The sequence below is a fragment of the Pistacia vera genome, unplaced genomic scaffold (genome assembly GCF_008641045.1).
Source record: "Pistacia vera cultivar Batoury unplaced genomic scaffold, PisVer_v2 Contig383, whole genome shotgun sequence".
Classification (NCBI taxonomy): Eukaryota; Viridiplantae; Streptophyta; class Magnoliopsida; order Sapindales; family Anacardiaceae; genus Pistacia; species Pistacia vera.
Window position 1 is genome coordinate 131,497 of NW_022196205.1, and position 70,019 is coordinate 201,515.

At 36.1% G+C, this 70,019-nt stretch overlaps 9 protein-coding genes and 1 non-coding gene across 13 annotated transcripts; 7 read left to right on the forward strand and 3 right to left on the reverse strand.

Annotated features, from left to right (window-relative positions):
* Nucleotides 1-12,269: 12,269 nt before the first annotated feature.
* LOC116140881 (pentatricopeptide repeat-containing protein At4g33990) lies at nt 12,270-15,642 on the reverse strand. Its single transcript, XM_031426458.1, has 2 exons — nt 15,558-15,642; nt 12,270-14,955 (listed from the first exon to the last, which is right to left on the reverse strand). Exons 1-2 carry the CDS (start codon nt 15,563-15,565, stop codon nt 12,501-12,503), a joined length of 2,463 nt encoding a protein of 820 aa, XP_031282318.1. The 5' UTR covers nt 15,566-15,642; the 3' UTR covers nt 12,270-12,500.
* A 6,170-nt stretch (nt 15,643-21,812) lies between these two features.
* LOC116140865 (bZIP transcription factor TRAB1-like) lies at nt 21,813-26,530 on the forward strand. Of its 2 annotated transcripts, none has more exons than XM_031426440.1 (5): nt 21,813-21,957; nt 22,745-24,019; nt 25,194-25,265; nt 25,358-25,387; nt 26,047-26,530. In XM_031426440.1, exons 2-5 carry the CDS (start codon nt 22,874-22,876, stop codon nt 26,119-26,121), a joined length of 1,323 nt encoding a protein of 440 aa, XP_031282300.1. In that variant the 5' UTR covers nt 21,813-21,957; nt 22,745-22,873; the 3' UTR covers nt 26,122-26,530. The 2 variants fall into 2 exon arrangements, with proteins under 2 accessions (XP_031282300.1, XP_031282301.1); XM_031426441.1 differs by lacking the exon at nt 21,813-21,957 and adding an exon at nt 22,041-22,502.
* A 619-nt stretch (nt 26,531-27,149) lies between these two features.
* Nucleotides 27,150-31,319, reverse strand: LOC116140861 (protein DJ-1 homolog C). 2 transcript variants are annotated; one of them, XM_031426437.1, is made up of 8 exons: nt 30,997-31,319; nt 30,346-30,546; nt 29,100-29,249; nt 28,832-28,957; nt 28,491-28,568; nt 28,054-28,254; nt 27,783-27,920; nt 27,150-27,700 (listed from the first exon to the last, which is right to left on the reverse strand). In XM_031426437.1, the coding sequence occupies exons 1-8, from the start codon at nt 31,240-31,242 to the stop codon at nt 27,488-27,490; spliced, it is 1,353 nt and encodes a 450-aa protein (XP_031282297.1). In that variant the 5' UTR covers nt 31,243-31,319; the 3' UTR covers nt 27,150-27,487. The 2 variants fall into 2 exon arrangements, with proteins under 2 accessions (XP_031282297.1, XP_031282296.1); XM_031426436.1 differs by having other exon boundaries at nt 28,832-29,011.
* A 3,983-nt stretch (nt 31,320-35,302) lies between these two features.
* Nucleotides 35,303-39,084, forward strand: LOC116140874 (methylcrotonoyl-CoA carboxylase beta chain, mitochondrial). The gene is made up of 10 exons (XM_031426451.1): nt 35,303-35,494; nt 35,569-35,688; nt 36,036-36,470; nt 36,705-36,795; nt 36,919-37,160; nt 37,247-37,411; nt 37,592-37,666; nt 37,791-37,922; nt 38,547-38,603; nt 38,701-39,084. The coding sequence occupies exons 1-10, from the start codon at nt 35,303-35,305 to the stop codon at nt 38,902-38,904; spliced, it is 1,713 nt and encodes a 570-aa protein (XP_031282311.1). The 3' UTR covers nt 38,905-39,084.
* A 1,214-nt stretch (nt 39,085-40,298) lies between these two features.
* TRNAR-UCU lies at nt 40,299-40,371 on the forward strand. Its single transcript has one exon. It is a non-coding gene; the product is annotated as a tRNA-Arg (tRNA).
* A 167-nt stretch (nt 40,372-40,538) lies between these two features.
* On the forward strand, nt 40,539-43,494 carry LOC116140877 (thioredoxin M3, chloroplastic). Its single transcript, XM_031426454.1, has 2 exons — nt 40,539-40,943; nt 42,946-43,494. Exons 1-2 carry the CDS (start codon nt 40,751-40,753, stop codon nt 43,263-43,265), a joined length of 513 nt encoding a protein of 170 aa, XP_031282314.1. The 5' UTR covers nt 40,539-40,750; the 3' UTR covers nt 43,266-43,494.
* A 935-nt stretch (nt 43,495-44,429) lies between these two features.
* Nucleotides 44,430-47,595, forward strand: LOC116140884. The gene is made up of 3 exons (XM_031426460.1): nt 44,430-44,749; nt 44,864-44,930; nt 45,694-47,595. Exon 3 carries the CDS (start codon nt 45,722-45,724, stop codon nt 47,294-47,296), a length of 1,575 nt encoding a protein of 524 aa, XP_031282320.1. The 5' UTR covers nt 44,430-44,749; nt 44,864-44,930; nt 45,694-45,721; the 3' UTR covers nt 47,297-47,595.
* Nucleotides 47,596-49,200: 1,605 nt separating this feature from the next.
* Nucleotides 49,201-50,441, forward strand: LOC116140886 (general transcription and DNA repair factor IIH subunit TFB5). 2 transcript variants are annotated; one of them, XM_031426461.1, is made up of 3 exons: nt 49,201-49,385; nt 49,518-49,580; nt 50,187-50,441. In XM_031426461.1, exons 2-3 carry the CDS (start codon nt 49,546-49,548, stop codon nt 50,362-50,364), a joined length of 213 nt encoding a protein of 70 aa, XP_031282321.1. In that variant the 5' UTR covers nt 49,201-49,385; nt 49,518-49,545; the 3' UTR covers nt 50,365-50,441. The 2 variants fall into 2 exon arrangements, with proteins under 2 accessions (XP_031282321.1, XP_031282322.1); XM_031426462.1 differs by having other exon boundaries at nt 49,523-49,580.
* Nucleotides 50,442-51,834: 1,393 nt separating this feature from the next.
* LOC116140876 (type III polyketide synthase B-like) lies at nt 51,835-53,457 on the forward strand. Its single transcript, XM_031426453.1, has 2 exons — nt 51,835-52,309; nt 52,450-53,457. Exons 1-2 carry the CDS (start codon nt 52,126-52,128, stop codon nt 53,448-53,450), a joined length of 1,185 nt encoding a protein of 394 aa, XP_031282313.1. The 5' UTR covers nt 51,835-52,125; the 3' UTR covers nt 53,451-53,457.
* Nucleotides 53,458-54,012: 555 nt separating this feature from the next.
* On the reverse strand, nt 54,013-57,654 carry LOC116140887 (ER lumen protein-retaining receptor erd-2.2-like). Its single transcript, XM_031426463.1, has 6 exons — nt 57,321-57,654; nt 55,988-56,187; nt 55,512-55,652; nt 55,301-55,381; nt 54,531-54,655; nt 54,013-54,408 (listed from the first exon to the last, which is right to left on the reverse strand). Exons 1-6 carry the CDS (start codon nt 57,541-57,543, stop codon nt 54,360-54,362), a joined length of 819 nt encoding a protein of 272 aa, XP_031282323.1. The 5' UTR covers nt 57,544-57,654; the 3' UTR covers nt 54,013-54,359.
* Nucleotides 57,655-70,019: the final 12,365 nt, after the last annotated feature.

Consider the following 70,019-nt stretch of genomic DNA (forward strand, 5'->3'; position numbering starts at 1 on the left):
ACAGTCACAAATTCTAGACCAGCAAATGCAATTAAAGGTTCAAGATGCATAACATTAAAACTCAATTAGAAAGTTCCATTTAACTTGGTTCACACTAGGTTTCTAGTGATGGGGTTCTTAGGAGTTATGCCCCTTAAAATGTTTCTCTAAAGTAAGGCCCCTTAAATGACATTGAAAAGGAAACCCATATTTTCCGGTTGAAATCACTTCAATGAAGTTGCTAATGTTGCTAGTGAAATTTTCCTTTTCTTAAAATCACGCTTTATTTGTTTTTTTGATGTATAACAGTTTTATCCACTGAAGGCATCGAATTTCAAAAAGCAACACTAAAAAGCTGAAATATTTTAAAATTATGTCATGGGCCTTTCACAATTGACAACATGGTGAGTCAAAGAAGTGGTCGGTGCTGTTCTAAATCAAAACTTGGCGAATACTTAACTTTTGGACTAGATATATCTGTAAAAAATGAATTAAATCACTGGAGGTTCTCATCTTAGTTCAAAATATATGGATCATTGTCAAAATATATGGTCACACAACTTAAAGAATAGGAACACAGTCACAACAACATAAAACTATACATAGATATCAATTCTAGATAAGGAAGAAATCTAACTACAGTTTGCAGCTTCATTGATTTCGTTGCAAATCAATAAATTAAAAAAAAAAAAAAAATTATCATCCTAAGAAACTCATAATCATGCTTGAGTGCTCCCTACATATCAATAGACAGTATTAATGGACAAATGGAAGTCTTCTTACCATTAAGAGGAGAAATTCATAGTTCAGCATATCAAGAGAACGTGCTTTCTACAAGCTTTCAATTATCTGTGGTCTCATTTCAGCCAAATTAGAAATCTCTCTACTGTTTACGAGGAGAAATTCATTGTGAAACACATAAGGATAAGTGTTTTTTACAAGCTTCTATGACTCATGATTTCATTACTCTCATAGTCTTAGTATTTAGGTTGAGCTAATGCACTCAAGTTATAGATCTCCCAATCGCATTTGGCACATGTAAATACAAGATTAGTACAACACCTGGGAAAGTTGGCACCCTTTATTTAGCAATAATCCTAAAAAATACAGCAAATAAATGAACTTCTTCCTTTGGATCTAAAGGAGAGAATAAAAGAACCAACTTAGTAATCATTCACATAATGACCAGTTGAAACAAAAATTGCTTTCTTATTACAATAGCCCGCAAATTGGCACTCTTATTTAGCCAATCATCCTAAAAACACAGACGAATAATTGAATATCTCTCTACTAGACCAAAATGAAGGAGAGAATAGAAGAACCAACTTAGTTATCATTCATAAAATGTCCTGTTGAAACGAAATTGCTTGCTTATTACAACAGCTAGCAAATGGCACTCTTCATTTAGCATCACCAAAAAAAAAAAAAAAAAAAAAAAAAAAAAAAAAAAAAAAAAAAAAAAAAAAAAAAAAAGAAAAACTAATTGGGAAGAATAAGTTGACAACTAGCTACATTCATGTAAACTTCCAGTTGGCACAAAAAATCGCCTTCTCTAACAGCATTGAAGGATATATGAAAAAGATAGTTTGTCCGATAAGAACTTATGAGGGATAAGAGAAATTAAGGATTATTAAGCAATGGATGACGTTGGAGTATACATTCTAAGAGGGAAAACCCTCCACTAGTTCAAAGTTAGTCAAATTACCGTAGTACTGCCAACTGAATTCTGATGGCAAAGTGATAGTCTTGGTGCTGTCCTGAACATCCAGCCGATTCAGCAGAGAAAGTCATATCCTCTCTCAAATAGAATCCCTCATCACAAAGCACACTGTGGTCCTGGGGTCAAAGATGTTGCCGTCTGGAATTTACCTACAGTTTAAAACGACGCATCCCTGGACTTTCAGTGTACCATGAGAATCAGCTGTGCTCTCAAACAAAGATTCTTCCTCTGTAAGCTTATTCTTCTGCCAGCAGCCATCTGTAGAACCATCAACTGAAAAAACAAGAATAATATTTTTTGTGAGCAGAAAAATGAATAAGCTGACACAAAATAAGAAATAAAATGAAGATGTCCAGCAGATTGAAGTCTCAACCTGGTGAGGTGAAAAACGAGTGTGGGTGATAGGTTTGGGATGTATATGGTCCCGCGTTTCTTCTGTGATCGATATCTTGGAACCTGAAGAACAATGCAACTCATGCAATTGCTGAACAAACGATGCTTCTAAATGCCTAAGATAGGCATTGGCTTCTCATTTGTCCACTCTGCAGATTGGCCTGCTATAAAACCACCCAGATGAGAAAATAGAAAGCTTAAAACATAGAAGCAGTGAGCCACTCATTCACAGGAATAGAGATGATAGTGCTACAGTACATAATAAATTTAGATCCAACTGCAACAACTTAAGTAGTTGCACACCGCTGATATGTTATACTCGGTTTTTCCTTTGATCACATTTACTATGATCAATGACAAGATATAAGGTTTCAAGTAGAACTCAGACCCTAGGTTTATGGTACAAGATCAAAAAGGATCACCAAGACATATAGCTGGCAAAACACTAAAACTACATAATGAATCGAATTGTAGAGTTAGCACTATATAAGGAAAATAAATTGATTTTAGATAAAAGTTAAGAAGCCATTTATTGAAGATTTTATAAACAGCCTAAATTCCTAAATAAGAACTGCCTACAATTTAAACCAAATTACCATAGCAAACAAGAAAATTGTACTAGAACTGAGGACCTCAAGTGCTAAAGTGCATGCTGATTCAATTAATGGACTTATTGGTTATAGACGACAAGTGATTCTATGTTCTCAAAACATGACACTGGAAAGACCTCGTCACAATGTCATATCCTTAAAAGGAACGATTAATATCCATTTATCAACCAAATGTCCTTACAATCAACGAGAAAACAAACAAAAATGAGAATGAATATGTATGTGGACAAAACAAAACAACCTCAAAGTTAGTTATTTGTCCATTCTTGTCAACCTTTGCAAGTATTAATTAGAGTCTCCTCTAAGGAAATGCCAAGATATATAGATGTAACGTCAAAACATGCTTTACCTAGAAAAAGGGAAATCATTTCAAAGTGCTACCTCAAGAATCTGTGGCTGCCAATTTTCAACAATCAATTAAACTGACACCGACCAGGTTTATAGTAGGTACATCCAGCCTAAAATAAGTGAAAAACATACAAAACTGAAGATCTAACAGAGTTTCGAAATACAAAATATCAAATTCTTAAACCTAAAACACAATAGGAAAGAACATGCAAAAATTGCAAAGAAAGCCACTTATTGTCCATATTATCGATTTTCCAACACCCACATAGAGGACAAAGGAGTTGCGACACCGATCAATTTTGCTTCATTGAAGCTTCTTTCAAATTGCATTACTCTAAAGGAAAATTTCTTAAAACACACTATACACACACTTAAATGATAAAAGAAGAAAGATCAAACTAGAAAAATCGAGAATAAAGGTGAAACTAAATCTATATTTTTTTACAAAGAAAAAACTATGAGCACCTATCACACATAACATTGGTTCTAAAAATGGTATTCCTAGGATTCTGGTAGCAATATCTGTGATGATTACCACATGGACCATAAAAAAATCTCTAATCATAACCGTGGAAGCATTGGAACTGTTAGTACACCTTCTGTACCTTAGGCTTAGCTATTTCTAAAACAATCTAGATCTCATTAAGTTTACTACCATCTCCTGGATAGTCCTCCAGAACTTTAAGTAATAACTCTCTATCAAAAACTCAACCACAGAATTATAAAATTCAAAATAAGAAAATCTGAACTTACAAAGAAAACCTAAATAACAACGATAACAACAACAATATTCACTCTGACACACACAACAAAAATTTCAACAGGAAAAAAAAAAAAAGAAAAAAAAGTACTTAAATAACAGAAATTACCACTGTTTCATTGGATACTGGTAAGAGCTCTCAACAGTTATGTCAGAGGATTCGGAGTTAGACCGAGTCAACTCACTCCGACAACGTCTTCCATGGCGGCGAGATCCGGCGACAGTTTGTTCACCGTTTCTCCTCCTAGAAATGTTTTAGTTCTGTTCTGATCGGAAAAGAGTAAATAAAAAAACGTGAAAAACGTGATTTTATTAGCGAGAGAGAAGAAAAAAAAAAATTCGATCCGAAAAATGAGCAGAGAATGCGAGAGAGGCAGAGGGACGGTGGGTTGGGGCCTAAAAGCTCCACTTGGCGACACTTTTTACACGTGTCAGTTACATCAGCGGAGTGCCACGTCAGCAAGAAGGGGGCTAATAATATCTTGGGTAATGTGAGCCAGATATTTGGTGTAGATATTATATTCGTTGATTAAATGGATAAATAATATATATTATTAAATTAAATATCTTGTATTCTTTTTGCTGCTAACTATATTAAATATACACGTCAGCACAAAGCGCGCGTAATGGGTTGGGATATCCATGACTGGACACTGCTTTCTCTCACGGCCTGACGGTGAGTGTGGTTTCCCTTTTTGGCCGGCGGTTTTTTTTATTTTTTAATTTTTTTTGAAAAATATCTAATACCCTTATTAATATTTCTTATATTTTTAGCTATTTTACCATATTTAAAAAATTTCCAACATTCAATTAATGTTACACATATTAATATTAATTGAATAAAAATAGACTATAAAATATCCTAATTTATTAAAAACCCTATATTTATATTATACTACTTCCTATAAATCGGGAGAGTAGAGTAGGATCGAGGAAACTCCCCATGTGGGGATTACCGTCCCTGCTGCTTGAATAATTGGGGAACAAACTGGAATAGGATCAATATCCAAATGGGGTAGAGAGGTGGGGATACCTCTGATCCACAAACGTCTCATTTTCATCCCTATATTATTTATTTATTTTGGATATTTACGAAAAATCTTGGTAATGTAAAAAGTATTAATAATTTTCGACAATTGTTAACACTTAAACTAATGTTTGTTAGGCCGATGAAGTTAACTCATCATGAACATATTGTGTATATTATACATGTTCAATGATTCTATCTAAGATATTAGACAAAAAACTTTATTGATAAAGATCTTTAGTAAGGATATTTTTGTCATTTAATTTTTTTTAAATAGATATTCAAACATTTGTTAAAGTTGACATTGAATGTGATGGTTTATTTTTCAACGATAATGTTATATATATTAAAGTTTCAATGTGTCATATCATGTTAATTATAAGATACGTGTAAAGTTATATGTTTTTTTTTTTATAATTAAAATGTTGCTAACAATCAACACTCAATTATTGGGATCTAAATTGAGATTCGTGTATTTACGAGTTGTTTGGTGGATTTATTATTAGTAAAAAAAAAAAAAAACTTATTTAAATTATAAACATTTTTTTAAATTTTATATATTATTTGATTGCATCTCAAAAGTGTTATAAGATTAAAAAAAAAAAAAAAACAGATATTTTACATAAATTTTATCCTTTTTCCATAAGATTTTTTTTAAAACTTATTTTAAGTTTTGAAATTCAAAATATCCTTATTCGTTTTTAAAATTGACTTTATATTTTCTTCTATAGTAAGCCCTTTTTGGTAATTTAACAATTTTTTTCATTAAAAAACTCTACTTTTAGTTTTGTAATCAAAGTGTTCGGGTCAATTGTACATACCTTAACTAATCCCCGAAATCCATTAAATATCCTAGAAACGTAATAAAATTCTATGAGGTCACTTTTCTCTCTGTATTTGTTTTCTTTTATTTAAAGGAATTTTTCTTCGAATCTTTCAAAAAAAAAAAAAAAAAAGACTTTAATAGATTTGCGTTTGTATAATCAATCTTCAAAGTGTATCCCTATATCTAGTGGAATATACTTCTGTAGTACATAATACTTTTTCCGATGGATAGTGATATTCAATGAAAGGAATTCAATTATTTTCTAAAAGAGAAAGTAGAAGAAAAAAAAACCAAAACTTTCGGGATGCTAAATATTATGCTTTCTCAATAAGAGAAAATATATCACTATAATTGGGGTGTTCAAAAGAACGGTTGGAACCAAAATGGCGGGCACCTAGGGTTTGGTTCTAGTTCTACGGAACCGACGTCAAAAGGTAAATCCGGTTCCAAATTTTGAAATCATTACTGTGCGGTTCCGGTTCCGTTCTAGTTCAGTTCATTCCAGTTCCTATAGTTAAGAATCGAAACCGGGAACCAAGATTAATATAAATAAAATTAAAAAGTATGGGGGTAATAAAAACTTTCGTAGAAAAAGTAATGTGAATATATTATATTATATTCATAAGATTTAAAGTAAGTTGGCTTGACTTTTGAGAATCTCTTTACAAAGTAATAGAGTTTGTAATTTGTAATTTTTTTATTAACAAGCGCCAGTTGGGGCGGGGGGTATTTGTAAGTTTTTAAGTGTTTTTCGCCATTTTAAAAACTTTTGGGGGTCATGAATTTTTATGGGTACCCAAATCGGAACCTTCGGGTCCGATTCTGGGTACCTAGGAACCGAAACTGTCCGTTTTGGTTTTGGTTTTGGTTTTGGTTCCGGTTCCAAAATTCAAGAAACCATCGGTTCTGATTCCTTCAAAAAATACAGGGTACCCAGAACCGAACACCCTCTACTATTATTATACTAAAGACGCCTCTAGGTGTCAGTATTGATGTATGTTGGATCCAAACACATGATAGGTGGGTTCTAGAGCTATTATCGCTTTGACTTTGCAGCCTGCACAGTTTTGTCCTAAAAAGACGCCCAGGTGGTGAGGGTGTCATTGTGTTATATAAACGACCAAAACCCTGTCTCCTAACCGATGTAAAACTTTGACACAACAATAGTTAAGATAATATTTTTCATAGCCGATGAAAATGTCACAATAACATAATGTGCATGCCAATACTTTAACCAAAAAAAAAAAGAAAGGTGGTTGCATGTGCTAAAGGCACATTATTCATATGCTAAATTATCGAGTAATGTTATAGTACGAAAGGAGTGCATCAATTCATGCACCGAATGAGTGGCACAATCCTGACCGTTGATAATATTAATTTATATTAATCGACAGTCAGGATGCGCCACATATTCGATGCATGAATTCGGTGCACCCTTCAGTAACTTATTATTTTCCAAATTAATCACATGTTAAAGCGATGGGAAGTCACATTATTCATGTGTTTAATTATTCACATGTTTATTAAGAAAGTATCAAATCAAGTTGTTAAAGGAGAAATTTAGAAGCAAAGTCATGGGGGGAAATTGAAAACATGGCAGCACGTTAGTGTTCTGAGTTTGAAATTGAATTACATGGGGGTGCGTGGGGGTATGCTGCGTGGTTTGGGTGGCTGTTGGTGGGCCAAAATGTTTGATGGCTCAGTCCATGACCCAGCTAAGTCAAATGATTACTCGAAAACTTGATCCAACAATTGAGAGCTCATTTAGGATGAATAATTAGAGGTGAAGATTTGTGGGTCTGTGATTTTAAGGATGAAAAATGCGTGTTTGGATGGAGAGAAAATGAGAGAGAGAAAAAGTTCTTTATAGCTTTTTAGATCTGGAGGGGAAATAGAAAAAATTAGCTACAATTGCTAAATTCAAGTAATTACACACTTTTTCCTTAGGACATCACAGGACACTCTTTTAATTGCCATATCAGCACCCTATTCCTTTTAAATTCATGTTTGACCGGGGTGAAAAGAGCGGAGCTCGAGCCGATGTCTCGGGCTCAATTTAATAGTGAGTAGCTCAAATAACTCGAATACTGATTCGAGCCGAGTTTGATCATAGTACAACTCGACTAAAAAACTTGATTATCCTAGATTCAACTGAAAGCTCGGAAAACTTATTTAACGAGCTCAAATTCAAACCGAATTATTAATTCAAGTGGTGAGTTCGAACTTGATTCCTCAAGCTTGGTCAAGCTCAAATTCGGTACTATACAATCAAGTCAAGTTCGGATAGCTAGAACTGAACTCGACTCTATCATCTTGTTGACCTCTTAAATCTATTTTATAGCGTTTTCTATTTCTAAGTCTACCTAAGTTAGTTGTATTTGAATATGCTATTTACATTTTAAACTACTTATTATTTTGAATTTTAGATACATATACTTTAAAGTCTAACCAATGTATATACAGAAAAACCTCTTATAGTAATACTCTATAAGGAATAATCTCATGTAATCATAAAAAATTATGATCCAACTTGTGTAGTTATAAATAAGAATAAATTTCACATTTAATTATATATCTAAGTCTCGTCCTAAGGAACTGCTTTTCTATAGTAATAATTATATGTATATTACAAAAATATATGTTATATTACATCAAAGGTTTAAAACAAAATAAAATATTTATTAAAGTGTTTGGGACAAGTGATTTAGTTTTAGAGTTGTTACCACATCTTTATCTTGCGGTATGTAATAATCACCAGCATAAACACCTTCTAGTTGAAGCCAAAATTTTTTAGTTTCTAAGCATGTTTAGAGCTTCTTAGCATGAACTTTTGGTATTTCCGTACATCATCTTCAGGATTACCTCCTACTTTTATTGTTTAATTCCAATAATGAATTATTCTTCAGGTAAAGTATACACGATTGCTTATTTGGATGATTGATGAAGACATTAATATCATTTGATTATAGTGAAGTGGTCGAATCTAATCAATCAATTTTGCAATGACTCTTTAATATCCATTTTCGTTACTATCCTAATGCTAAAAAACAATAAATTGAAATCTTAATACTACTAAAATATGAATTATAAATCAAAATCAAAATAATAATTTTGGAATCAAAACAATAATTCTTGTAACTACACTTCTTTAAATATAACCTCCTCATAGTAATAAATTTAGTTGGTCTCAATATATAATTATAGAGAAGTTTTACTGTTCATGTAAAAGATGTTAAGTTGTGCCTAAGAACATGATTTGCTTAACATTAGTTTATTATAATAGGAGAGATGGTAGAAAATTTGAGTGTTCAAATCTCATAACTTCAAGACACGACACGGGCCATATAATTTACATGTTATGGGCTCTTCATAAATAGTCATCCTAGATCTCATCGGCCTATTATATGATTGGAATCAATAAACCCCAACCCGATGAATTTTGAGATGTTGATCATATGCATGATGCATGCACGAACAATCACCCAATAAGGATGATTCACATATAATATACTAATGAGAAATACCATGCCCACAATTAATCTCATAATTTCTCTTATAACTCTAACGTGACAACGAATTGACAACTCTCATGTTAACTCACACCACAGTTAAAAGCATTAAATGACTTTAGCTACATACGAACAATCGTTTCTTAAAAATGAACAATCAATGGCTGAATATATATATATATGCTAATGAGTAATACCATGCCCACAACCTAATCTCACAACTTTCTCTTATAATCCTAACGTGATAACTGAATTGACAACTCTCATGTTAACTCACACCACACTTAAAAAACTAAATGACTTTAACTAAATACGAACGGTCGTTCTTAAGAACGAACAATCAATGTTCCTTATGAAGAAACAATTATTCATTCCTTATGAATAAATCGATGTTTCTTATGAATAAAAACAATCATTCTTATGAATGAACGGTGTTATTCTAAAGAATGATTATCGTCTCTAAAACACGTTCGTTCATGTTTAATCAAACTCGTCAGTTGATATGGTAATATCATATTGGGTTGTAAGAAAATGTTATGAGTTGGTTGTAAAGTAGTATTTTTATATAGTCATTGAGAGGTATACATGATCAAAAGTACGGAAAGTTTCTTCTACCCACGACTAAATATTCGAGGTTGAGAGTTGGGATGGTGGGAAAGAGAACACAGCCATGAAATGATAAGAGTATAGTTTCATTTACATCTATGAAATGCATTTTACAGTAAATCAGTTAAGTTGAATATCAAAATATGAAAATTCAAGAAATATTAAATGAAAAGGAAAGCTTTAGGTAAAGTATTACTGATACCTCAAATTGCGGTTAACTCTCTTCGATCTTCAAACTTGTAGTGTTCTGTTCAACCATTCACTTCTATTTACCAAATTATCATTAAAATAAATAAATAAAAGAATTTGATGTTAGTGCAACGATTAAGGACTGAGAAGAAATTATAATAAAAATTGCAGTAGAAGCTGCCTTGTCAAAATCAATAATACATAACATCACCACAAATAAACAATCCAGAAACTTTGACACTAAGTAAAATGAATCAAGTATTTTACATAAAAAAAGACGCCGTTTCCAATCTCCTGCGGATTGCCTTACCGAGAAGCAAACCACCTGCGCCCACTGCCTCAATCCACCTTCCCCGTTTTTGGATCTTCACCTATAATCACAAAATCAACAACCATTAGATCAAAATAAAACATCATAAATTGAACCTCACCACTTTCAAAAACTATCACAAAACAACCCTATCTTTGATGTTTGTTTGCATACCTGCATCAAAAATGGTACTAGAACTACAGGAATCGCTATCAGAAAAAATGGAGGATGTCGACGAGGACCTCGACAATATTACTATACTGTTTATTCAAGCACAATAAAACCCTAAAGCGGGTAAAGTATCCGATAATTCGGATCAAGTACCGGCGAATCAGGTTCAAATCCGAAACCAACTCGATAGACCCTTTCAACTCGTAAATCGTCGTCTGTAACGCTCTTGCTTCGTTGTCGAAAACAATGCATTTTATAATTCCCTTCCGCCGCTGCCACGCTCGTCTCGCTCCGCATCGGGAGACAACGACCGTGCTTGTACAGCGGCCTCGGCAATGTTGATGGTGGTGGCGGCGGCACGTTGAATTCGACATAGGCCCCGCCGCACGCCCGGTGAGTTTGTAGTGGTGGCTGTCGACGTGAGAGATTTTTCGGGTTTGTAATTTCAAATTTGTGCCTCTCCCATTTATATATATATATATATATATATATATATAGACGAGGTAAAGGTGGGCCAGGGTAGTTGGTGGGTCTACACGTGGGACCCACTAAAATATTAATTACATTTTGCCACGTCATTTCGTTAGGCACACAACCTGGCGTTAAATAAATTTTTAATTCTAATCGCGCAAAACTCAATTAATTATTTTGATAAATTAAGAAAATGTAGCTAATTGATATGATGCCAAAATTGGGGGTGACAATTGATTTTTGCCCTAATTCTTTTTTATTTTATTTATTAACATTAAACATTATTATTTTGGTTATGATATGTAATTATTTCATTTAATTATGATAATAAAAGTAAATTAATTCACCCTTTTTTCACTTTTTGTTTTTCAAAAGAAAAGACTGCAGAGATGGTTCTTGAAGAAAATTCAAATAAAAGTTGAATGAAAACAAGCTGGCAAAATAGGAAGAATGGGGGAGGGGGAGAAGAGAAGAGATGACTTCAAAAGTTTTAACGTGTTTCACAATCTATTCTTTGATGGATGGGTCAAGAGTTGGTGCTTCCTTTTCCAGATAAGCATTTAAATTTCTCACAAGGGGCCCTTGCCACCCTGTGTTTGCTACATTGAAAAAGAAGCATTTAAATTTCTCACAAGGGACCCCTTGGGTACACAATTTTTCTCTACCCTATTCCCTATCCGATCCAAAATACACGTTTATTTCCTTATTATCAAAATATTATTCTATCCATTTTAAACCCTCTAAATTTGTTTGTTTAACCAAACACCTCCGATTTTTATTCTTTTTAAGAAATTGACAAAAACACTTTAGCAACCCACATTTGTCAGATTCTGGCCACCACCGCTGAAAGTTGACCGAAATCTGGTATAATGACGCACTACCGACTGGATTTGGTCGATAGGTGTCGATTTAGCATTTTTTAGCTAGATCCACGGTGGATTTGGCCGAAAAAAGTCAGATCTACGGCCAAATCTTTAGCCATAGACAGTCGTCAATGACGGCCAAGATCTGGTCATCAATGGCCAGATTTAGTCATAGATCTGGCCTTTTCCGGCTAGATCCACTGAAAAGGTCATATCAACGCACTATCGACCAGATCCAACCGATCGTGTGCCGATACGGCGACTCCAGCCACCCTCCGACGGTGGTAGCCGACTATCAATTTAATGGGTGGGTGGGAGTGTTTCTGTTAATTTTTAATATTTTATTATATGGGTATTTAGGAAATAAGCAAACCTATAGGGTATTTTTGGTAATTTCTAAATCCTACATCGTAATAACTATCTAATTTTACTTTTTTCAAAATATTATTTTAAAAAGTATAGAATAATGAGCCAAGTACACCCTAATTTGCATTATTCAATAGCAATATGAAAATATGTCAACTTTTGTTTGGTAGACACCACAGCTTCAATGACATTACCTTTCTGAAAATATGAGTCTTTACAACTTTCATGTTGCCTTTTCTTCTCATTTAGTCCAACTGCACTTTGAAAATATATGCTTGACATTGGATGCCATAGAATATATACAATACATCCGGATTTGGTGACCAGGACAATATTGGGCAACCATCCATGTCACCAGTAGTCTCCACAAGAACAGATCCCCTCTTTGAAGTGATGAAAACGGTTTGAGTCCCTAACGATAATCTCTCTCTCGGTGATTTGTGATATAAATTTAGTTGCGTTGTGACAGTCGCCGCAAACTCGTAAGTTCTTGAATATTCGGATGGGACTTTTAGGAGGGGTGCTAATGATTCCAAATGCGATTGCTAGTCTCTCACTATGACTTGAGAGGATAAATTCCTTCTCATCATCTTCGACATCTTGTAACACAAAACTGTAGTCTGGAACATAACCAAGGCTCTTCATTTTTGCGGTTAAATTCCTCAACTCGCTGTATATTTCTTCACATTTCGGATGAGTTTGATTCCCAGTATAGAAGACATCAACCTTGCTGTTCACTTCTATTGAACTCCACCCAGGTGTCTTCTTCAATCCTCTGACTCTAGCTAAGGATCTCACTTTATTAACTCCTTCCCATTTCCCAACATTTGCATAAATATTTGACAACAGAACGTAGTAGCCAACATTCTCTGAATCTACTTCAAATAAACGATCTGAAGCAAATGCACCCAACTCAATGTTTCCATGTATCCGACATGCACCAAGAAGAGCACCCCACACAGAAGCATCAGGTTGTAGTGGCATATTTTTGATAAAATCATAAGCCATTTCTAATTGCCCAGCCCGACCAAACAAATCTACCATGCAGCCATAATGCTTCAAATGAGGCTTGATCTTGTACTCTTCCTGCATCATACGGAAATATGATTGACCATCACTAACCAAACCTGAATGACTACATGCTGATAACAAAGATACAAAGGTTATATCATCTGGTTTCACTCTCTCATCTAGCATCTCTCTGAATAGGTTTAGAGCTTTTTCACCATGCCCATGTACTGCATGACAGGATATTATGGCATTCCAGGGGACTGGACATTCTCTTGGAATTTGGTAGAATAAAGACATAGCATCATCTAATCTCCCACATTTTCCATACATGTCAATAAGGCAAGTTCCCACAAAGACATCCATGTATAGACAATTCTTAATCACCCTGCCATGAACTTTCATCCCCTGTTGCACGGCTCCTACATGGGAATAAGCTGGTAGAAGGCTTACCCAAGTGCCATGGTTTGGTATTATCCCATTGCACTCTTCCATCATCTGGTAGACTTCAATTGCCTCACTCGCAAGACCATTTTGAGCATGGCCAGTGATCAATGTGTTCCACGAGATCACATCTTTTACAGGGAGTCCTTCAAAAACTGAACGAGCAGAATCTATGTCACCCAACTTGGCATACATATCCACAACTGCATTTCCAATTACAACATCATGCATAAGCCAACCTCTCCTCATTACGAATCCATGTATTGACAAGCTATTCTTATGATCATTTGATTGAGCAACAATGGAAGCCAAGCTCACTAACGTCAACAAATCAGGCTGAATTCCAGCTCTTTGCATCTTGTTAAAGAACCTAAGGGCAGTAATTGGATCATTATTTTGCTCATATGCAGAAATTATTGAGTTCCATGAAACAACATCTCTCACTATCATTTGGTCAAAAACTTTAAGTGCCAGCTCCAAGATACCAAATTTTCCATACATGTTGATCAAGGCATTGGACACAAACAAATCATATTCCAATCCATGTTTTATAACATACAAATGAATCAACATCCCAGTTATAATATCACCTGATTGTGCACAAATGGGAAGAATACTTGCAATAGTAACCGAGTCCATGTTAACTCCTTCCAATCTCATTTTGTCCAATACATTTAGAGCTTCTATAGCATTCCCACTTTGGCAATAACTAGAAATCATGGCATTCCAAGAACCCCTATCTCGGACAGGCATATCATCAAATAATTTACGCGCAACATCTGCTAGACCAAATCGGGCGTACATATGTAACAAGGAAGCAGCCACAAAGACATCCCATTCAAAACCTAGCTTAAAAACTGAGCAATGTATCTTCTTCACTTCAACTAGATTTCTACAGGCTTTCAGCACAGGAGGAAAAGTATAAAAATCAGGTCGAAGACCAGAGGTCAGCGAAAAATGGTAGAAACAATCCAAAGCTTCCCAGAAATGGCCTCTACGAACATAAGAAGAAACCATTGAATTCCATGTGAAAACATTCTTATTCAAGATCTGATCAAAAGTGCGGCGAGAAAATGAAACATCACCTAGGTTGGCATAACGATTGACAAGCTTGGTGGCGATAAAGATGTTTTGAATCTTTCCCGATACCACAAGAAACGCATGTAAGAACTTAAGAACGTGCAATCTGGTGCACGATTCAAGTAGAACACCAAAATCAATCTCTCTGTTGTCATTTTTAGCTCTATCTGATGAAAGTAGCAGAGAATTTGCAGCTGCTGAAAACAATGGGCAACGAGCTTCAAATAATGGCAAGAATCTGGAAAGGCACCCACCTCTGAAGATTGGTGCCAATCTGAGTACAAGATAAAGCAAATTAACAGTAAGTGCATGAAGGATAATAACTAACATGGATATAGAAGTGTGTTCAATGGTCAATACTATCTTGTTCGAAAATCTCTTCACTTTAACAGTAATGAATTAACACACAAACTCCATTAATTATTCTCAATGGGATGACAAGCAATTCGGCTTCAACACCAAGTGCTTCACTACAGTAAATTTTAAAGCTTACATGAACCATTCTCAAGCCGAAAAGATATCAAACTGGAATCATTTTTTTAGCATTTCACACAAAAAAATGAAGGTTCTAAGCAGTGATTATCAATTTAAATTTATACATACGCAATAAAATCACCTATGAAGGTTTCTGATAAAATACAACAACACAAGAGGAAAACAAATTTTAAGCATTTATAAATTTTTATCTTGTTCTCGTGAATATGTAGAGTACCCAATAAAATAAGCTAAAAGGGTATTCAAATAAGCTTAAATCATGGAAACCCCAAAAGTCAAAAGTATTAATTTATATTCTTTCATTTTCCTGCACTTTCCCATCGACCAAACAGAGCTTAAAAAAATCCAAGAAACAAAGAGAGAAATGGAATGTCTTTGTACCTGAACATACATGTAGATTGCACTGAGATTATATCAAACAACAAATCGAATTGCCTTTACGGATGCGCGGCTTAATAGTGTGTAGACTGCAGATTGAACCAAGGTTTAGTGCAAGGGTTTTAAGAGAAATCTTTCAAGAAAAACGTTGGATGGGCCAAATTTTTTAATGGCCGGAATAAATTGGGCTCACATTGGGCCGCTCGTAATGGATCTAGTTCTACAATAACATCAGCCCGTAAAGGTTTCTATGATCCTTCTCATTCTGGTTCTATTCGAGAATACTCTTTCTCCGAATACGAAATCTATGGTACATTAGACGTAGGGGTGGAGCCAAAAAAAAATTCTGAAGGGTCAAAGTGTAATATTAAATAAACGTGGGGGCCAGAAAGTAATTGAAAAAAATAAATTTACAGGGTTAAAGTGTTACATTCGAAAACTGAGGGTGGCCATAGGAAAAATTGAATTTATAGAGGTAAATTGATATTTTTCTATATGAATATTTTAGGGATTAATAACAATAATCCCCCTTAGGTATGATTAAATGAAAAAAATTCTCCTATGGTTAAGTACTTACGAAAATCCTCCTATCATTAAGTTTTTTATGTTAAAGTTAACAGTAGAGGGGTAATTAGGTAAATACTCATTAACCGACCATATTATAAATTCTAATAGTATACTAACGGCTCACTAATAGTAGGGGGATTTATGCTATTTTCTGAAATCTAAGGGGAATTTTTTGTTATTTGATTAAACCTTGAGCTGGTCGAGCCATAACTCCATTTTTTTTAGACATCTCAAATTTTAACACTTTAAATAAGTTCATACTAGCTTATATAAAAGCTAAAAATTTGAGTTATTTTAGTATGTGTATATATATACAGTAAAACATTTCTATAGTCATAAAGGTGGGATCAAAGTAATTTTATTACAAAGAGATTATAACTTAATAAAAATGTAATCACAAAAATTACTGTTTTGATTTCTTATTTTATAATTCACGTTGTACTAAGATTTTAATTCATTATTTTAGTAGTTATTAGTGCGATTAGACAACAAGAGAAATAAAATAATCCTGAGGATGATAGTACGGAAATACAAAAAATTTCATGTCAAGAAGTTCTAAATATGCTTGAAAAGCTAAAAATATTTTGGCTTCAATAATAAGGTGTCGGTACTAGCGAGATATTCCGTACTCGCAAGTTAAAAGATGTGGTAAAAACTCTAAAGTATGAGTCATTATCTCAAATAAATTTAAATAAATAATTTATTTCATTTTAAATCTTTAATGTAAAATAACTTTTTTTTTTTTTTTTGTTATAATATACATATAATTATTACTATGTGGAGACAATTTTCTTAAGACGAAAATTAGAAAAATTATAACTTATTACAATGTGAAGTATATTCTTATTTATAACTATGAAGATTATAATTTTTTTTTACTATGTAGATATTATTTTTATATATATATATATATAGATATATATATACTATATATATATCTAGTACTATTTATATTATATATTCTTATAATAATATATATATATAAACTTTAAAATTCTATAATATTTTCCAGAATACAATCAAATAATGTTATAAAATTAAAAAAAAAATGTTTACACCTTCAAATAAGTCATTTTGATCCATAGATAGGCTAAATTATACATGCTCAAATAAAAATAATTATCCTTTATTATTAGTGGAAAACACATTGAATATAAGAAAGTAAAAATGACGGTGATATGTAAAGTAAAAGATAAGAGAAGAATGTAACAAGTATTGAATTGTAACGAATAGGACTAGTTAACAACATATAATTATTTAATGATCGAGGATTAAATAATCAAAAATAAATATTTTAAACCTACAGTCCCAGATAGTCAAGATGCAAGTAAGTTAATCCGAACATCTCAGTTAATAAAAAAAAAGTGTTTTCTAGAAGTAATTGTGCCTTTCTATCTTTACACTAAAATAAGTTGAAGTGGGTGTCCATTAAAATAGTTTTACAAAAAGGGGAAAGATTTTATTGGGCTAAGAAGCCTTCCCTTTTTATCTTCACTTTTCAAACTATCAAAAGATTTTCTTCTTCTTGTTCTTCTTTATACCAACCATATCAAATATTCCACCTTACCTTTGCTACAATTAATTTAATATAAACCCTAATTTTTTTTATTTTATTTTTTACAACTATTTAAATAATAATAATCATAATATAGATTGTGTTAGGTCAATAGTATAAGATTGAGATTCATTATTTTAATTTATTTACTAAAAAACATTATCATTTTCAGCTATTTTTATAAGCTCATTCCACTAATTTCAAAGATACATTAATAAATTAATATGGTATTTTACGCATGTCAATCTCTGCCCGGCCGCCATATAAATATTCAGGCAACAAACCACAAGAGATTTTTTTTTAATATTATTGTCATCAACCAAATAAACAATTTATGAAAAATAAAAATCTATAATTTTGATTCAAATATCAAAAGTTTTTTTTCCCCTGATAATCGCAGTGTTCAGGTCAGCTTGCGTATACTTCCACTAATTTTCGAGGTCTATTAAACACCCTACAAGTTCAATGAGTCGGGTAAGTCACAAATGTGATAAGTGACCACTTTATAAGATTCAAACACGAGACTTTTGGGTAATCCATCAAGATTTGTTTGAGGAATCTAACACTTATAAATTTATCTACTTAACTGAGAAATCAAACTTATAAATTAGTAATAAACGACGTGATAAAACAATGAATTAATTTCCTTTGTCTCATGAGATCGATAAGTTTTAAACCCGCTAACGATTTTTGGACTTATTAAATACTATATGTATCGATTTTGGGTATTTTCCCTCTCAAGTTTTTGATAATTTCATACGGGTTTTTGGTCGAAAAGCAATATTACACTTACAATCTGATTTCATAAACTTTCTCTTACAACTTCGACGTGACATCTTGTAATTAGTTAGTTTATAAAAGTGTTTCATCTGTCCAATTGTGAACTGTCATGTTGGAATTGTAAGATTAAGTTGTGACATAATCTTCATCCTTTGGTCGAGATGGAGACCTTGGATAAAATATTAAATAATTTTTTAAAATTACAAAAACGCTTGAAATTTATTGATCCGTTAAAATGTATTTTTCATTAAATTTATAAAAATAAAAATGGAAAAATGGAAACAATAATTGAGAGAGGACGGTTTGGTGACGAAGCAATGGCGAGAAGACACGTGTTAATGGGGTGAGATTAGTGGAGAGGGAATAATGTCAGAGATTATTATCTCTTTAAAAAAACTCACCAATTTCCAGGCAACACCTCACCTGTACGATCCTCCATACATCTCACCCCTCTCAAATCTGAACCATCTGATTTAAAGCTACTGCATGTGCAGGTGACGTGGACCCACCCACACCACTACCGTTATCAATTATCAAATCAAAGGAATCATAGTCCTCCACGTGGCGCACGGATCCCCACTATCAGTGCCAGAATGTTAGGAAGTGAAAGGAAAACAAGATCGCTTATCCTGATTGGCTAATTTTAATGGTGCACGCGTGTCCTTCCTGCCGTCTTACTGCATCCACATTCCACCCTCATAATATCTTATTCATTTTCAATTATTTTTTTTTTTTTTCGAATATCGCTACAAATTAATGTCCTATTGCATTCTTTTCTCGGTTAAATTGAAAATAAACTTAGTGAAAAAATATATATATTTTTTAATGATATTGGAGTTTAACTAATTTGTGCGTACATCAATTAATCTTTTGAAGTTCTATAACTACCGGTCAGGTAAGAGTTCTAGTGACCATCCCTATTAAGGTTGTGTAGACTCGAACTCGAGAGACTATGTTAGATCATCCTCTTACTCTTTTATCATCGAAGGGACTGGAATGGTGGTTGATATTTTTTCTAATTTGGAAATCTTCTAACCTCGCTTTGAGAAGTTGAGTTTGAAATCGAAGCTTCTATCGAACCCTAAAATGTTTAGCTTACAATTATAAACTTCTGAAACATTTCAATGCAATTTTTTATAACATAGAAATATTTGGCAAGTTGGGTTTGAATTTGGAGCTCCAATCGAATCTTACAATATTCGACCTATAATCTTATAATGATTCTAGTCTCGCTTTAAGAAGTGAAAAGTTCGAAATTGGAAATCCTGCCAAACCCTACGGTCTTTGGGGGAATTAAATCCTAAACTCTATGGGAACAAACCACAAGTCTAATTGCTTAGTTTACCTTTACCTTTCATAGGTCGAAGTGGTGTTATATATACAAACTCAATATACAAAGTAATGCATAAAAACTGACGTGACACTCACGTCATTTATTTATATTTATTAAGCATTTAATGAAATGAATTTTTTAAATAAAACTTAATCAAATTAATTTTATTTTTCAATTTTATTAAGGACAATAATACTATATTTACAACTCAATTTCAAATACCTTCTCTTACAATCCCGCAGTCTACAATTGATCAGCTCGTAAATGGATTCTGCTTGCCCATTTGTGAACCGACCAATTACCCATCTACTATGCACAATCAATCATATCTTAGAATATCAACCGCTCGAGGTGGTGGGTGGTCTGGGTGCATGTTAGCCACCACTAAACTGTGTCGTTTTCTAGAGATACGACGACTACTCCCCTAAGAGAAGACAGGAAAGGAGTCAGAGAAAATGGGGGAAAACGGATTTGAGTGGAGTTTTGATGAGAAAAAAGAGGAAAAGATGAAAACGAAACTCTATATATGTTTTCATTGTTTTTTTGTTTTTATGTTTTCTTTCAACATTATCATGCAGCGTGTTTCCTTAACTCAATATGCGTTTTTCACTGTGTGTCGTTTTTGGAATTTTCTGCCATTGGAATCCTCCACTTTATTTAAGAAACCCTTTTGACCTTTTTTACGGTTCATGCCTATCCACCGACAAAGAGTGATATTACCATTTTGGATGACCTTTTTTGACATAATTCCTCTAAAGATGTGTCATAAGGTCCGATTATTTCAGGAAAAATAAATAAAAAAAACGAAAAATTTGAAAATAATTATATATTTCATCTTAATTTTGTTTTTAATGACTAGAGGTGTCCAGAATAGTTTACGCATACTTCAATTAATCTATCAAGATTTTGAAATTATCGATCGAGTAAGACTTCCAATGATTACCCCTGTTAACAACCGAGGAGAGATTCAAATTTAAGACCTCTTAAGCAATAAACAAAAAAGTCCCTATCGAACCACTCGATCATCGAAAAATAGTTAATTTCATCTTAAATTCATAAAATACTGTTGTTTACAAGCCATTACATAATGATCTATCTCACGTTACGAGTTGTTTAACATATAAATTAAGGTTGTATTTATTATTGTTTTCGTTTTTTTTTTATTTTTTATTTTTTAAATTTTGGATCTCTATTTTATCTCATAGAATGTGTAATATTTTTTTACTTACTATTTTCATTTTTTAAAATTGAAAACAAGAAAACCGAGAATCTAATGCATGAAGCATGATTTAAAAAATTGAAAACTCACAAAAAAAATTATTTTATATATTTTCATTCTCTACTTATCACAATATTTAATATTTTATCATAAGAAAATATTAATGAATCCATTTTCAAATTCAAAAACATAGACTTAAGCTATTTATTTTTATTTTCAAAAACAAAAACACTGAAAACAAAAATGAACCCTTAGTCAAATTCACTTAAAACAAAAACACTGAAAACAAAAATGAACCACTTAGTCAAATTCACTTAAATATTTAAATTAAAAGAGACGACAAAACTTTGACAAGGAGAATTTAGTAATTTTTAATTTTGGCTTAGAATAAACGAACGCAATCCCCTCTTCAACAAAAACAAAAAAACAATTTCACATTACAGTATTTCATCAAATCATAAATAAATCTAACATTTGATTAACGGAAAGTATCAAACACTCTCTGTGCAACCTACCGCACACAATCTCTCTCCCCGTAATCCTCACACATCACGACACGCCTCTATCGCCAACCAATAACAAACCATGACCACTAAGCGTCCAATCATTCTTGTCGGAATGTCAAAATCGACGGCGCGGATTCACCCACATAGCGGCGCGCCATTGGCTACTTTTCACATCAGTATTTCAACCCTTCCTCATTGGTACACGTTGCGCGTTCTGCGTGGCCCTCAACGTAATAATTTAATTTATAAATAAATAAAAAATTAAGAAATTCAAAAGCCAAGTTCCTTAAATGGCGACTCGTGTCGAGTCTCAGTAGACACTTGTCGACTCTAGGCAGCTGAAGCTCAGAGGAAGAGGACACACTTGACACTCCCACGCGACACTCTCTCTCTGGTCACTGTATTTTCAACAAATATTTCAAATTTTTTTTTTTTTTTTAAAGGTAAAATTTAATTCCTTTATTATTTTTATTTATTTATTTTTCCCTCTCTCTCTCTCTGTCCGTATTTTGTTCTGTTCTGGGTTTATTTTCTTTTCTTGAAAATATAATTTTGCTAAAAAAATTATTTTATTCTTTTTATTTGAATTTCTGGGATATTTTCTTCAGTAAAAAAATTAAATTGAGGAGATGTAAGGTTGATTGAAATGAATTAGAATAAGGGATCATGCAATTTTAATGAATGAAAATGTTTTGATTGGGTTTATTTATGAACTGAATTTTAATGGAATAGTTGGAGTAGAAATTTTGAGTTGATGTGTTAGGGTTTGTTTGGATTTGAGTTGAGATGTGAAGTTAATGGAAGTGTTTTGATTGAATAGTGAAGTATGCTGGTTGGTTTGAGGGTTTCCGATGTGTATTTGGATCGAAATTCGAGTAAGTTGTTGGAGAAAAGGAGTTGTGATTGGTCTGATCTAGATCAATTTGGATGGTTATGCAGGATAGCTTGTCTTTTCGCGGTTGATTGAGAGCTTTGTAGTACACACTGGGTAAAGATAACTGGAATGGTTACTTTACAAGCATGTTGTGTATTTTTCCTTTCCATGGTTGCAATTATTTGAAGTTATGTTGTCGCGTACTGTTTTTTATTTTTTTAAGCTGCTTACTTTCTTATTTATTGCATGGGTACATCAGTTCTGAGTTATGAAAAAGTTTTATCTAAAAATGGAATAAACATGAGAATGATATGTGTGATTTGCTCTCTATTTACTAAATTTGGTGGAATGTTTAGGTCTTAAGCTGAAGACTTGAAGGAAGTTAAAGGAAGTGGAGTTAGATATTCTTATGTTCCACTTCTGTTGTATGGAATTATAAGACCATTTTGATTGGAGTCAAGTGCTGCCACTGCTTTAAAAAAAGAATGGGATCTCATATGAACTTCAAGAACTTTGGTGATGCCTCACATGGTGAGATAAAGCCTCAAGGGAATTACCCATTGACTCGACAACCTTCAGTTTACTCATTGACCTTTGAAGAGTTTCAAAATACTTGGGGTGGGCTTGGAAAGGATTTTGGCTCAATGAACATGGATGAGCTGCTGAAAAACATTTGGACTGCTGAAGAAACTCAAGCTATGACTTCTGCAGCTGTTGCTGGTGTAGAAGGAAGTACCCCTGGTGGGAATTTGCAAAGACAAGGATCATTAACTTTGCCCCGAACATTGAGTCAAAAGACTGTTGATGAAGTTTGGAAGGATTTGATAAAAGAAACTGGTGGTGGTGCCAGGGATGGGAGTGGTGGTGGAGGTGGCAGCAATGCATCAAATGTGCCACAAAGGCAACCAACTCTGGGAGAGATGACATTGGAGGAATTCTTGGTGAGAGCAGGAGTAGTGCGAGAGGATGCTCAACAGATTCCTGAAAGGGCAAATAATATTGGACTTTTTACAAATAATGGCAATACTGGTTTTCCTCTGGGGTTTCAGCAGCCAAATAGAGACAACAGGCTGTTGGGTAATCGTGTAATGGAGAACAACAATTCAGTTCCTGGTCAGGCTCCTGGTTTACCACTGAATGTAGGTGGGGTCAGATCCTCACAGCAACCACAGCAGCTGCAACAGCATCAGTATCAACATCCGCAGCAGCAGCAGCCGCTCTTCCCCAAGCAAGCAACTGTGGCCTTTGCCTCTCCAATGAATTTAATGAACACAACACAGCTTACAGGAAATTCTCCGGGAGCAAGGGGTCCAGTTGTCAATGCTGCAAACCAATCTATGAATAACAATTTAGTTCAGTCTTGTGCACTGCAGAATGCTTGTGGACTGCAGAATGGAGGAATGGGCATGGTTGGTTTGGGTACTGGGGGCGTCACAGTTGCAACAGGATCTCCTGCTAGTCAGGTCTCGCCAGATGTGATTGCAAAGAGTTCTGCTGAGTCTTTGTCACCAGTTCCTTATGTGATTGGCCGGGGAAGAAGAGGCAGTGCTCTGGAGAAAGTAGTTGAGAGGAGGCACAGAAGAATGATAAAGAACAGAGAGTCAGCTGCTAGATCAAGGGCTCGCAAGCAGGTGAGTATGGTGAATGGGCTGCTATTTGTTTTTTCCGCTCTGGATAATCTTTCTTTTCTGTTGTTCATTGTTATTCTGAATTGATCTTTAAATTCAGGCTCACTCTTAAGGACACATTTTTCATAAAACTCTCACTTGCCAAGTGATTTTTTTTTTTATTCTTTCTAAATGCAGTTGAGGAATTATGCCATGTATAGAGTCAAGTTTTTTGTTGTATACTGCCTCTGGGTGTAGTGTTAGTCTGACAGAGAAAAAGTTATGGATATACTTAATAGAGTTATGAAGTTGTAGATTTTGTGCATCCCTCTCAGTTTAAACTCTTAACTTGCTTTTCTTGAAGAAAGTTTAATGTGTATATCAACAGAAATTTAGAATCATTGATGTTCTGGATTTTCTTTGTGTTTTCTTATGAAGATGCTGCAATCTGCACGTTTCATTTCTGGTGTATCTAGAAGTTATCATATTGTCGACATTGTTAGCTTATATTGCCCCAAGCAATGGAGGAAATTTGTGCAAATGTAAAACACTGAAAGGGAACAGTACAATTTGGGAATGAAAAAGGGAAAAACTTATGAAACAGACATATATTAACTCCTTTAGTAACACTTCCGTTTTTATGCATAATTAGCCTTGGGCACTTACTTATAATCAGAGAAGGTGGTTTACTCAATTATTCTTACCAGAAAAACTTTAGATTAAACTACTATTGTTACTAAAGGAAATCAGATGACTTGGTGACTGGTTTTGCTAGTATCTTATTAATCATATGTGAGCTAAAACATGAAGCAGAGAAAAAATTTTTAGACACTGATTTGTACAATCCTAGAGTTGTTTGAAGAGTTCTGTCGATAAGGAACNTACTTATAATCAGAGAAGGTGGTTTACTCAATTATTCTTACCAGAAAAACTTTAGATTAAACTACTATTGTTACTAAAGGAAATCAGATGACTTGGTGACTGGTTTTGCTAGTATCTTATTAATCATATGTGAACTAAAACATGAAGCAGAGAAAAAAATTTCAGACACTGATTCATACAATCTTAGAGTTGTTTGAAGAGTTCTGTCGATAAGGAACAGTTGAATGGATATATTAAGCTCTTTTTCACTATAATGTTGTTTATCAAAAAACTTATACTTATTATAGATGAGTGCTTTAATTTGGGTGTTTGGCAGGCCTATACATTGGAACTGGAAGCAGAAGTTGCTAAACTTAAGGAAGCAAACCAAGAGTTGCAGAAGAGACAGGTATGTTATCTTTACCAGTTCAAAATCTTGTTCTTTTACTTGGAATATTTGGGTTATGGCAAACCCCCTTAATCTAACTCTGGTTGTTGCAGGCTGACATAATGCTCGTGCAGAAAGATGAGGTATATTTCCGTTTACTTCAATCTCTTTATACTTTCAAAAACTTGATGCAAATGTTGTGTTGGTGTTGCTAACCACTTAGCCTACCTTCTTACTTTTGATAAGAAACTGTAAACGTTTTGTAGCAACTTAGCCCTACTTCACGGAGTTTCCCCCAGAAAACAAGGACTCTGCATCAAACATTTTTTTCTGTTTGTGTCTTCAGCCACAATTTTTTATTTTTTATTTTTTTGGCCTAATGATGAGAAAAAACTAAGTTGACCATGTAAATATATTACATCCAGGGTACTATGCAGCTGATCCACTGTTTGGATCACTTTTGTGTGTCTGGTGAGGATAAGGTGTTTAGTCTAACCATATTAAAAAACCAACTCTGGTAATAAAGAGTTCATTATCTGCCATATCAATGAACTACCACTAAAAGGCCAAAAGTGTCATCTTGGTTGCCTAAACATGAACGCAGTTAGATAGAGGAGATGAGAGTATACTACAATTTTGCATCTCTCTAATTGGGTCTTAAGTCAGCAACCAATGATCTTGATTAAGTTAACCGTAAAGTGCGAGTCAAATTGTGTTCCTTCATAAACTTCTGAGGTAAAAAATTATTCCTGAGGTAAAAGAAGTTGGTTTTCTTATTTATTCTGGTTATTTGTTTTGGCAGCTTTTGGAGAAAATGAAACAGCACTATGGAGGTAGGAGGCTATACCTGAGGAGGACACTGACAGGTCCTTGGTAGAGTTGATGAACTGGACTGCTGATGATAAGAAGTGGTTGAATACATAATCAATATGGTATGAGGATTGGGGTACGCGTCTTTGATCTATATCTCATTTCATGAAGGGTAGGAAGTTAGGTAGCTGTATGTATAAACAGAGTGTTGTAAATTATGAACTGAAATTAGTTTTATACCACTTATATCTGTGAGACTTCTGTTGTGTCTAATTTGATTGTAAGAGGATAGTAGAATAGTGAAGCTAAATGTATGCTCCAGTGTGTTATTACTGTCTAGCTGCAAACTTGTTAGTTTCTAACCTTCATAAAACTGGGTTTTTGTATTGGATCTCTAATTACATATTTTATGACTAAGCTTAGGTCATGTGCGATTTGTAAATTCCTTGTGGCTGTCAAGTCTCTAGTTTATTTATATCTTCAGTTGCAACCTACAAAATCTCTGGAAGGTAGATGCATATCCGAAAGGTTCTTGAATCATCTACATGCATTTCTCGACCGCAGGATTTTATTTCACTTTGTGTTTTCATATTGTCATTTTCAGCTTTAATAATTATGGCAGGTGGATGCATATCCAGGTAACTCCTGATTTATTACTCTTTTTCTCCATGACTTTCCATGGTGCCTATCATATCGTGATCACCACACTGAATAAAAATAGATAGTAAGCTTGTAATCAGGTAGGAGTAGGTAAACAGTATCACCTAATTGAAATGAATTCTCGCAAGCATTTTTTATCTTTGCACAAAGAGGATTTTAGTTGGGAAATAGAATCTCCCAAGAGGGTTTTGACCCCTCTTGTATGCATATGCAGGATCATCCTTTCAAGTTAGAGATAAACTTCAAAAAATGACTTCCATTGGTCGAAGAGGAGATGCAATTTCCAATCCATTGTCATAGAATATGTTTTCACAGAGCATCAAGAGTCGTCGAGTCTAAAATGTCGATGCATGCATACCATGCTATAGTTACCGTTCAGCCAAGAAAAACTTCCTCTACAATGGTTTGTGAGATAACTAAGTACGTAGGAAAAAAAAGGGGAAAATGTGATTCCTCACAATGAAAAATGAAGCAGCCAGTCAACAATACAACAGAAAATCGGCAGCTTGACGTTACCTCCTTATCTTCACTTTCCTAAACTCGCGACTTGTTTGCGAAACTAGCCTTTGTTTCTAAAAGCACTTTGTTTAACATAGTTGATAGTCACCAGATAATTGAAGATGCTAATTGCGGCACTTTATCAGAAATGACCATTGTTTGGCTTTTGGCATTTGCTCCGGCCTTGCAGTCAAATAATATAATCTTTCGAGGCAACCAGAATTTTGCAGAACACAAAATTGCCTTTTTCTCCATTAGACTCAACAGTAAATCACCTAATTCCTGGGGTACTCATATACAAGGCCTTCTGCAACACTTCTTGCCCTTGCATTACCAAAAAACTTGCTGACGATAGCTAAGGCAAAATCCGTTACAGTGGCAAGTCCCCCGCTTGTGATCACTTTACCGTCAACTACTACTTTGGTGCCATTTACTACTTCATTGGTCAGCTTGCTTATGACAGAGGGATGAGCTGTCACTCTTTTCTCCTGAATTTGGCAGAGAAAGTATGAATGTGAGCATAAGGATAGTTTGGACATAGTAAGATGTCAGATAATTTTTTCCTCTTACCTTCAGTAAACCGTGTTTATGAAGGACTAATGGTGAAGAACAAACTGCTCCATATATTCTTCCAGCCGCTTCTTGTTCTTTTAGCAGCTTCTTCAAAATCCTAGATTTCTGTAGCCTTTCAGCCCCAGTGATTCCTCCCTGAAAGATTGAAATGAACCAAAACACATCAAAAAGTAGGATGGAACAAGAAAAACGAATTTTGGAAATATCCTAATACAATAAAGAAAAAGAAACCGCAAGGTTACTTGTACTATCAATTTGTTTATCTCACCGGAAGTATGATTAAATCATATACTGACAGAGAAGCATCCCTAATTAACTTTTCAGCAATGATTTTTGTGCCTTGAGATGCCACAACTTGCACAGATTTTTCAACGGATGCAACCACGACATCTACTTTTGCTCGGCGCAAAACATCCACAATGGTCACTACTTCAATCTCTTCAGAACCATTTGCAATTGGAATAAGAACCTGTATGACATTTGAATGGTAAAAAATCATTTAAAAGTAAAAAATCCATTCAAACTCAAGACCTCTTGTACAAACCCCAAAAGATCCAAACTGCAGAAATATATACTTCACAAAATTTTACAAACATAGATATGCATGACAGAACTGATGGATGCTGTGTACGGGGCTAATATCATACTAAACGAATAAAGAACCATAGTTAAAAGATATTCATGAGCAGCAAGTGAAGCACTTACTCGAGGCATGTGATCAAAAGACCATTCAACTTTATTGAATTCTTCCTTTATAAGAGATTCATGAGCAGAATGCATCAGCTGGAAGAACAGAAACAAAGGACTGTCAGCACAAATTTAGTAGCTATAAAACATCAGATAGAAGGAGCATAATTAAGGAAAATAGCGAGGTAGAAAAATTGAAAGAAAGAAGAAAGTCATCAGGAAAGAGAACACACAATTACTTCCTGGGTAATTAATATATGAGCGCCAAGTACTACTATTTATTTATTTATTTTTCCTTTTTCTAATGCCGCATGACTAAGCAATAGGGGATCAATGTTTTTCAACAGTAGAGACCTTACCAGTGATTCTCCAACCTCCTTGGCAACAGACTCCCCAAACAGCTGTTCCACTAAGCACAAAGCAAACTCGAACGAAGTTCCAGGACCACGACTGGTTGTAAGCTCTCCTGAAACTTGGATATTTGACTTGACAGCCCAGAAATTAGGAAGCTTGTCTACGAATGCAGGGTGGCAAGTTATCTTGCATGACGAACTACATCATGTTTGGTCATAAAAAAAACATAAAAATTTCAAAATTCAATTCAATTCAATAAAAACAGTAGTCAACCTGCTTTTTTCTCCCAAGGCCCCATGGAAGAAGAGTGACTGCTGGGGCAGCACATATAGCTCCATAAAGCCTCTTTTCCTCAGCTTGTTTGCTCATAATTTTCTTGAGAATATCACTTTCTCTTAATCGTACTGCACCAGGCATTCCACCCTTAAAACAATCCAAATAACATGAATCATGGTAAATTACATTTTCAAAAGAACTTATAAGAAGAAGTAAGACCAAATATCAGAAGAAAAAGAGGGGAAAAAAAGAAAGAAAGAAAGAAAACTATCAGCATCTTTTTGTTCCTTTTATCAACTTTCTCCATCATGCTTTTATTCAATCATGTTTTAGTGCTCCTATTACCTGAATCCTTAACTTTGTCCACAAAATAAACTCCTCTTACTCTTCTAGTTACATTTGATTCAAGAATTAAGAAGTCAATATTTCTTGAACATTAATATAAACACATCTCACGAAATGCAATCCCGAGAAAACTATGAAGATTGAATTCAATTGCAACAAGAGAATTGGTCATTTACTTTTACTACCAATCACAAGTTTTGTGTTGTATGCAGTACTCCTACTGGAAATTATGATCAAGAATTACTCTATCAACCACCATCTACATCAAAAATCCCTTTGGAAACCTTTTACAAATACAAAAGTTCAGTAACTTCCCTCGAATTCGTTAATTAGGCAAGATTCTCTTGTACACAATAAGAAAGATCGAATTCATTTTCATAAATTAAAAATTTCATTGTAAATGTGAAATACGTATAGAAATCAAAATGAGGGAGAAATAAAAAAGATGCAAGGTCGTTTGTCTGCTTGGCAAGTCAAACATGGGCTAGTTCATAGATCTTTGGGCTTCGATTACCAAGGAATAGAAACTTTAAAAATAAAGCCCCAAGGAGTGAGTCAGTAACAATGTTATGCACACACATAAAAACAGTTTGCTGGATCACTATGTAAAATGAAAATTATTATGTTTTGTTTCGATCATGTCCTTCTCCAGAGCACATTTTATCTTCATTATGTAACAGCAGCAAAATTTTCATATTCCAAAAGAATTCTCATGCAAGTCAGTAAATTTGATCAAACAATCTAGATATATCACTATGTTATGCGTATACAAACACACTTACAGTTCCTAATCACAAAGTATTAGTTAATCAGTAAAGCAAAAATAGTGTGTTGCTAATCACAAAGTATTAGTTAATCAATAAAGCAAAAATGTAATTCTCTCGGGGAAAGAACTAACTGGCAATGCAATAAGATCAAAAACTTGGCCACCACAAGTGGAGATAGAGGTATCAGCCACCAGTCGGGTGCCACCAGAAGCCTCAATCTCCAGCTGCGGCTCCACTGAGGCCATAGTCACTTCTGCACCGGCTCGGCGCAATACATCAACTGTAATCACAGCTTCCATTTCTTCAGTACCAAGCCCAATTGGAACCAAAACCTGAACAGAAACCCACAAACAACAAAATTGTCAAGCAAATAAAAATATACCAAAAGACTTCCATCATATAAGCTCCATTTGGTTGCAGAGAAAAAACCATAAGAATTTCATGTAAGAAACAAAAAACCAAGATAGAAACTTTAAGTACAAGACACTTAACTAATTTAAATCCAGAAAGCAAAAGGAACTAAAATTATTTGAACTTCAGTCAAAACATGAAATAGAGATTCTTAAAAATCTAGAACTTGCAAAATTTTATTCTGAATTCATTTATTTGCATTACAATTTCAAGAACTAAGAAAGAAATCAAATGAACACTCAATTAAGAATTCTTTCGCCCAAAATTTTAACTTCGCTTCATTTCAATTTTATCTTCTTCATTATCCAAAAAAAGGGTTTAGGGTTTAAGGAAAAATGAGAGATGGGCAGTGTTAAAAAAGAAAAAGAAACCTTCTTGGTAGGGACAGAGGTGTCTGTGCTTGAGGTAGTATTTGTTTTTGCTGTATTTGTAGTTGTGGGTGTTGTGAAAGAGAGGTTTTTGGGAGGTTTTGAAGAGGTTTTACTTCCTTGTTGTGGAGAAGCAGCAGCAGCAAAGCATGAAAATGATGGAGAGGGGAGAGTGAGCATTGGAGACGGCTTCGAAGGAGTGATTTTGAGAGCAAAAGTTGGTGAAAGTGAAGATGATAGCCACTCCATTAACGAAATCAGATTAATATTTTCAGTTAAACAGTTCCAAAGCAATTCATGAATTTCCACTGTACCTTATCCAGGTATGGACTCAAAGCAAGATTTTAAGGAGTTTGAAAATGTAACCACTTTTATATAAAATAACCACAAAATGAATTGAAATCTTTACTAGTGGATAGCACTTTACATTCAAGTATGATTATTTATTTTTCTAACTTAGATACTTTCCTAGGTCGGTCCGATTGAATCTTATGTTTCACTACCATCGGTTTGTTCAAAGTCATGTCCGATGCATAGGTGGTGGTTGTTCTTTTATCTCTTGAGCTCTAGTCCCCTCAGACATTAATATGGGTGACCACTAGATGATTATCTAGTCGAACTTTCATGGTCTTAGGGGATTAGTTGAGATGCACGCAAACTGATTTGAACAACTGTAGTGATAAAAAAAAAAAAAAAAAGTATATCATTGGTTTGGTTATACTGAATGAATTTATCCCTTAATTGATGATTCACCTCATGATCATTTAGGGATCAATCGTCCTCCAATTTGATAGCACATTTCATTAATTTTTTTTTTTTTTTTTTTTTAACAAGGGGTGTCTAGACTAGCTTTTACGTATCTCGACTAATCTTTCGGGGCCTTAAAGCTAACGACTGGATAAACTCTCCAGTAGCCACTACCCCTTTAAGCAATTAAGGAGAACTGAACTTAATACCTTTTGAAAAATACACCTGAAAGGTCCTATCGTCTCAATCAATCACTCAGAGGTAGTTACATTTCATTATTATTGGTTTCACTCTTTGTTGAATTGGGGTCACACCCAATACATTGGTTTAATTCACCTTTAATTGATGGTTCATCCATTGATTATTGGTTTAGAGATTGGTTGAATTCAACTAAACCTTTAAGGTTTGCCTGGGGTTTTTTTTTTTCTACTGGTTTTAAGGGGTTTTTAATTAGACTACTTTTGAGGTGTTATAAAACCATTATTTGCCAGATATTTTATGCACTGGTTTTGATTGGCTCAAAAACCTCTCAGAACTAGTATAATGTATTTTTGAGGGGTTTATAAAACATCCTAAATCAGGGTATTTTGGTTAGTTTTAAAATTTTATTCCACAAATACCCTATCCACCACAAAACTATCTCAATTATATATATAAAAAAAAATTAACCATATTATTCGCATCTTCAATCATATTAAATATAAAATAATTTTAAGCAATCATAAAAAAAAAAAATATTAAAATCTCATTTCTATATGTCTTCTTGGAGAAGTGAAGTTACAATTTTTCAATAATTCCAAATGCTGTAAAGAATGGTGAAGTACTAAAAAATAAACTCCCAAGTACCGGTTGAAATTGGGATATTTTTATGGGCATATATATATTTATCATTTAAAAAAACTGTCAGAACCACTGAAAAATAAACTCTTAAGCATAGGTTGGGTGTTTTAAAAACCATTACTAAAAACCCCTCAAAACCGCTACGGTGGTTTACCTTCATAACCACTACCATGAAACTCCCAAGCGGACCCTTAGTCGGGGTAAATCAACTCTTGAGGCCTTGATCGGTTTAAGGGCACACTTAACAGTAGTCTGACAGTTACTATTTACAAATCTAACCTGATAATGCTATTTACTTAAACAATAATGCTACGGACATCGAAGACCTGCACTGAAATTTTGCACCGAATGACGTGTCAGCTAAGTAGACGTAATCACGTAGCATATTAACAAATATTTTGCGAATGAACAGCCGTCCATCAAATATGGATAGTCGTCCGTGATTATTGGATGACCGTTCATTTTAAATATGCTCTCGTCCATGAGAAAATAACAATGGACTCCCGTCCATATTATATGGACAAAAGCCCATTTACTATGGACGGGCGTCCACCTATAATGGACGCTCGTCCATTGTTTAAAATAAAAAAAAAATTTAAACAAAAATCATGGACGCTCGTCCATAATATATGGACAGATGTCCCAATTTGTTTAAATTAAAAATTTTAACACACAAAAATCATGGAATGCATGAACATAATGCAATGAAAAGTCTCAACAAAATTGTAATAACAATAAAGTATATTGGGTGGATCTTGGTTTCATCAAAGGATTGGAAGAATTTCCAAACTATATGCTTTTGATTATAACTGAACAAGATGTGATGTGGATAAAATAAAGCTTTGCTCTCTGTACACATGTATTGACTAGTTAATATTTCATGCCATAAAATAATCCAAATGCTGTATACAAAGGTTTTTTTTTTTTTTTTTTTTGGAATGGTAAGAATTTTATAAAAGAGACAAAAAATGTATAAAAACGAGGGGTATACCCCAAGAGAAAGACTGATAAAACTCAGTCAGGAAAATATATGGAAGAAAACCACAAAACCACAAATTAGCATAAAAGAGCACGCATGCTCCCCACAAAACAAATCAGGAAGATGTCATAAACCACAAAACCACAAACCGACATAAAGAGCATGCAGGCTCCCCACAAAGTTAATCAGGAAGATGCCAAATCGCGAGCTAGGCTCAGATCTCATTCTTGGGTGCTAAACCCAATATCTTGGCCTGGACTAAATCACAAATAGTTAAGACCGTATCTCTGCGAGAGCTACAGTGCTGACGAAACACACGGTTATTCCGTTCAAGCCATAGAAAATAAACTGTAGCTGAAAGGACTAATCGGGAAAGAAGGTGTCTGAAGTCCCCTTTACGTCTAAGATGCAAGCTAGTCCATTGGAGCAAAGGGAGCCAAGAGAGAGTAGGCCATATAGAGAGTGTCCTGGTAGTGACCTCCCGCCAGACACAACTAGAGAAGTCACAGCTGAAAAACAAATGGTCATGAGTCTCTGTAGCCAACCTGCACAAAACACATAGGGAGGATGTAATGACACCATGAGAGCTAAGCCGATCCATGGTGCGAAGCCGACCGAGTGAAGCAAGCCACATAATGAAAGAGTGGCGTGGAATATGCCTTGGAAACCATAAGAGATGATGAATCGAGTTCACAACTCGTTTGTCCCGCAATACATTCCAGGCTGAATCAATAGAGAATCGTCCAGACGAGTGACCTTTCCACACAAGATGATTAGGATGACCCATTGAAGGTTGCACTGTAATATAGTCCCAGATATGCTGAAGATCTGCACTACTCGAAGGAAAATCCCACGAACCATCTCGAATAATATCCGAAACCCGAGCATTCCATGGCGAACTAGTAGAAATCAAAATCCTAAGAGGGAGCAAGTCACACAAAGGTCCCTGCGGTAGCCAATGATCCCGCCATAACAAGCTGTTCACAATGTTCATCAAAGGAAAGATTCAAGGCATTGCAAAATCAAGATTTTGGTTTTAAAAATGTTTTAATTTAAATTATGGACGGACGTCCATTCTAGCCAGTGGACACCCATCCCTTGAGTAGGGATGACGATCTACAATATATGAACGAGATGTTCATGATTTTTGTTTTCAAATTATTTTAATTTAAAATATGGACGGACGTCTATTCTAGGTGGATGCCCGTCCATAGTAAATAGACTCTTGTCTATATAATATGGACAAGAGTCCCTTGTTATTTTCTCATGGACAAGAGTCCATTTAAAATGAACGACCGTCCAATAATCACAGATGATCATCTATATTTGATGAACGCTGTTTATTCATAAAATATTTATTAATATGTTATATAGTTGCGTCTACTCAGTTGACATGTCATTCAGTGTAAAATTTCGTGGAGGTTTTCCTTGTTCGTAACATTATTGTTACTTAAAACTTATAACCTCAAAATCCAATATATTTTTATTAATATCAACGACATTTTTATTGTAAATAATATAAAAAACAATAATAATTATAATATAAAATCTCGATGAACAGTAATACATAAAATAATCCATTCCAACTCAGCTATCATGATGCAAGTTTATCATCTTTCTGACTCTGTCTATCGGTCTATCCAGCCAATCTGCAGAGCAAGAATATATTTTCTTTAATTAATAAAATAAACCCATATATAAAAATTACACAGTAGCAACTAAACGGAACCAAACAATAGAACAATGCTGAGGGCGTTAGCCAGGAGGACATCAGCTTCCGTTTTGAACTCAAACTCATTTGAGCTTCTTCAGAGACGGCAATTGTGTTGTCTAAATGTCCTTCCCGATGGCCTGGACAGAAATTCTGAAGCTTTTGTCTCAAACTCCAAGGTTATGGAAGGACTGGTCACCCAACTCCACTCCCATATCGAAAAGGTATGTTTTTGTAAAGTTTATATTATTGCATGGTTTGTGGATTTGGTTTTGATCGTGGGATTTTGTTGGTTAAGGTTCTTGAAGGAGGAGGAGTTGAGGCTGTTAAGAGGAATATGAGCAGGAACAAGCTCTTGCCTAGACAAAGAATTGATCGCCTTATTGACCCTGGCTCTTCTTTTCTTGAGCTTTCCCAGGTTTACTTTTCTTTTGGGCATTTTGTTTTTGGTTTTATTGGATATTTTTTATTCATTTCTATGGGATAGTTGTTATAGTTATGGAGCACATGCATTTGTAGAATAAATTTTATGTGTTGTTTATATTTATGTTTATGTGTAATTTTTGTGCAAAGCAAATACAGGAATTATAGAAGCTTATGTGTTTCATTTTTATGCTAAGCAATACATTTTAAAATTAGAATTGTTTGATTAATTAAACTTGTGGAGTTGGAAGTTTGTCAGTTCACTCATTGACAGAAAATTTGAGTTAAGTAACATATATTGGGATTTTATTTGTCTCTTATTATATATTTTTATGAGTGAAGCTTGCTGCACATGAATTATATGGAGATCCATTACCGTCTGGTGGAATAATCACCGGAATAGGTCCTGTTCATGGACGACTTTGCATGTTCGTCGCCAATGACCCTACTGTTAAGGGAGGAACCTATTATCCCATCACGGTTAAGAAGCATCTTAGGGCGCAAGAGATTGCCGCACAATGCAAATTACCATGTATATATCTTGTGGATAGTGGAGGTGCTTTCCTTCCCAAGCAGGCTGAAGTCTTCCCTGACAGGGATAATTTTGGGAGAATTTTTTATAATCAAGCCACAATGTCTGCTGAAGGCATCCCTCAAATTGCTCTGGTATTAGGCTCTTGCACTGCTGGGGGTGCTTATATTCCTGCGATGGCTGATGAAAGTGTAATGGTTAAAGGAAATGGTACCATATTTTTAGCTGGACCCCCACTTGTAAAGGTTAGTTCCGGACCTTATGGTGTCCAACTTGATATTTGCAGTAATTCCTTAAACCATTTCATGATTAGTTTGTAGTTTTTTATAACTTTTATGAGTATCATATACATATCTGTCTATATGTGTGCTTGTGTGCATTCAAGTAAATTGACATGCATGCATGTATGTACTTATGTGTTTATGTATGCACCTATGTTTCTAAAACATAGATTGTATCTAAAGGAGAAGTTTCAGTAGGCTGCTACAGGAGAAGAAGTCTCTGCAGAGGATTTGGGCGGTGCTGCTGTTCACTGTAAAACATCAGGGGTTTCCGATTATTTTGCTCAAGGTATCTACTTTGTTTATCTAGTGCTTTTCACCTATTTTGCATGTACCACATTTGAAGTTAGTGTGATCATTGTAATACTTGTCCCATTAATGTTTTCGTGTGTGATTTTATCTGTTCTTTAAGATGAACTACATGGACTTTCTCTTGGGAGGAATATCGTCAAGAACTTGCACATGGCTGGGACACCGGGAATGATTAACGGATTCCAAAGCATTAATACTGATTTTAAAGAACCATTGTATGATGTAAAGGAGCTTCGCTCCATAGCACCAGCAGACCTCAAGCAGTCCTTTGATATCAGATCAATTATTGCTCGCATTGTTGATGGAAGTGAATTTGATGAATTCAAGAAACTGTATGGCACTGTGAGGACATCTGAAGCACTTGAATCTTTTTAGTTGTGTTACATCATACTGTCTATGAATTTGTAACTCCACTTGCTTTTGTGCAGACCCTTGTGACAGGATTTGCTAGAATCTTTGGACAACCTGTGGGAATTATTGGAAACAATGGGATATTATTTAATGAGTCTGCTTTAAAAGGGGCTCATTTCATTGAACTTTGCACTCAACGTAAAATTCCTTTGGTCTTTCTTCAGAATATTACTGGATTTATGGTATGTAATTCTTATTTCTGTTTCCATCACTCTACTGACAAAGCCTTGTGGACATTCTCATGTCCTTGCCTTTCTCAGGAGAGTTGCACATCAAACCACTTTTCTTAGAAAGCTATAGTTTGATTATTCAGGTCTATAATGTCTATAGAATTGGAACCTCAATGGTGATTTATCTCGTAGGTCGGCTCAAGATCTGAGGCAAATGGTATTGCAAAGTCTGGAGCAAAAATGGTGATGGCAGTTTCATGTGCAAAGGTTGGCAATGGGAGTTGATGCAACTCATTTACTCTTTTATTATTAACTATGAGTCACTGATTAAATAAAAGGAGGGTCTGAATGGAAAAAGATAAGAACCTTTGCACCTTCCTAATCATTTCAGGTACCAAAAGTTACTATAATAGTTGGTGGAAGTTTCGGTGCTGGAAATTATGCAATGTGTGGCCGTGCATATAGTCCCACTTTTATGTTTCTTTGGCCAAATGCCAGAATATCTGTGATGGGTGGTGCTCAGGTAGCCTCTCTAACCATTACTTATGCATAATTGCTGTATCAAAGAGTTATCATGACTTAGCTCCGAAATGAGTGAGCAGAAGTAGATTAGAATTTTATTATTAACCTTTTTCTTTTGCTTTACCATCATAATTTGGATCTGCCTATAATTTTGCTGTGTGTGTGCCTTGTTCTTAGGAGAGTAGTATAGAACAGAATTAAGCGCATCCTATACTATGTTGTCTACCCAACCTCAATATGACATAATGATCCTGTTTTAAGAATCAGAATCTCTTGAATTAAAAGTCTTTTAGGTATTGGGCTTACAGGTCATTAATCTTTTAGGTTATTTCTGCATTTTGCAAATAATATGCAGTGCTTAAGTAGTGGATGAAGTTCATTAGTTTTTTCGGTACCTTTATAAGTTAGTATACTTTTTCTGAATCATCATTGATAAATGTTTCTCTCTGTTCCTTTCTTCTTTCTTGTGAAAACTTTGCTATAGTTTCTTTGACCGATGGACTTTCCTATTTGCCTTTTCATATTATTTTGCCTTGATCCATTACTTTAAATTTGTTTGACTCCTGAATCATTCGAATTCTTTTTATTGAGTGTGGATTGATTTGCTGTCCTTGGCAATATTCAGGCTGCTGGTGTGCTCGCCCAAATAGAAAAGGCCAACAAGAAAAAACAAGGAGTTCAGGTAAACCTATTTATCTGGAAATGGATTTATATCTTATTTTGATTGTGCTACCAAAGAATGGTACTTATATGTGCCCACACATGAGCTTGTATCTCAGTGGACAGCAGAAGATGAGGAGAAGTTCAAGGCGAAGGTCGTAGAGGCTTATGAGAGAGAAGGAAATGCTTATTACTCAACAGCAAGACTCTGGGATGATGGAATCATTGATCCAGCTGACACCAGAAAAGTAATAGGTTTCTGCATTTCTGCTTCTATGAACCGCCCCACAGAAGATACCAAATATGGTGTATTTAGAATGTAACTTCAGGGAATTCCATAAATTTCTATACACAGCGGCCAAATGCTCGCTTTCAATAATCCCAAATATGTTTTTCGTGAAATGTCTCAGATACATTTCTGTGAATTCTTGCTGAAATTACCAGCTTAATCTCATTGAAGCTGTCAATCTTCAGTAGCTAATTCATCTAGTTCCCATCACCTACATTTTTTTTCTCAAAATTTGCTTTAGCTTTGTACCATTTCCGGGGTGAAGTTGAGCCTGTTTTGGGGTAATACTTAACCAAGGATGTGTTTGGTGGCTTAAGAATCCAAGGAGAATTGAACTGGAAATCATCCTCTTGTGGAATATCAAGTTGCTTGTGTGTTGAGTACACACTGATTATAGCAAAGCGACATCAGTTGGAGTCCGTGTAGCATTCAACAATGCATCAACGGGAATTTTACAAGTTATCTTCCGATTATTATTCTTCAACCCCTTGAGAGATAGCGAAACATAAAACTTTCCCATGGTTTTTGAAAATTATTATATACCAATGTTCTGAAAACCAGATTGGGCCTTGACCCGGTTCACGGTTTGACTGGCTAAACTGTTGGTAAAAAAGTTTTAAATTCTAATAGACACACCCCTAAAACTTTTCAGTCCCTACAGGTTTAAAATATAGCAAATACACACTTGTGATCTGTTTTGATTTTGACATTTCCGACCAAATTTTGACTGATTCCGGCAACTAAAATTCAATCTGACACTACCACCTGAACCATCATCCTCCACTCTACAAAACCCCTCTAACCCTAGAACTTGGTAGCTCTCCATTTGCCGGCCGTGAGTCGCAAACACTGTCGCAATTAGGTTGATTTTTCTAACTAGAATCTGACTAATTCCGGACTCCAAAATTCAATCAAACACCACCACCTAAACCACCAGCCTTCACTCTACAAAACCCTTCTAACCCCGACACTTGATAGCCCCTCGTTCATTGGCTGTGATTCCCATATTGGGTTGAACTTTTTGGCTTATTTCGGTGCGAAAATTCAATCCAACACTACCCCTTGAACCATTGACCTCCACTCTACAAACCCCCTCTAACTTCAGCACTTGGTAGCATCTCGTTTGCTGGCGATCAAATTAGGGTTTGGAGGAACAGTGAAATTGAAATCTTGGATTGAAAAGAGGCCAGTCCACAGTTGGACCGACTGATCCAGTTCGGTTTTCATAATATTGTTATATACAACCTTTGATACTTTTTCAGTAGGATATATGATAACCTCAAATGATAAATTTATGGGGATAAATGATAATAAAGTGTTTGTTCATATTTCGCCATCTCTCAAAGGGTTGAATGAAAATAAGTAATAACATGTCATCCTCTATATCAACCTTTAAATATATAACTTTAACAAACGGTTCATCAGGGAGCGCCCGTGGCCTAATGGATAAGGCGTCTGACTTCTAATCAGACGATTGTGGGTTCGAGTCCCACCGGGCGTGATCTTTCTTTATATTTTTATTTAACTTATCAGGTGGGTCCCCTCCTTTAATTTTTACATCAAAGCCAAACCAAACTCCGGAGGGAGCCCCACATCCGTCTGATTTGTCATCATCTGAACCTGATCAGATCAGACTACAAATAATAAATAAAAAAAGGTGCTGGTTCTGTTCTCATTATTGCCATTCTCACATTTGATTTTGTTTTTGTTTTTGTTTGTTGCTGCAGACTCACTGATGCACTCAACCTAACCGATACTGACTCGTCTCATCTCATCAGTCATTCCTTTCCTTCATCTTCCACTTGCTCAACAACCCATTTGAACAACAACAAAACGAAACTCTTACTTCACTCAAAAACAAAACTTTTCGTACTTTGCTAATGGCTTCTGCTACTTCTTGTTTCTCTTCTGCCCATTTGGCTACTCCACGTGTCCCTTCGTTTCCTTCTCGTAATCTCACCCCCAGCGCCAACACCATCTCCTTTCCCTTCCGTTTGCTCCCCAAAACGGCAACTCTCAATACCCGTAACGCGCCTCTTTCACTTAAGATACTGTGTATCCGTGAATCTAAAGGTAACCATTTCTATCTCTCTCAAATTTGATCGTTTTTTAGGATTCTGTTGTTTGATTTGAGTTTGTTTAATGCTTAATGTAGTGGGTATTTGTTGGATTTTGTTGTTGTTGTTTTGAGATTTTATTATTTCGATTTATCTGAACTTTGTTTGGTTGGCGAGAAAACTCAGGCAAAAAAGCAACGAAAAATTAAATTTTGTGTTGAACCTATTGTCCTTTTTCTGTTGTGTTGTCGTAAGATTAGGAAAAATCAAAACTTTCATTAACTAGGCTACGGCAAAAGACTTTGGTTTGGATTTGGGGGACGAAATGTGAATTTGGGTTTTATGTTGAAATCTTATGGCAATGTAATGAAGTGTACAGGGGAAATATAGACTGATTAAAGGTCTTTAGTGCAATTTAAATATATAAAAAAAATTACATGAAGGGTGGGGCAAAAGACAAAAATGGATCAGTCATGTGGCGTGCAGGCTAAGGCTAGGATTCGTTGCTTTAAAACAAAACAAAAACTGAAGCTAAGTAACTAAGCAATTGACTTGTTTCTCTTCCTTTAAGCTTTGGAAAATGAGGTTCTGGAGAAGCCACCTTGTTAGGTGACAGAACCCCATTCGAGTGGAGAGGGTTGCATCCTATACTTGTTTTTATGTTTAATTCATTATATTAACGGTAGAAGAAAGTTGTGAAAGGATGATGCTTTGGGAGGATTTTACATTTTGTGGCAAATTGTATTTTTGTGCAACTGAAATATTAAGTGTTTTTGACTATTAATGTTCCGATGACAATATGGTGAAGTGCATTTCTGTTCTAAAAGATACCTGGATTTAGGAGAGGTCCTCAAACAAGGATTTTAATGATCACATTTCAGTATCTCTTTAATCCACCTTTTTTGGTCAAGTGAGTGTGGTACCTTCTAATTGCTTACTTTCATTGTATTCTTTTGTTTATTTTTGTTGGTTGGGAGTCATAAATGATAGCCAAGATTGTTGATTGTGCACATTTTATTAGATGACTTTTTTTTTTTTCTTCTCTTTTCTCCTTTTTATGTTATTCTATCCTTGTTGACTTTGATTGGTTGCTGGACATATAACGAAAAGATAATCCTTCTATATAACCAGAGCATTTTCATAGTGATTGGCTTGTTGTACAAAAGTTTGGGATTATTGAAGTTATTCCTTCATGTCAGTTAGACCAGTACATGGAAACATAACTTTTATTCAAATTTCAAAGATAATATCTGGAATAAAAATAATGGATGACTGAACCTTATCTAGATATACATAAGGACTGTTCTGTTGGAAATGGCCTTTCAGCATAAATATATAGTTGAAAGTGATCTCTGTAGCTGCAGACAGATCTTTGTTATGATGAGTTCTATTGTCTAATGAACATTCTGTTTTTAAAAATGTATTGAATTCTGTTGGCCTAATTGCTTTTAATGGCTAGTTAAATTCTCTCATAAAAAGATGTAGTTGTATCTATATATACAACTTTTGTATATGTGGGAAGATCATTGAATGCAAGTAATGCATTTCAAATTGGAAGTTTGGAGTGTCTTTCTTGATTGAAGTTGCATTCCTTGTTTTGGAATGCAAGTGTTGTGATTTCTGCTGTCTCCCTCTTCAACACTTCTTTATATTAGTTGCAATGGTTTACTCTCTGCATTTAGACCGTTCTGTTCATTGACAGTAAATGATATAGAGAGGATGCATGTAGCTGATAACAAAATCCATTATTAATTAAAAAAAAAAAAAAGGATCAAGTTAAAATAGTAAAACATTAATAAGTTGGGATCAATGTAATTTGGATATTTTAGTAATATTATGAAGTACCATTTTTTTTTTTTTTTTTTTTTAAAAAAAAAGTCTCATATTTAAGAATTTTATATATAAACTGCTTCTTAGCTTGTAACATGCTGACTTATTGTTCTCAGTAGCTTATGTAAGGTATGGGGTATTTATTTGATATTGGATGCAATCTTGATAATAATATGTTGGTTGAGCAGCTGCAGTGGTTACTAAAGACTCATGGGAGAGGTCGATTCTGAACAGTGACACACCCGTTCTAGTTGAATTTTATGCAAGTTGGTGTGGCCCATGCCGGATGGTCCATCGGGTAATTGACGAGATTGCTGGAGAGTATGCTGGGAAACTTAAATTCTATATGCTCAACACAGACACTGACTTGCAAATTGCTGAGGACTATGAAATCAAGGCTGTACCTGTTGTATTGCTGTTTAAGAATGGAGTAAAACGCGAAACTGTGGTCGGAACCATGCCTAAGGATTTCTATATTTCTGCTATTGAGAGGGTTCTGGAGCCATAAACTTGACTTTGCACTTGACTAGAACATCAAGTAAAGTCAGATTTTTTCGTCATATGATACCCTATTGTTGAAATTTTGGTTGGTCTCTCAGTCTATTAGATGTACATCCCTTAGATAATTACTCTCTTGCTGTTACCATGAGAGGTAATGGACTGTTAGTGGATTTATCTTTTGTCTTCCTTTTTGTTATGACTATATTTTGTAAATGTTACCTTATTGTTCATGCCTACTATGCTTATCCAATTCCTATTCAATAACTTTCAGCAAAGGCAATGTTTGATAAAGCTCTTTCCTGGACTTTTTCACAAATGGATGTGTTTGATTTTTCGCTTAAATTTTTATCCAATTTCTGAACGGTCCATTAACTTGTAAAAAGTCAAACCAGTCCCCTAATTTCTCTGCCCTTTCCTTTTTCCCAAAATCATAATATTCTGGTTTTTGGTTCGTCGGTTATCTTGACCAAAATGCTCTTCTCATTGTACCAAATTTTGGCTAAAAAAATAAAGCAAATATGACTAAATAAAAAAGAGTAAAAGACTTTTTTGCACCCAAGGTTTGCCTTAATGACACTTATCCACCAAAAAAGTTTAAAAATATCATTTTTTGACCCAAAGTTTGTATTATGATAATATTAAAAATACATTTCACTTTCTCAGTCAGCATTCGACGAGTTACTAAGAGTCGGGGTAAGACGGGTTTTATAGAGTGGAGGCTGATGGATCAAATGGTGATGACCGATTGATTATTCGTCGTCGGAATCAGTTGAAAATCAGTTAAGAATAATAAACCCTATATTTGCGATGACCGGCAATCGATAAGAAATCAGGTGTTGAAGTGGAAGGTTTTGTAGAGAAGAGACCGAAAGCTCAAATGGAGATGACAAAGAGAATTTTTGCCATCGGAATCATCTTTGGGAAATGAAATATTAACTTTGGGTGGGAAAGTAGTATTTTGAAAGCTTTTGGTGGGAAAAATAATTAAGGCAAATCTTGGGTGGGAAAAAGTCGTTTACTCAATATAAAAACTATGAAATGGGTAGTTCAGGAAGCAGGAGGACTGACATCAGGTATAGAAGCATTAAACAAATTTACAAGACTCCACCTGCAGGGGCGGTGGGAAGGCATTTAATTTAACAATTAATCATTTTAATGGCATTTTTCACATTTAGGTTTGAAGATGCAAAACTGGACTTTTGACCTCCACCTAATTATCAAACCCTGTTCCTTCTAATCCTCTATAAGAATTCAGATATATTTTGATATTTTAATTGCAGAACTGAAATCATACCGTCCATCAATCCTTTTTGGGCTGTGATCAATATCACCCCCAAAAACTCAAAGCCCAATTCTAGACAACTACATAAGGTTACTGAAAAAGGCAAAGAGTAAAAAACATTTTTCCAGTTAGCTTTAAAACTTAGCTTTTCTCAGAATAACTTCAAAAACCCATCACCCAACAGCCCCGTCATCTTCCTTTATCAACAGGTTTCTTCTTTCTTCCTCTCTACAACAAAAGATATTTTCTTTTTGGTTTCCGGGTTTCAAGTTTGGATCTTTAATTGATAAATATTGGATCGTTTGATTCTTTGTTGTTTTCAGGATCTGGGTATCTGGTTTTGGGTTGGGAAGAACTTAATTTAAAGAGACGCACTGTTTTCAATATGAGGTATGTTCTAGTAATAATTTTTGTTTTCTTTATTTTATTTGGATGGTATTTCTTTCTTTTTTATATTTTCTTGTTGTTTGGGTTTATTTGATTGCTAGAAAACGCAGAAATAGTAATGAAAATTAGGCTCCTTCTTTTTTATCTTTAGTCGATTGAAGTATCGTGTTCAGTGATTATACTTTTTTGAATTTAGTGTGTAGAATCAAAGAAGTAAAGCTTGTTTAAATCCTGCTCAGAAAATTTTTAGTCGTTGATGTTTTATATTGAGAGCCTATGAATTTCAGTTTGAGAATTGCTACTTCATTAACTAGTGTAAATTTGCTGTTTTAAGTAGTGGATGCTGGTGTTCTCTTATATAAATATCTGTGTGTAATAATCAGTGAAATACAATATTGTACAAACATTTTGCTTTATGGATTTCTTTTTTCCTCTCTTTTGTGAGTCTTTAATTGTTATCTGCCCTGTGTGGTTCAGAAACCTTGTGTGACACTATGTTTTTCGCCGTGTGGCCTTAACCACCATTTCTGCTTTTTCCCAATTGTTGTAGCGATGGTTTTCTCACAAGATGCAAATGCACTAGGGTGCTTTAGAATAATTGTAATATATGAACAATTAGTGGTCTAAGACAGATGTGGCTAGAAATGTCTGCCTAATTGAAGTGAATTGCTTCTGATTGTGCTTAATATATTGAGTTGCCAATATATTCTTTTCTATTAAATCTGTCTATTGATAACTGGTGTTTTCTCTTCTCTATCCTCCGCAGGAACCTTTGATTTGCCTATGAAAAATTGATGGCTAATCTAACAACATCAATAGTTTCAGATTCCTTAGAACAGAAGGGAATTCATATAGTGGAATCAAACGTTGACATGCAAGCTCCAATGATCCAGCAAAACCAAAGCTCTTCAGATGGTCCTGTGGCTATCCTCTGGGACATTGAGAATTGCCCTGTCCCAAGTGATGTCCGCCCAGAAGATGTGGCTGGTAATATAAGAATGGCTTTGCGGGTGCATCCGGTGATTAAAGGAGCTGTTATGATGTTTTCTGCATATGGAGATTTTAATTCATTCCCCAGACGACTCAGAGAGGGATGTCAGAGAACTGGTGTCAAACTCATAGATGTTCCAAATGGGAGAAAGGATGCTGCTGACAAGGCTATCTTGGTTGACATGTTTCTTTTTGCCCTTGACAACCGTCCACCTTCTTCCATCATGCTGATCTCAGGGGATGTTGATTTTGCACCAGCCCTTCACATCCTTGGTCAACGTGGGTATACGGTGATCCTTGTCATCCCGTCTGGAGTGGGTGTTTCGTCTGCTCTTTGCAATGCTGGCAAGTTTGTTTGGGACTGGCCCAGTGTGGCTCGTGGTGAAGGCTTTGTGCCTCCTGCAAAGGTTTTGATGCCTCCTCGTGGAGCACCTGATCTCACTGGGTACTTAATGGGGTGCCATATTAATGATTGCACAGATCCTCAAAATGAAGAGGAAGCAATTGTTTATAGGGGAATCTCGCAAAGTTATTACAAATCTAAAGACTTCTCAATTATGTCACAGTCCTTGTCCGAGTATGCCAGTACATCTGCAATCAACTTGCCTTATTTTCCTACATCCTTAAGGACCCAAAGTCTACCACCTGTTTTGAATGAAGTTTCAGCCGGTCCTGTGTCTTCTGTTGAACAAAATGATTATACCATGTGGGTTCAACCTGGAGATATTAAAGGTTTGAAAGCACAGATGGTGAAGTTGCTTGAACTGTCTGGAGGGTGCTTGCCTCTTATTCGTGTTCCTGCTGAGTATCAGAAATTATTTGGGAGGCCCCTGTATGTGTCCGAGTATGGGGCATACAAACTTGTAAATCTCTTCAAAAAGTTGGGTGAGACAATGGCAATAGAAGGGAGAGGCCAAAGGAAATTTGTCTACCTCCGAAACTGGAAAGCAGGTCCAAGTGTAATTCTAGCGAGGAAGGATAAGAAAGTAAAGGGTTCTCAGGAGGAGAGTATGAATACCAGTGGCGCTTGTGGTTCATCAGATGAGCTTTCCGATGATGAAAGAGTGGTTGTTGAAGAACAGGATGTGGGAAGGAACCAAGTGAAAACAAATATGGGGATGATGAGTCAACCAGAGATTGATGACCAAAATCTCAAGCAGTTCAAGCTTGAACTGCAAGAGATTCTAGTGAGCTATTCTTGCCGGATTTTCCTGGGTTGTTTCGAGGCAATATACCAGCAACGATACAAGAGGGCTCTGGATTATCATAAATTTGGTGTGGATCAGCTGGAGGAGCTGCTTGAAAAGGTGAGCGATGTCGTTGTTTTGCATGAAGAACCAGTGAGCAAGAGGAAGTTCCTGGTTGCAGTAGGTGGCTAAAGGAAAGTGAAAGTTGCCACTCCTTGTAACCTTTTTTTTTTTTTTAAATTTTCTTTTAACTTATGTAGATGCAGTGATCGAGGTACGCTTTTTAGTCCTTAAATCACTCAATCAAGAAAATTTCTTCTTTTTCTTCATCCAAAAATTTCAGAAAGATGATAGGAGACTGTTGATGGCCTGCATGGATTTGAAAGTTTATTTTGAAAATTTCCATGTAAGCCTCGATCGCAGCCTGTGTAACGTATTGATTAAATTCTAATGTGAGATTTGTAAGTAAATCCACGGTTCAGTATCTCTTAGTTTTGCCCAGTTTATATATTCTGATTTGCTCTTCTGTGTATATATCTCTGTGAATGATTCAGTCATATAACTTCTGGATGGGCAATCTCTATCCTGCCTCACTTGTCAGCAGAATTCACCATTTAAACATGGTTTTCTCATGGTCAACTGTGATGTTTGGTTTCATTGAATCATATTGTGCCTGTAAGTTTTAGACATTAGTGGATGATTTTGAGGTAGAAATAGATCTTAATGCTACAACTAGAACAGGGTTTTTAGTAGCTTAGCTAATACAAGAGATTCAATACATGGAATGTTCTACCAAGGTTATGTAGAGGAGGGAAATGATTTTTTAGCCCCACCATTTTCTTCTTTAGCCCTCATCTAGTGATGGCAATGGGCCGGGCCGGGATCGGGTACCCTTTGGCCCAGGCCCAAGCCCGACCCCATGACAAAGACCTGAGCCTGGCTCGAGCCCATCATGGGTATGATAGGTAAAGCCCGAGCCCGACCCGACAGGTTTTTTGTAATCTCAGGCCCGGCCCAAGTCCACCCATTTTTATAATATGAATTTTTAAATATTAATAAATTTCAATGTTTTTTATATTTTTAATTCTAAAAATATTTTTTAAATATTTATTTATTTTTGAATACTCATCAAATGGGATGAGATTAGGGTTTGGGAAAAATTGGTATATATATGTAGGATAATCTTGCAATTAAATATATAGTATAAAGATAATTTAGTAAAATTAATACTAAAATTTTCGGGTCGGGCCTTAAAATCAAGCCCAAGCCCGCAAACATTGGGTAAAGCTTGGCCTTTTCAGGTTGGGTACTCGAAAATATCGGGCTCATTGCCATCTCTACCCTCATCTTCTACTTTAAGTGAGGATATAACTGTAATAAAATTTTTATTCGTATATATATATTTGCTAATTTAGATGTTCGGACTAGTTTACGCGTACCTCGACTAATCCTCAAGAGAAGTTATCTTACAACAACCTACTGTCGTGGTCGAAGCTTTATATTTGTAGTTATATTAATATTAAAAAAAAAAATAGGGTAATCTAAATTCATAATTTTATAAGTAAATTAAATCTTATATAATTATTAAATACTTAATGTTTCTCCTATAACGATAGGAATTAATTTTCGAATGTTATATTTTTCTAGCCCTAAAACAAACACAACTACTCTTTTATATTCTTTTGGATAGTTCTTTGTTAGTTTCTTTCTTCTATTTTTTTTTTTTTTTTTAAGTTTTATATTTTAAAAAACCGTCAAGAATTACATTAATTGGAAAATTAATCATTTTATCAGGAAATACTAAAACTTGAATCAAACAAGATGTTTATACTAGTTTTTAGAGCTAACGGTTTCATAAAAATAAAAAATAAAAAATATTTTGAATATTGAGCGAAATTATAAATGTGTTTATAAATCATTTTTAAATTTTTTGAATATATATGAACCATTGTTAATAATTTTAATAAATACTATTACGCCCGTATCTAAGTTAGAGGATAGGAGAAGGGACAAAAAAGATGGGGGGCCAAAATGTATTTAACCCAAAACTTATGGGCTTGAGGCCCGCAAGCCCATCCCTAAATAGATCAATAGAATCGGAAAAATAAAAGGGTCGCAGAACTGTTCTGCCGGAGAAAAGGGAAAGAGGGAGAAGCGTCCTGCGATTTCTACTCAATTCCGTTGGGGTTGATTTCAATCAAAACCTAGCTTTTGAGATAGAACTGGAGAGGAGGAACTAGAAGTTTCGAGCTTGGGAAATTGTTGGGCTGATCAGTCCGAGGTAGGGAACTTTGATTAATTGATATTTCGAAGACCAAAAATTGATATACATATGATTTGTTTTTCAAACTATATGGTCAATAAGTACTGTGATCTTATTGCTGTAATCGTTTTTTTTTTTTTTTGGTTGCAGTTCAGGCTCTTGAAACTGCTGATACATTATGGTGAACGCCATTAAAGGACTGTTTATTTCCTGGTGAATATCCATTTACTAATAAAATATTTTGTTAATTGTACAGAACAATGGTAAACCTATGGATTGGCTAATTGTTAATATATTTGAAACCTTTATGAGGCATTTTTTAAGCTTAGCGGTAGGTATTTTCCAGATTAATATTTAAACTTATTGTCTGTTGAAGGACTGGATGGGAGGTTAAGATGAGTATAGTAGTACTGTAAGTTCATACCATTATGTTGCTTGATCATTCCATTCATGAACTGCTATAACAACTTTATATTATTGACTGAAGAATTTGAAAGGATTTGCGCTAATTTACCTATAGTAGTGCTGTAAGTTCGTAACATTATGTTGCTTGATCATTCCATTCATGAACTGCTATAACAACTTAATATTATTGACTGAAGAATTTGAAAGGATTTGTGGTAATTTACCTTCAATTATATATTTTGAGCTGCCTTTTTATTCTAAAACGTATTCCATGCTCGTAACAATACAATTTAGTAGGTATACACTGCAAAGGGAGGTCCATGCATATTGCGCTTGTGACATCCTTTTCGCTTAACGTTTTCTCACTTCCTTTCCCTTTGTTGCTGAAAGACTTCTGTTGTGTTTAAATTGCAGTGACATACCCATGGCACAATTCATCATTAACTTAAATGCATCGATGCCCACGTCACAGAAATTCATAATACACATCTTGGATAACACTCACATGTTCGTGCAACCACATGTAGCTGAAATGATTCGAAGTGCCGTTGCTGATTTTAGGGATGCAAATTCCTACGAGAAGCCTACATAATTTCCTTTTCTTTTCCCTGTGGTAAAGTTATATGTGAAAGATTTTTATGTATTCAAAGCTTTCTTTCACCTATTTGGATAGACGTAGACGTCGACTGTTTAAACTGGATCAGGTGCTTCGAGCAAGATACTTTAAAGTTGGAAATGTGATGGATACATATGTGTTTTGCTGTGAACAATGCTAGTCTGCACTATTAATTACAGAAATTTTTATTAGTTTGTAGTTGTTGTATACTTGTTTCTTTAGGTACCTGTGGACTTGAAAAGCAAGTTGTGTTTTGGTTTATTGGTTGCCATGAAGTGTGATTGTTGTGTTACTATTCAATAGTTAAACTGATAGAGAGCATACTACCAGAAATATGAAGAACATATTGGCCAACTTAAAATTTTTAGACATTATCACAGTTTAAGATAAGTTCATGAATTATATAATCACTGAAGTAGCAAAGGAGACAAGTAGAAAAGCAGTCTACCAAATTATAGATTAGTACTTGATTGATGTGAAGAGTTAGAAATGCTCCATCTCCTAAAGTTCAGTTCCTGTTCTTGACCCATGACCGATATAAGCTCAAAATTTCATTCGTAACTCAGATCTTCTTTGTAGTTGCTCTGTTCCATGCCTCGTTTCATACGGAACGTCTAAGTGCTCTAGTTCTTTATATTTCATACACAATTCCATTCATACGATATGGTTAACTAGAATTAGACCATACAGTGTCACAGTGATGAACAAAAAAATCACCCTTTTGAAGGGCCCCGAGCAGCAAATCAGCTAACATTTTCTGTAATAACACCACTTGAGGCTCCAGAAGCAGTGGCCCTCAGTGTCAACATAAATAAATCCTATACAATATTGACCTCTCCCATTCCCTGTAAAGATGCACAAGGTTGAGCTTATCCCTTCTGCAAAAGATGTGCACCTATCATAATTATCATTTTCAATGAAGTCTCACAATTGTAGGACTTACATCTCCACCATAAACCAATGACTGAAAAGACAATCAACTACAAAAATTGACAGACAAATGATGCCGAAGAATCATGGTATTAACTATCAGGAAAAGATGACACTTATGACGGAGAGAATTTGACTTCCTAATCCATTAATTTCAGTTATCAAGACACTTATGTGCAGATAAATCATAATCTCTGACTGAATAATGTATTGATAGTTCAGAAGTATACAATATTTTTGGACTAGCCGTAGTAACCTAAAATTTTTTTTTTTTTTTTAATTTTTTGATGATCGGGGGTGTTTGGGTCGGCTTACATGCACTTCAACTAATCTTTCGTAACCTCGAAACTACCGGTTGAGTAAGAGCTCCAACGGTTATTCCTATTAACAATCGAGAAGAGACTCTAACTCAAGACCTTTTAAGTAATATATTTTCTTTTGATAGGAAATGATGTCAATCGATTGAAGCCTGCTAATAGAAAAAGGGATTTGGGATATATAAATGTAGATAGCCAGTGTCGCCAAAACTGCACATACAAAATTACAAATGATAAAACTCATACATACCAAATGTCTATCAACACCAATAAACATTAACTGCATGAAAGCCTTGCTTCCCAACTAATCTCTCAATTCTTATTAACAATTGCTTATTTCAGGTTTCACACTATCTCCCTCCAAATCTTTCATTAAATTAACTTCAACAACATGATTTACAACTCTATAAAAACCTCATCCATCCTCAGGTTTTGCTTCATTGCAAGCTAAACTTGTTTACACAGAGTCTCTTCTGCCAGAATTGTCAACATGGGAAGCGAAAATATCCCGCAAGGAACTTTCTCAAAGATGCCAAACCCTGGCAAGGCTACTATTCTTGCCATCGGCAAGGCCTTCCCTCACCAGCTTGTTATGCAGGACTATCTCGTTGACGGGTATTTCAAGAACACCAACTGCAACGATCCAGAGCTGAAAGAGAAGCTCACGCGACTCTGTATACTTAATAAATTTCATCTCTTTTGTTTGTTTTTGCTCAATATATCATGCAGCCTTTAGTTTAAACTTTTGAATCGGGTGATTACTTAAACATGTTATGAGAATAACTGTCGGTTTTCTCTTTATGGCATCTTGCAGGCAAGACAACGACTGTTAAAACAAGGTATGTGGTGATGTCAGAAGAGATCCTGGAGAAATATCCGGAGCTTGCTGTTGAAGGCCTCCCTACAGTAAAGCAACGGCTGGAAATTTGTAATGATGCTGTGACACAGATGGCCATTGAAGCTTCACAAACTTGCATCAAGAACTGGGGAAGATCCATATCAGATATAACCCACTTAGTCTATGTCTCTTCAAGTGAAGCTAGGCTGCCTGGTGGTGATCTTTACCTTGCCAGAGGGCTTGGACTCAGCCCCGAAACTCATCGAGTTTTGCTGTACTTCATGGGCTGCTCTGGAGGCGTGGCTGGTCTCCGTGTAGCAAAAGACATTGCTGAAAACAATCCTGGAAGTAGAGTTCTGTTAGCTACTTCTGAAACTACTATTATTGGGTTCAAGCCACCAAATGCAAATAGACCGTATGACCTGGTTGGTGTTGCACTCTTTGGAGATGGAGCTGGAGCCATGATAATAGGATCTGACCCAAATTCAATCACTGAAAAGCCTCTCTTTGAGCTCCACACAGCAATTCAGAATTTCCTGCCAAATACTGAAAAAAGTATCGATGGACGGCTCACAGAAGAGGGCATTACCTTCAAGCTTGCCAGGGAGCTTCCTCAGATAATTGAAGATCACATCGAGGGGTTCTGCACGAAGTTAATGGACACTGTTGCATTGAGTAACAAGGATTACAATAAGATGTTTTGGGCAGTTCATCCCGGGGGCCCTGCAATATTGAATAGGATGGAGAAGAGACTTGAGTTGTTGCCGGAAAAACTGAATGCCAGTAGAAGAGCTCTGATGGACTATGGCAATGCTAGTAGTAACACAATTATGTATGTACTGGAGTACATGATTGAAGAGGAGCAGAAAATGAAGAAAGTGGAGCAAGGTCAAGGAGATTGTGAGTGGGGTTTAATATTGGCTTTTGGTCCTGGAATTACCTTTGAGGGAATTCTTGCCCGTAACCTCAGTGTCTGAAAACATACGGGACCTCAAGTTTCATTCATACCAGGAGTCTTACATATATTCTCCTGAAACTAATAAAAGTATCACTATATTTGTCTTTTCCTTGGGCCCAAGTATAGATATATGAAACCCCATAATTCATAGATTGTATCTCTTATTTCTGCCTTCAACGTTAAAACACAATATATGGGTTAATGAAAAAAACCCCGTATAGCTAGGTTTATACAACCAGTCAATAAAAACATATCACATCATAACATGTAACCTGCGCATCTCATGATTAGATGGTTATACCTATCTTAACGTCAAGAAAGTTTTTTATCAAAATGAAACTTTCAAATAAGTAGGTCTGATGATATCCTCAACCAATGATGAAGGTTTATTGCAAGCTAATGTATTCATATACAATAATGAATCACAAGAGTGCATGTTCTGCAATTTTGATCGGAAGCAAATACTACATTTGACAGTTTCATAGCGCTGCATTTCAAAATCCAAAGGGAAACCTAAGTTTCTGTCCAGCCAAGTAATGTCAAACTGAAGTATCTGCAAAATGGGGCTATAGGCTGAGTGATGCATATAAGAAAAGGATTTTATTTTCAATTCATTCACAAAAGCATACAATATGAATTCAGAATAAAGCATATCATAAGGTGGAGGCACAACAAAGTTAAATAATAAACTCAACATCTAATATGAGCAGAAGATTTGTGTCTGCACAAAGCTAATCAGGCTATAAAAATCATGTTTAAAGTATAAATATCCACCCAAATTTTTGGCATCCCCAACTTTACAAACCCACTGTCTTCCAAATTTCAAATCATATCTGAAAGAGAACCAAAACCCGTGGAGAACAAAAAGGGAACTTGTATGAGGGCCACCAGCCACATTCTCTGATTAAAGTTACTCTTAAGTATTCAGTTACACTACTCCTGAAGGAAGACGAAGGACAAGCTGTCCTCCAAAAACACTGCAAAGAAAAAAAAATTGTTATCAGCATAAAACAAAAAATGTTGGGAGAAAGCACTCCTTTAAGTTTCAAATCCATATGCACTTCACCCACTAAAGATAAACGCAAAGTCTGCAACCCACCTTTTGACATAATAGTAACAGAAATCAGCCAATATGAAAGTTTGAACAATCTCTGAGATAAGAACCATTGAAGGCCACAATCCATAGCCCAGGGCAACTAGCAAGTGTCCACGAGTATCCAGCACCTGTCAAAAGCAATGAAGATAACACCTAAGTGGCATAAACTAGTAAATATTGCCATAATAGATCTCAGTAATAACAGCAGCAACATAAAGTGAACCAAATCAAGTGCTATTTCACCAACAAATTTTTTCCTCCCAGGAGCATTACATCAACTAAAAAAGCTTTGCAGGTGAACCATGTTCTTACTGTACACTAACAGTAACTTGAGCAACACATGCAAGCTTGCTTCATTGCTGGCATATACAATAGGATATAGTAGCGTTTAAATGAGTTTACAGAAGCACAGAGTCAATAGTCTGTGATTGCAATCATACACAAATACTACTACATGATTTTCTCATATCACATATGCAAAAAGTTACTAGGATTATCATAAAGATGCCTATCCAAAAAATGATGCCAATGTTACTGCCCTATTATGCTAGCCAGTAAATGCACCATACAACAATTAAAAGCTTCGTCATGTCAACCTATGCCACCAAAAACACTGAGTGGTGGTATAAATTGAATGATGAAATTATTTTAACACATATTCAAGTAGACACCATATCAGCACACACAAATCTATAGTTTCTTATCAGAGAAAAAAAAAAAACATAAGAGCAAACTTAAACCAGTTTTATGAATTCAACTCTATAGAATCAAACCTGGAGAACCCAGTGGGCACAGCTCAAAAACCTTGCAACACCCAGTGCAAATACATAATGGGCAGTAAACGGTTCAACAATCTGAAAGCAGAAAAAGAAAAAAGATTATATATTGGGGAAAGCACAAAAGCACAAAAGGAGGAAACAAGTACGAGGTCTAATTTCAGGAAAACCTCAGAATCTATGTGTTTTACATTCTAAGATAACAAACCTTTGTGTTCTGCATAACTCGCAACTGGGGTAGTACTGAAACAGCCTCAAGATACACACAGAAAGCCCAGAAAATTCTGTTCACGAAATTATGAGAGGTTGTTGGATGTATAAGCAGAGCCAACACTGCACAAGGTACCACCTGCCCCAAATTCAATAATAAGAAATAGCTATTAAGGAATAAATGAAACATGTACTCCCATATAAACTGATCCATCTGAGCATGAAGGAAGATAACTATCCATCTGACTGAACTTGTATACTTAAAATCCTAACAAAGAAATACATTTATTTCTCTAAGTTAACTATCTACACAGTGGTATTATTAGAAGAGGGCATATCAAATGTAGCAAGAAGCTTCTAGCATGGTACATTTGTCACAAAGAAGTAGCCCCATTAACTATCTCAATATCTCACAGATATACTTGATTTTTTTATTTAAAAGTTTTTCAAAATTTATATAAACTTTAGACTCACCACATAATATATTGCAAAGTTGTCCTTGTCCTCCATGTAACTAGATCTTAATTTGAAACGGATCATATAGATAACCCACAGGGTTGTTGCCAGTGTAGCTAAATCAAGGACCGTGTGTATATCATACTCCATAACAAAGCTACAGTACAGCCTAACAGCTAAAAAGATTGCTGTTAATTCCTGGGATTTGAGAGACAGTCCTGCAAACAATTATAAGAACTTTAAAGATCGAGCCACCATAGCTATAAATAATTACATAACGGTTTGCAAAAGAAATACATATCAAAAAACATCAGATGCTCTTTACACCTACAGAGGTCATGGTCATTTGGTATATAGCTTACCAAAGTACAAAAACATTAGTAAATACTAGTCTTCAGCATCATGAATTTTGAAGTCCTTAACCAGCAAGTACCATTTGAGACACAATAAGGCTCCATTGTTATTAAGGGATTTTAAAGATTCTTGAAGAAAGCTTGTGACATTATTGCATTAGATATTCTTTTTGGGTTCAGGATATTGAGACTTTAAAAAAAATTTGACTCAAAATGAAACACATGAGCCCCTGCTCATCAAACTTAATCTAAGAGTTCAGAGAATTGTTAAATTACGAATATTAAATGTTAATTTTTTAATTCAAATCTTAACCTTTGAATTAAATAGATAAACAGGTCGAACTTTATATCCCATTCTAAGTCAAAAAATAATAACAATAGCAACCCTTTTAAAAGATAAATTTGATATCATATCTTAATGTCTTATATACCAAAAGGATCAAATTTCTATTTTTTTTTTCCCTATCTTTTGGTCCAATTTGGCAATTTCTAACTATCAACAAAACAAAATTAACCCATTAATACGATTAAAAGAGATTACATTCCTCCCATACAACAGACAAAAAGAAAAAATCAAACGCATCATGAACAAACAACTAAATAAAAAATAGAACTTTGACCCTAACACTAAATCGGACTCTCGAAACCCTAAGAAAAACAGAAACCCCAAGCTAAAATTCACACTCAATAGTCACCAAATCACAAACTTTCTCTCCATCCACCAGAATTTATCATCAACCAACCAACAAACACATCAGCACAATCAACCAAAAAAAAAAAAAAAAGGCCCCAAGATTATTTAGTTAACCAAAATAAAAAATTAAAAAAAAAAAAAGCACAATTTAGAGAAGCTCAATTCAGAAACCCCAGATAATATAATAAACACAAAACTCATTAACTAAATCAAAACAACCAAATCTTGTTACGAGGAAACCCCTAAATATTCAAATTTTATAACCAAAAAACCCATAAAGTTTAAAATCTTAATTCTTTCATACCAGCACAAGTTTTCTCTTTCATAAGCTTATATATCAACACGGAAATTCCAATGGAGTGTACAGCCTCAGCAGCTACGAAGAGATTATCGTGATCATGCACGATGAACCGTAGCAGGACCAGCGCCGCCATCCCCGAAACCACCGCCAAAAAAGCCTTCACCTTCGGCGGCTGCCGTCGGACCCATGTCGACACAGCGTGGATCGGCCTCTTCTGTGCCCTCATGACGCCACACAAAATTTTCTCCAAACGAAGGAAACGAGATAGTGAAGAAGAGACTTCCGGTTGGGGCTGATTTAATATTATTTGATTTTTGGTCGCTACACAAAACAACCGAGTCTTTAATACGGTAGCTCTCGGTTGGTAATCGGGTCGGGTGAGTATGGATACCGGATCCGGACTTTCAAAAAAACAAATATTAGATCGTGGACTTTTGTTTTATAGTTGGTCATGGATGTGGAGCGAAGTTGGGTAACCAATAATTAACCACTACATTACTTAATTAATTTTATATTATTTATCTGATTCTATGAATATTTAATTTTTGTTTTTTATCTGATTATAATTATATTTTAAAATAAAAAAATATTTAAAAAAACCTTCAAAAAGACTTATTTTTATTGTTCTTTTTAAATTAAGATTAGTGATATTCTATATCTTAAATTCTGAAAAATCTTATCTCAATCCTATATATAAAACAATGGAATGTTTAGTTTATATTTGAAAAGAAATAATATATATATATTTGGATTTATCTATCTTTTGTTGTTGAAGTTGATGTTTGTTACTTAACGGATTTGGTGTCCAAATATATCTAGACACTCTAAATTGTATTTAATGTTTTAAATATACATTTTTTTTTTAAGACTATTATTTTCATTTCCCATTATCCTAAGGAGATGTCTCTTAAAAGTTAAGAAGTATGATTTTTTATTTTTTAGGACGGGGTGTTCGGCCAGCTTGCGCTCACTTCGCAGTATTTATATCAACTTGTGTCTCGGGGTGTCTGTATCAGCTCGTGTGCACCTCAATTAATTTTCGAAACCCTAAAATTAAGGGTTGAGTAAACATTTCAGTAGTCATCTCCTTATTAATAATTGAGGAGAATCAAACTCGAGATCTCTTGAATAATACACTTAAGAGTTCCAATAACACCATCTCTACCCACCTAGGAGAGAAGAAGTGTGATTAATTATGGATCTTCTGATTATATCATTTAATATCACAATCAAAGAGTAATATTATCTGCACTAACCAAATCATACTAATATAAGTACTAACTGATGTGGCAGATATCTGCCACATCACTTAATTGCGACATCGGTTTTCTTAAAAACTATATATTTGTTTTTCTTCAAATTTCATTTCCCCGACTCCCTAAATCAAATTCATTCTCTCAATTCAAACACTGTACAATTTTTCCCCTCATTCTCTACCTCTTATCTCACAATCAATTTCTCAAAATTGCTCAAAAATTTCTCAGCAATCCCATCCCAAATTCATTACACGCCGCGACGCCTCACTAGACGCCGACAAACCAAATCCGAATCATCTTTTCCATGCCTCGCCAAACACCGCCACGCCACGCCTCGCCAGATGTCGCGATGCCTCACCAGATGCCGACAAACCAAAGACTAACTGTAGTTTCCATGCCTTGCCGGAAGCCGCCATTTCTCGCCAAACCAATTAGAATTGTCGTTTCCACGCCTCACAAGATGCCGACAAAGTACGAACCAAACCCTAACCGTCTTTTCCACGCATCGCCAAAAACCATCACATTTCGCCAGTTGAGAATCAAAGGCACAGGTAAGACTCTTATCTTTGCAATTTGATTTTTAGTTTCAATTAGTTGTTCGGGTCTGTTTTATTCTATTTATTTTTTAAATAAATTGATTCATTGAAGACATGCATGTTTATTTGCATGATTCACACTGGTTTTCTGAATGATGATGCTTGTTATTTGCTTGTTGATTAGGACTCCAGAAGCTGCCCATTTCAAGGCCCTTAGCTCTGTCGTTGAGGAAGCATCTATGGATTTGGTATTGTTGGTTGAATGCTTGTGGTTGGTGCTGTATGTGATTAACCGTGGAATTTTTTTAACTTGTTTATGGATTTTCGTAGTCCTAAATATTTAACAGGATTGTAGGAGAGCTTTAGAATGGTTTATAAATCCCAGATAGAAGCTGAGTCCAGTTCATAGTTGCGTTTAATTCTGTTTGACTGGTTTGGTTCTTGTATGTATTTTGGGAGAATGTATTTTGTGCCAAATATTTGCCTTTTCTGTTCTGTTTTTAACTTTGGGAGTATGGAATTATTGGCTTGTCTTTTGGTAACTGTTTTAGGCAGGTAGTTGTGTTGTTGCTGTAGAATCTGCATTTTTGCAGGTTCCAGGAGATTGATGCATTCCAGGTAGTTTGTCCAGGTTTGTTAGTTTTATGCTTTTTGTAGTGTGTGCAATTTCTAGAAGGTTGTTGCCATTTGTAGAAGCTGTCCAATGTGTGTTTGTTGATGGGAGTTTTCTGCAGTTTGTGCAACTTTTGGTTATTGGTTATAGGATTTGTGGTGGATAATGCAGTATTTTGCAAGATTATGCTGCAATTGTGTTGTTGCCGAGGGAGTGCTATAGCTTGGTCAAAGATGCAGCAGTTTTTGCAATTTATGTTTGCTCTGTCCGGGAGATTTTGCAAGTGGTGTAGCTTGTGCATGTGTGCAGTTTTTTAAGCTATTACAATTGTTCTCTGCCTTTGGTGTTGTGTGCAGTCTTCGGGTGTCTGTTACAGCTTGTGTAGTCCATGTTGTTTGTGCGTTTTTTGTTTTCGAGATTTCCTTCCAGCTTGTACAATGTGGATTGCTAGTTTTGAAGCTTGGTCTGTTTTTTTGGTTTAGTTTGTTGATCCTTTTTGTAAAAGCCTTTTAGGGGTTGACGTTTGGGTGCCCTTGGTTGCTTTGGTCTCTTGTGTATAAGGAATGTCTTTCCTTGGTTGTCCTCGCTTTTGTAGTTTTGCCCCTTGGGAACGCCCAAGGTTCTTGGTTCTAAAGGGGAGTCCCCTTTCCAAGGTTGTAATTTTTTTATTCTTGTATAAAATTATTGGGTTTACCCAAAAAAAAAAGTAACTTATTATGAATATAATTATGCGTATATACATATATTGAATTTTTTGTTGCTTCTTCCAAATATGGATCAATATTTACATAGCACAGAAAGATTGCAAGATCATCTATACAAAGAGTATGCACAGAGTGTTGTACAATAAAACTGTACAACCAGCCAAACTCTCTTGGACACTACAAAAATAACAAGCCTTATCATCACGTCCAGCCCCAAAAACACTGCACTAATAGCCAACAAAATGCAACATTGAAGTTGTAACTCCAGAACACACTGCACAAACAGCCAAGCTTCTTAACAAAACACTGCACAACTCCAAACTTACTTCTAGGAACTGCAAAAATGCAGTTTTCTGCTGCGCACCTTCAAACAAAACTCTCCAGAATCCTTTGTTTGGCCATGCACCAACGTCATCCACCACACAACAACAACCAACATACCCAAATAGCCAAAAACTATAGATCTAGCACCAGAACACCTCAAGAGCAAACGCAAGCTGCAGATCTAACACACAAAAATTTGTAGTAACTACAAAAATGTCCTAGAGATTGCAAGAAGCTAAAACTCCAAAAATCTGTAAATTTCCAATATTGCAAAGAACAAAAACAAAGCTGTAGCACCAGAAAATCCTGCACCAACCCAATATTCTCCCCTGAAATTAATGATGAATGTTGGAGACTTGCCAAAAAAAAAAAAAAAAAAATATATATATATATATAATATAATAATAAACATCTTAATAGAATATTGAAAGTTAATTCTATTGCCCAGACCAAGACATGCATCATCCATGAGCAACTCATTCACATCACTAGCATATATAGGCACCAATCTTAACCTACCACATTAAGGGAGCAAAAATATGGCAAGCAGCAATGAAACCACACACAAGTAGTTAAATACATACACAATCATTTTGATACATGATTTTTATAAGAAAACTAAAGAACCGTAAGCACTTGGAGTTGCTGCCCTTCAGCTGATGAACATGAGCATCCAACTTCCTGAAACTCAAGTTCTTTTGATCCTGTGCAACATACAACAAGAACTCAACCACATTAGTAGATTGAGAAATTTTTAAAATAGAAGCAAAAGCTAAAAAGAAAGTAAAATAGAGAACCAAGAAACAAGATTATCTAAAATCTTATTTAATAGTAACTACATTCCATACATACAGTACATGTTATTCTAAAATAACAATCTTGGGTTGCATACATTTCTATAATTCACATGTAAACATCAACTTAGACAAAGAAACATAAATGAATTACTTACCTTAGTTGCTTGATTAAATCCAAGTGTGAGACTAGGATTCGAATCGTAACAACTTCTTGCTGTCTCAATTTCTTCCCTTTTACTTTACGAACAATTTTTTCAACCTTCAATTGCTTTCTTTTGAATGGGGGACGACCTTTACTACAAACAGCCTATGGAGTAAGAATATTACTGCTCCCTTCTTTCAAAGTATCATCACCACCTTCACAAATCATTCTACTATTACCTGACATGTTTAGTCTTTTATCAATCCTGACAGTTTTATTTGACATCAATTTGTTCTTCATATCATTGATCATTTCTTTCACCATATTACAATCAACCTCATTGCTTGACGCCAAATCTACTACAACACTGAATAAATTAGACAACTCATCAAATTGTTGTCCATCAAGATTGGTGCTCCAACTATTATAACTCATCTTAACCTTGGTATGGTATCTGTTTATACTTTTCCTCCACCGTCTTAAAATGTACTTTTCTAGTACATGAGAAATTTGCTTACGAATCAACACCACAATTGCATGTCGACATAAAATTCCTCTAAACTCAAACAATTGACAATTGCAATAAAATCACAAGTTGCTTCATCAAAGCAAACCACAAAAGGAACACGATGTTGAGTCTCTCCAACTAAAACATCTTTTTCTATTATAAATTCCATATAGGAACCAATCTCTTTGAAAGAAGATAAATCACAATAAACCTCAGTAGCTAGCTCTTGTTGAAACTCTTTGAATTTTGCAGTAGTATATGCATCTTGGAATTGTTTCTCAATAGCATAATTGGTTATGCAAGGGATCCATGATTTGAAAGATTTAAAATCAGTCTCCCTTTCTTTTTCCACTTTATCATGCAATGCATTCTCATATTATTCCATAAACTGTTTTAAAGTGGTTTTTTAATTAACATATCCATCAAAGAATGCATACATACTTTCACTGCATTGAGTGGTAGACATACCTGCCCAAAAAATATCTTTTACAAAAGTCGGCACCCAACGTCGTCTTTCATTATACAATCCAAGCAACCAATCATTGTCGTGAAGGTTGTATTTATCAATGAACCTATTCCAACGTTCTTCAAACTCCTCACATGTCAAAGAATCATACACAGTATTTTGCAAAAAAAACTTAATCTGCTCATATTGACTATAAACTCTAAATTTTTCAGGCAATTTCTTCATTATACGCCACAAACACCATCTATGTCATGTACTAGGGAACACAATCTCGATTGCATTTTACATTGCCTTATCTTGATCAGTGATTATTGCTTTAAGAGCACAAATCAACATACATGCAAGCCAAGATTGACAAAGTCATACAAATGTCTTTGTGTCCTCGTTGTAGATTAACCCACAACCTAATAGTATCGAATGACCATGATGATCAACACCAATAAAAGCACCAAACGATATAACATACTTGTTGGTCAAATATGTAGTGTCAAATGTCACAACATCACCGAAATCTTTAAATGCAGCTCTACTTCTTGCATCCACCCATAAAACATTCTTTAATCAACCATCTTCATCTAAATCCATTATGTAGAAGAAATTAGAATTCTCATTTTGCATTTTGCATTTTCAAAAAATATTTTTGGATTGCAGAAGCATCTCCAACACCAAGTCGTAACCTCCTAACTTTTTCAATGTAGTTTCTACAATCTTTCTGTAGGAAAGGCAAATTCTCAGCACAGCCTGCTTCAACTAACAAGGAATTGAAATTTTTATTTGGCCTAATCCCAGCCCTATCATTCACTTCAAGCTTTCTTTTTTTGTACGGTTGTATAATTTGATTGCTTCTAAAATATCTACTTTTGGCAGGACTACTGAGTTCATGGTTATGATCAAACACAACTGAACATTTTTTCCATTTGCCATCAAAACATACAGCTGCACCAATTCGAGCCTTACAGTCGGTTTTTGTCACTGGATGCATTTTAAAAGCATTTACAGGGTTACTGCGCAACTTCCCATTACAAGAACAAGTTAGTGTCGCATTTTTCACCTCTCCATTATATCCTTTCTTTGAAGATCATATAACTTCGAAACCCATTTTATTCCCATAGCTTTTGTATTGTTGGACAAGATTATCAAGTGGATAAAAAATCATTCCAAGCTTAGTGTCACGCACTTAACTTCTTTGCTAAGTTCGTGCGGCCTTAACCCTTCGGAAATGAGTTAAGCAGCCTAACGCTCACACAACTAACAAGCTCAAAGTATAAAGTTTAGAGAGAGAAGCTTAGAGAAAATATAAACTCTATATTGAAAGGATTCAAGTTATGAAATGTACAAGGGAGGGGTGGCCTATTTATAGGCTAAACCTCCTCAAATAAATGACTAGATACATCGAATACTTAGTCCTTAAGTTACTTAATTCCTAAGTAAACACTAGGTGGCACCCTTAGGTGGCAACCTTAGGTGGATGGATAAGCATTATCCATTAAGTGTCTTTGCCACTAAGTTTACTTAACTCCGAAGTATACTTAGCCACTAAGCAACGTGCATCCCACTTGAGTCACCAAGCAAGCGGGTCGTGACACTCTCCCGCACCTAATGTTGCGACGCCCTCGTCGCACTATCCTTATAACTCCGGATGGAGTCTTGGAATTGCCACAATGAGTCTTCGGTCTCCCAACTGGCCTCAGTATCGGGAAGTCCCTTCCATTTGATGAAGTACTCCCGGTAATTTGGCACTCCTCGTCGGCGAACGACTCTATCGGCCAATATTTCTTCGACTTCCTTGTCAAAGCATGTTACGACAGCGGTTGGTGCTCGTTTAGAGACTCCTCGGGATGGCTCCTCCGGGTCTTCATGAAATGGCTTCAACAAACTTACATGAAAGACCGGATGTATCTTCAATTTCGGAGGAAGTTGGAGTCGATACGAGACTTTGCCGATGCGTTGTATCACTTGAAAGGGCCCCTCATATTTGCGCACTAGGCCTTTGTGCACTCTCCTCAATGTCTTGAACTGTTGGGGCAGAAGCTTTACAAGAACAAGATCACCTTCTTGGAACTCAACATGCCTTCTTTTCTTGTCAGCCCATTTCTTCATTCTCTTTGCTGCTTTGTGTAGGGCTGCACGAGCAAGTTCAGTTTGTTCGTGCCATGATTTGGCTAACCTGAAGGCTGCAGGGCTCTTCCCATCGTAGCGTGTAGCTAGGGAAAGAGGTGTGTTCGGTTGCCGTCCCATGATGATCTCAAAAGGGCTTTTGTTGGTTGCCTCGCTCCGTTGCAAGTTAAATGAGAATTGGGCTGTGTCCAGGAGCTTTGCCCAATCCCGCTGGCTAGCACTCACATAGTGCCGCAAATATAGCTCCAACAATGCATTTACACGCTCCGTTTGACCATCAGTTTGGGGATGAAAGCTGGTCGAAAAGTCTAGGTTTGAACCTAGTATCTTAAATAACTCCGTCCAAAATCTCCCGGTGAACCGAGGATCTCGATCACTGACTATGCTTGTCGGAATGCCCCATAACTTGATGATGTTGCGGAAGAAAAGCTTGGCTGTTTCTTCTGCTGTGCAATCGGTGGATGCGGGGATGAAGGTGGCATACTTGCTAAACCTGTCCACAATGACTATGATGCTCCCGGACCCTTCAGACTTTGGCAAACATGTGATGAAGTCCATTGAGACACTCTCCCATGGTCTCTCGGGCACGGGTAATGGTTGTAGTAAGCCTGCCGGTTGTTGTTGCACTACCTTGTCTTGCTGGCAAACAAGGCACGTACGTACATATCCCTCGATACTATCCTGCATCCCAGGCCAATAGTAGGCAGATTTTAAGAGAGCAAGAGTACGTCTCATACCTGGATGGCCTGCCCACAAGGAGTCATGACACTCCTTGGTCAATTCCTTCCTCAGATTGTCCCATCTCGGGATGTAAAGGCGGTTGCCTTTGGTGTAGAGTAAGCCATCAGTTAACCAAAACCTCCGGGTTTTCCCTTCTTCTACCAAGGCCATGATATTTCGAGCCAATGGCTCATGCTGGAGTCCCTGCTTGATTCGGTCAGCCAATGCGCTTGTGACTTGACTGATGCTCGCCAACTCGGCCTTGCGGCTTAGTGCATCTGCCACCACATTGGTCTTGCCCGGCTTGTACTCCAAAACATAGTCAAACTCAGCAAGAAAGTCCTGCCACCGTGCCTGCTTCGGACTTAACTTCTTCTGGGTCTGAAAATAGCTTGTTGCGACGTTATCTGTCAAAATAACAAACTTAGACCCCAGTAAGTAGTGCCGCCACACTCTAAGACAATGGATGATGGCTGTCATCTCCTTTTCTTGCACGGTGTAACGCCGCTCAGTCTCATTGAGCTTTCGACTCTCATAAGCAATCGGATGCCCATTCTGCATGAGTACCCCCCCGATGGCAAAGTCCGATGCGTCCGTGTGCACTTCATATGGCTGAGTGTGGTCTGGCAAGGCAAGCACTGGTTCCCGGCTGATTGCAGCTTTCAACTCTTCAAAGGCGGCTCGACACTCTTTAGACCAGTCCCACGGCTTGCTCTTCTTGAGTAAGTCTGTCAACGGGGCTGCCTTTGCTGAGTAGCCTTTGATAAATCGGCGGTAGTAGTTAACTAACCCCAGGAAGGATCGTAACTCCGGCACCTTGGTGGGTGTTTCCCACTCTTGAATAGCCCGCACTTTTTCATCTTCCATCATAAGTTGCCCATCCCTGATCTTGTGACCCAAGAACATTACTTCCGGCTTGGCGAAAGAGCATTTCTCATTCTTGATATACAGCTTGTTGTCCCGAAGTACTTGGAACACTTCCCTTAGGTGGTGCACATGCTCCTCCCAAGTTTTGCTATATACTACTATGTCATCTAAGTAGACGACCACAAACCGGTCGAAATATGGATGAAATATCTTATTCATTAAAGTACAAAAAGTAGCAGGTGCATTTGTTAGACAAAATGGCATAACTAAAAACTCGTAAGACCCATACCTTGTAACACAAGTGGTCTTTGGCTCGTCGCCTTCAGCTATGCGCACTTGATAATAGCCTGACCGCAGATCCAGCTTGGTAAAGTAGCGGGCATGCCCCAGCTGGTCAAAAAGATCAGCAATCAAAGGAATGGGATAGCTATTTTTCACAGATACCTTGTTGAGAGCTCGGTAGTCTATGCACATTTGCAAGGAACCATCTTTCTTCCTTTGAAATAAGACCGGGGCTCCATAGGGAGCTTTGGAGGGCTTGATAAACCCTGCATCCAGAAGTTCCCGCAATTGCCTCTTTAGCTCGGCTAGCTTTGGTGGTGCCATTCGGTAAGGACCCTTAGTAGGTGGCTTGGCGCCCGGTTCTAGCTCAATCTGATGATCTACCTCCCTTCTAGGGGTAGCTCTTTCGACAGCTCATTTGGTGAGACATCAACAAACTCTTCGAGTACTTGTGTTACTTCCCGGGGCACTGCCTCTGGCGGGATTGGTTCCTCATCATCATACTGCTTGAGGATGGCCAAGTAACTTTCCTCTTTTCTATTGACACCTTTCTTAAACTGCATGGCTGAAAGTACAGTTGTCACCGGTTTGGTAGAGCGGCTAGTAGGCAACACACAAGGTTGCTCCCCGTCCATTATACACATGGTGTTGGTTGAAGGCAAGGGAAATGCCTTGACTTGTTCCATGAACTCTAAGCCAAGCACAACTTGATAGTCATCCATCGGTGCAACCGAGAAATCTAAGTAGTCGGACCAAGTTCCCATTGTCGTATTGACATGTCGAGCCACTCCTTGTATCAGTTGAGCCACTGAGTTGACTGCCTTGATTGTGCCTCCGCCTCTTGAAGCTTGAAGGCCTAGCCGGCACGCTTCACTTATTGAAACGAAGTTGTGCGAAGCTCTCGTATCTACCATGGCTTTGGTGGCCTTCCCATTGATGGTCATATCAACATAGAGCAACCTTTTGGCTTGGGTTTTTGGTGCGGACTGGATCCCGTTGAGTAGTTGCATTGATCCCATATGTGCCCTATCGCTACTACTTTCGGCCTACTTGCCCTCTTGATGCTTGGCTATGAGGGAAGTGAGAGCTTTCTTCTCCGGACAATCTCTCACCCAATGTGGCCCGTTGCAAATGAAACAGTTGTTATAGGGTTTGTTGGAGCCCTTTTCCCAACGTTTGCCCTTGTCCTTGCCCTTGGATGAGGAGTTGTCTTGGCGGGTGTCTCGGTAACTTTCTTTAGATTGCCCCTTATCTCCCGCACCTTTAACAAAGCTACCCTTCTTCTCTTTGGACTTGCCGGTGTGTTCTTTTTTACTGCTATAATCAATCAAACTCTCAGCAACTGCTATGGCTGTGGCAAGGTCTTGCACTCCCCGACGCCTTAGCTCTGTTTTTACCCATGACTGTAACCCATCCATAAAGTTGAAGAGTGAATCTTTGTCGGACATCCCAGGAATCTCTAGTATCAAGTCGGTGAAATCTTTGATGTAATCACGGATTGTCCCTGTTTGCTTGATCCTTCGCAAGCGAGCTCTTGCCTCATCCTCGGCATTTTCCGGGTAAAACTGCCGCCTAAGCTCTTCTTAAAATCATTAAAGGTAGAGATAGTACAAATACCTTTTTCAATGTCTCCTTCTCTTCTCCTCCACCATAGCCTTGCAGTATCTGTAAGGTAGAGGACTGCAGTTTCAATCCTTGAGCTTTCCTCCGTGACGCCTACGGCCCCAAAGTACTTGTCAAGTCCCCACAAGAAGTTATTAACCTCTTGTGCCTTGCGTGAGCCACCAAAGCTTTTAGGCCTTGGTATGTCAATTCGTTGGCTTTCAACGACGTTACTGCCGGTCCTTGCAACCATGGCGCACTTGCATCACGCTAAATCAGCTTGCACCTCGTCTAAACGAGCAAGGGTGCCGTTGACTTCGGTTTGGAACACATGACGGGTTTTGGCAAGCTCCCCCTCGAACTCCTCACGGATTTTCCCCATTTCCGCCCTTAACGACTCCTCCATTTGAAGCAACATGGCTTTCGCAACAGTGTGAGTTTCGGACACCTCCGTCTCTAGCTCATCCACCCGATGATCTAGCTCATCCGACTGCGCGCTCACCCTTTCTTCTATACGAGATAGGCGTGAGTCAAAATTGAAAATAAAGTCTTTGGACTTACCTCTCTGCCTTGAGGGGTTGGGGTTGGGGTCGACTCTCTCCGAGCGACCACGTTCTTCGGAAGCCTCCATCTCAGCCGTCTTGGATCCCTTTGTTGAAGCGACAGTGTCTTTCACCATTGAATAAAAACCGAGGTTATGCTAACCGAGGCTCTGATACCACTTGTCACGCACTTAACTTCTTTGCTAAGTTCGTGCGGCCTTAACCCTTCGGAAGTGAGTTAAGCAGCCTAACGCTCACACAAACTAACAGGCTCAAAGTATACAAGTGAGAGAAGTTTAGAGAAAATATAAACTCTGTATTGATGGAATTCAAGTTATGAAATTTACAAAGGAGGGTGGCCTATTTATAGGCTAAACCTCCTCAAAGAAATGACTACATACATAGAATACTTAGTCCTTAAGTAAACTTAATCCCTAAGTAAACATTAGGTGGCAACCTTAGGTGGATGGATAAACATTATCTTTTAAGTTTCTTTGCCACTAAGTTTACTTAACTATAAAGTATACTTAGCCACTAAGCAACGTGCAGCCCACTTGAGTCACCAAGCAAGCTGATCGTGACATTAAGCTCTGATAAACCGGCGGTGCATAAGGTGTACACCCTTAAGGGGCGTAATAGACATTAAGGAGGTTGTTACGGTGTAGGGTCCACAAATCACAGGTGTAGGGTGGGTAGGAGTCTGTTATGAGAATAAGAATTGTGTGAGTAAGGGCAATTGTGGAAAGGGTTAGTATATAAACAGGATGAGTCTTAGTAGCAGATTAGCCTAATTTTGGTGGTAAAATAGTGGAGGTTCCTGGCTCCTCAAAATGCTAGGATTTATGGCTACCGATTCATTCCATTCCATTATCTTCTTATTCCATTTGTTTTCTGCTATCTGATTAATATAAATATAGTTGAGGTTATACAGATTGTGTTTCTTCCATTCTTATTGTTGTGGATTGGTTGTGTGTGGGTTCCTTGCATTATTATTGTTGCGGATTGGTTGTGGATTGGGTTTGATTGCAGGTGAACGTATCAATTGGTATCAGAGCTAGAGTGGGGAATGGTAAAATCCAAAATGGAGAATAGGATGGATAACATGGAGAAGGAGATGAATACAGTAAAGGAAGACATAAGTACCTTGAAGATTGACATGGGTAGTGTTAAGGAATATTTGACAGAAATGAGGGAATTAATGCGCATGAGAGAAGAAAGAGATGGA

Bases quoted from the DNA above. Each gene is read 5' to 3' on its own strand.
- LOC116140886 (XM_031426461.1), top strand. From the start codon at position 49,546: ATGGTGAACGCCATTAAAGGACTGTTTATTTCCTG. The intron at 49,581-50,186 runs GTGAATATCCAT...TTTAAATTGCAG, and splicing joins AAAGGACTGTTTATTTCCTG to TGACATACCCATGGCACAAT.
- LOC116140865 (XM_031426440.1), top strand. From the start codon at position 22,874: ATGGGATCTCATATGAACTTCAAGAACTTTGGTGATGCCTCACATGGT. The intron at 25,266-25,357 runs GTATGTTATCTT...TGGTTGTTGCAG, and splicing joins AAGAGTTGCAGAAGAGACAG to GCTGACATAATGCTCGTGCA. The intron at 25,388-26,046 runs GTATATTTCCGT...TTGTTTTGGCAG, and splicing joins TGCTCGTGCAGAAAGATGAG to CTTTTGGAGAAAATGAAACA.
- LOC116140884 (XM_031426460.1), top strand. From the start codon at position 45,722: ATGGCTAATCTAACAACATCAATAGTTTCAGATTCCTTAGAACAGAAG.
- LOC116140887 (XM_031426463.1), bottom strand. From the start codon at position 57,543: ATGAGGGCACAGAAGAGGCCGATCCACGCTGTGTCGACATGGGTCCGA. The intron at 56,188-57,320 runs GTATGAAAGAAT...AATTGTTTGCAG, and splicing joins GAAAGAGAAAACTTGTGCTG to GACTGTCTCTCAAATCCCAG. The intron at 55,382-55,511 runs GTTTGTTATCTT...TTCTGCTTTCAG, and splicing joins GAGTTATGCAGAACACAAAG to ATTGTTGAACCGTTTACTGC.
- LOC116140861 (XM_031426436.1), bottom strand. From the start codon at position 31,242: ATGGAGTGGCTATCATCTTCACTTTCACCAACTTTTGCTCTCAAAATC. The intron at 29,012-29,099 runs GTTGACTACTGT...TCGTCATGCAAG, and splicing joins GCCTTGGGAGAAAAAAGCAG to ATAACTTGCCACCCTGCATT. The intron at 28,255-28,490 runs GTAAGTGCTTCA...AATGTCATACAG, and splicing joins CTTTTGATCACATGCCTCGA to GTTCTTATTCCAATTGCAAA.
- LOC116140876 (XM_031426453.1), top strand. From the start codon at position 52,126: ATGGGAAGCGAAAATATCCCGCAAGGAACTTTCTCAAAGATGCCAAAC. The intron at 52,310-52,449 runs GTATACTTAATA...GGCATCTTGCAG, and splicing joins AGAGAAGCTCACGCGACTCT to GCAAGACAACGACTGTTAAA.
- LOC116140874 (XM_031426451.1), top strand. From the start codon at position 35,303: ATGCTGAGGGCGTTAGCCAGGAGGACATCAGCTTCCGTTTTGAACTCA. The intron at 36,796-36,918 runs GTATCTACTTTG...CTGTTCTTTAAG, and splicing joins TTCCGATTATTTTGCTCAAG to ATGAACTACATGGACTTTCT. The intron at 37,161-37,246 runs GTGAGGACATCT...GCTTTTGTGCAG, and splicing joins TCAAGAAACTGTATGGCACT to ACCCTTGTGACAGGATTTGC.
- LOC116140877 (XM_031426454.1), top strand. From the start codon at position 40,751: ATGGCTTCTGCTACTTCTTGTTTCTCTTCTGCCCATTTGGCTACTCCA. The intron at 40,944-42,945 runs GTAACCATTTCT...TTGGTTGAGCAG, and splicing joins GTGTATCCGTGAATCTAAAG to CTGCAGTGGTTACTAAAGAC.